We start from the raw sequence: 72089 nt of genomic DNA on the forward strand, positions 1-72089 counted from the left end.
GAAAAACAAATAATAAGGGACTTAACTGTTTATATTCCTGCTTGGAAAGATGATACTGATAACTCAAATGAACTTTCTCATTTATTAGAACAGTTAGAAGGAGCAAATATAGACAAGGTACAGGTGAAAATTTAATATGAAGGGATAATATATTAAAGAGATAGAGTTAAGGAGTAAAAGAGGAATGTACCAGGAGAAAGGGGGAAGTAGAATGGGTTAAGATTTTTCATATAAAAAAGGTAAAAGGTTTTGCTGTAGAGTAGAAGAGGGGGTCGTTTAAGAGGAGTGAGTGAGCCTTACTCATCGAAATAGGCTCAAAGAGGAACAGCAAAACTCAACTGGTTATAGAAAACTATCTATATAAAGAAATGGAGGCGGGGTTGTTTAAGGAAGGTGATAGAAGGGAGGAAAGATTGCGGAAGGGGATAGTCAAATGCAAAACACTATTGAGGAGAGCCAGTGTGAAGATAGAGGAAGAATAGAATCAATGGGGTGGAGGGAATAAGATGAAGAGAAACATAATTAGCAATATAACTGGAAAAAATGGAAATAAGCTTCTCTGATAAAAATTTCATTTCTCAAACATAGGGAATCAAATTTATAAATAAATAAGAGCTATTTCCCAATTGATAATCAAAATATATTAAGTTTTCAGTTGAGATTATCAATAGTATCTATGGCCCTATTTTTTAAAAAATATCCTAATTCACCATTGATTAGAGAAACGCAAATTAGAATAATTCTGAGGTACTACCTTATACCTATTGAATTGGCTAATAGGACAGAAAGAGAAAAAGACAAATGTTGGAGAGGATGTAGGGAAAATGAGGCATTAATGCACTGTTGGAGGAGTTGTAAAATGATTCAACAATTCTGTAGATCAATTTGGAAGTCTGTCCAAAGGATTATAAAACCATGCCTACCCTTTGACTTCTCAATGCCACTACCAGGTCTACATTCCAGAAGAGATGAAAAACAGGGAGGAAAATGACCCATGTGTATAAAGATATTTATAGCAAGTATTTTCTAATAGCAGCTCCTTTTCTAGAGGTTGAGGAGATCCCATCTAGCTGGAGAATGGCTAAACAAATTGTGGTATGTGATTATGATGGAATGCTCTTCTGTTAAAAGAGATGGTGAATGGGATGCTCTCAGTAAAACCTGGATAGACTTACAAGAGCAGATGCAATGTGAAATATGCTATATACAAAAAGTAACAGCAGACGTGTAGTTTGATGATCTGTGAATGACTCACTTTTTCTCAGCAATGCTGTGACCCAAGACAATTGTGAAGAACTTATGTTAAAGAATACTATGGATCCCCAAAGACAGAGCTAATGGGATCTGAATACAGATTGAAGCATACTTTTTAAATTTATTTTTCTTGAGGTTTCTTTTTTTTGGGGGGGGCTATGTTTATTTTCACAACAGCTTAACTATAATTGTAATGTTTCACATGACTACACATTTTTAACCTATAAAAAATAACTTGTTTTTCTCAATGAGAAGTGGGGTAGAAAGAAAGGAGAGAATTTGGGACTCAAAGTTTTAAAAAATGAATGTTAAATTTTAACTTTTTTACATGTAAATGGGGAAAAAGAAAAGAAAAGAAAAAAGGAAGAAAGATTTTGGAGACTGATGGAAGAAAAAATATGCATGTGGATTCTTTCCTGGAAACAAAGGGCATTTCACCTTATAAGGGTGAACTTCCTCTTCTGCAGCATAACTAGTTCTCTCCTCCTACTCTTGCCACTAACCCCATTCTCATGTATAATTAATCTCCTTCTCTCTAGCCTCTCCTATAGTAGAAAGAGCCATAATTTCAGATTAGGAGGTCTGGGTACTAGTTGTGACTCTGCCACTAGCTTTCTGCCTTATCTTTGGTCCATGTTTTCTCCTCTCTATACCTCAAATATAGTATGAGATCATAAAATAATCACAGACCTTGGTATCAAACCTGAATCTCATCTAGAGAGCTCATCTCTCATCTAGAATTAACTATTTCATCCAAGGAAGTCACATCAACTCTCTGTTCTGCTTCCTCAACTAGAAAATGGAGAGGTTAATATTCACGCTTCCTTCATAAGCTGTTATAAGGAAATGCTACTTATGAATCTTAAAGTAATTTAGAAATATGAGCTGTTATAATTCTGCTTACCTGTTAAGCAGCTTATAATGATTAATAACATTTTAAATAAGATTCTTTTGAATGGCTGATTGATTGATAGATTTATTGGGAAAGACATCATGTATTAAAGTCTCTCAGTAGACCTGGGCTCATTCATCAAATATAAATGTTAGAGATTATGTGGACTAACATCCCACACCAAAACCACCATTTTACATACAAATAAAATGAAGAGATTAACACTGTCCAAAGTCATACACTTAATATGTAATAGAACCAGTAAAAATGAAGTCTTCTCTATCCATCATCTCTTTCCACTACAGTGAAATTTAACCCAGATTCTAGCACTCATTTTGGATGGGGATCTTTTGAATATGGTTGAATGCATGCTATGTCGAGGACATTGCACATGTTGAATTCAATTATCATAGTACCCATGTGGAACATGCCAAGGACCTGCTACTAGAATAAAATATTTTGTATTCATTTCCCATAAGGATGGGAGCAGCCTCTTTTCATTGGTTGAACTATCTGCATCTTTAAAACTTCCATATTGGAAAGTCTGTCTCTCTCTTTCTCTATACCTCTCTGTCTGTGTGTATGTCTGTCTCTCTGTCTTTCTGTCTTAGTCTGTCTCTCTCTCTCTCTCTCTCTCTCTCTCTCTCTCTCTCTCTCTCTCCTGTCTGTCTCTGTCACTGTCTCTGTCTTTCTTTCTGTTTCTCTCTGCCTATCTCTTTCTCCCCATCTCGCCCTTTCTCTATCACTGCCTGTCTCTGCTTCTCTGTCTATTTTCTATCTTTTTTTTCAATTCTAGGTGCAAGCTTGAGCCAATGGCTGACCCTAGATACCTCCAGTCTCCTTTAAGAGTAGCAGAGAGGGTGGAGCCAAGATGGCGACATGAAGGGATCGAGTCTTAGGAGCTCTCTGATAAAAACTCATAAACTAAGGACTCTAATTAAACTTTCGAGAAACAGAACCCACAAAGGGACCCAGTGAGGCAGTTCTCCTACTCAAGGTAACCTGGAAAAGAGCAGAAAGGCTCTGCTCCCCAGGGTCGGAGGGGCGGCATGCCAGAGGGGTGGCCCGCCAGAGCCAAAGAACTTCAGCCTCCCAGAGGCAGCCCCAGGGCACTGGGAGCTGCTGCTCAGAGCAGTGGGGGAGTCTCCTGAGCTGCACCCCTGGGAGCACCGGCACAAAGTGGGGGAACAGCGGGGGACCTCTGCCAGAGCAAGCACGTGGAGCCCAGCCCTCAGGGCACACAGCTAGCAGCTTGGTCTTTCTGCAGCCCAGAGCCAGAAAACAGAAGCAGGCGGAGCCCGCAAGCATGAGCCCCCAGGGCATGAACCCATTGAGCTGAGGGAGGGGAGTGAAGAGAGAGAGACTGCTGAGCTCTGTCCTCTGCCCCTGGAACAGGACTCTGGGGCTCTGACCACATTCAGATCCTGATCCCAGTCTAGGCCCCCCAATAGAACAACAGGGCCCCCCCACCTCGGCCCCATGGCAGAGGGGGGCGCTTATGTTCATTCACAGACCAGGAGGGAGGACAGAACCTCACACACTGAGACCCTTGTGGGAGTGTCCCAAAAGCTCAGGAAGCACCCCAAAAAACAGGCTTAGGCTGGGAAAATGAACAAGCAAAGAAACAAGAGGAAGACCATTGAGAAATATTTTGCAAATGAGCCCAAGAAGGATCAAAATACTCAGTCTGAAGATGAGGAAGCACAAGCTCCTGTATCTAAAGACTCCAAGAAAAAACAGAAATTGGGCTCAGGCTATGATAGAGCTCAAAAAAGACTTTGAAAATCAAATGAGGGAGTTGGAAGAAAAACTGGGAAAAGAAAGGAGAGAGATGCAGGAAAAACATGAAAATGAAGTCAGCAGCTTAGTCAAGGAAATCCAAAAAAATGCTGAAGAAAATAGCATGCTAAAAAACAGCTTAGGTCAAATGGATAAAACAGTTCAAAAAGTTATTGAAGAGAAGAATGCTTTAAAAAGCAAAATTGGCCAGATGGAAAAAGAGATAAAAAACTCTCTGAGGAGAACAAATCCTTCAGACAAAGAATAGAATTCAGGGAGATTGATGAATTTACCAGAAATCAGGAATCAATACCTCAAAACCAAAAAAATGAAAAATTAGAAGAAAATGTGAAATATCTCATTGAAAAAACAACTGATATGGAAAACAGACTTAGGAAAGATAATTTGAAAATTATTGGAATACCTGAAAGTCATGATCAGGAAAAGAGCCTTGACATCATTTTCAAAGAATTACTACAGGAAAATTGCCCTGATATTCTAGAGGCAGAGGGCAAGACAGAAATGGAGAGAATCCACCTATCCCCCCGAGAAAGAGATCCCAAAAAACCAACCCCCAGGAATGTTATAGCCAAGTACCAGAACTCCCAAGTCAAAGAGAAAATATTACAAGCAGCCAGAAGGACACAGTTCAAATATCATGGAGCTGCGGTCAGGATCACACAGGACTTAGTAGCAACTACATTGGAAGCTCGTAGGGCTTGGAATACAATATACCGGAAGGCAAAAGAGCTTAGAATGCAGCCAAGAATGAAGTACCCAGCAAGGCTGAATGTCCTCTTCCAGGGAAAAAGATGGACTTTCAATGAACCAGGGAAATTTCAAAGGTTCCTTTTGGAATGGCCAGAGCTGAACAGAAGGTTTGATCTTCAGATACAGGACTCAGGTGAAGCATGGAGATTGGAGGGGAGGGAGGAAATGTGAGGGACTTAATGAGGATGAACTGCATGTATAGAAAAATGATACTGATAATATTCATATGAACCATCTCAGTTAATAAAGCAGGTAGAGGGAGCTTTTATAGTTGAAGCACAGGAGAAAGCTGAATTCGAAGATAAAATATGGTGTAAAAATGGAGTCAATAGGAAAAAAAGGAAATGGAATGGGAGAAAGAAAAAGGAGAGGGGGAATAGTCCAAGATATTTCACATAATAAGATTTTTTTTTATTACAATGAGCTATTGCAATGATATGGAAGGGGGGAGGCAAGGGGGAATGAGGGAACCTTTGCTCTCATCAGAAATGGCTAGGAGAGGAAACAGCAATATATACTCAATGGGGTATAGACAACTGGAGTAAGAAGGAGGGGGGAGCAGGGGGAAGGGGTGGGGATGTGAATAAAGGAGGAGAGGATGGACCATGGGGGGACAGTGGTCAGATATAACACATTTTCTTTTTTACTTCTTGCAAGGGGCTGGGATTGGATGGCCTGCCCAGGAACATAGGGCCAGGTGGATGCTGGGCCTAAGGGGTGGTATGGGGGCTCAGGGCTTCTTGGCCTTGGCAGGGATCTGTCTGCTGTGCCACTCAGCGATCCTACAGCAGAGTCAGAGTGAAAGGAGAGAGAAAATATAGTACATGGTAGTGGAGAAATAAGAAAGGAGGGAGTTGTGATCAGCAATGGCAATGTTGGAAAAATATGGAAGTAACTTTTGTGATGGACTTATCATAAAGAATGTGATCCACTCACGACAGAGTTGATGGTGTTGGAACAAATACTGAAGCACATTTTTTGTTATTATTATTTGGGGGAGGGTACAGGGCAAGTGGGGCTGGGTGGCCTGCCTGGAGTCACATAGCAGGGTGATCTTTGGGTGTCTGGGGCTGGATTCGGACCCAGGTGCTCCTGGCTCAAGAGCCAATGCTCTGTCTGCCACCCAGCCACCCCTACTATTATTACTATTTTATTTTATTTTGGGTCTTTTTTTTTCTTCTTTTTGGTTTTTGCAGGGCAGTGGGGATCGGGTGGCTTGCATGTCACATGGCTGGGTGATTGTTGGGTTTACGAGGCTGGATATGGACTCGGGTGCTCGTGGCTCCAGGGCTGGTGCTTCGTCCATTGCACCACCTGGCCATACCTACAATTATTACTATTATTTTTTTATTTTAATTTTTTTCTCTCCCCTTTACTTTTTCACCCAAGCAAGTCTATCTATATTCATGGGGGAAGGGGTATTTTGTTTACTTGTAAACAAGTATATTTTATTAATGTAAAAAAAACATTTGTACAAAATGAAAATAAAAAATAAATTTTAAAAAAAAGGAGCAGAGGACTTCCAGCCAAGATGGTGGAGAGAAGACAGGCACAGTTCTAAAGTCTCCTGATCTTCATTCATAAATAATATGAAACAAACCTCTTAATAGAAATCTAATTGACAAAACACAGAAAGAAAAGAGGAGAAGAACATCTATCTCAGGATCTGTCTTCTGAGATTGTGGGTGAATCCGGGAACAGAGGGTGGACTCTGCCAAAAGCACAGGATCTGTGAGAGCTTGGGAGCCTGGATTAGCCCTGGATTAGCCTGATTAGTAGCAGGGCTAGAGCCTGGGGGCCTAAGGGCCTGAGAACCAGACTGGCTTAATCAGCAGTGCAGCTAAAGCTTGATCAACCGTGGGGGCTTGGGTTAACTAGGGATATAGGCATTGGTGGTGGTGCTGACTATCTGGAACTTGCCAGCAGGGCTGGAGGGAGAGTTTCGGTTCGACAGAGCTGTAAACATCGATCCCTGTGCTCCTCTGTTCAGGAGGATCTCAGAGTCCATACCTTCATTTGAGCTGAAGCCTCTTCCCAAAACAAACACAATTACAGACTACTTCTGCCCCAGAGGCAGGTGTGTGAGCAGCAGAACCACCTCAGCTGTCAGTATGGAGAATGATCACCTCACCCCAGGACATAGCCCACCACTGATCAAAGACAAAAGTATTCAAAAGCTTCAACCATTCCCTCCAGGCCCAATGAGAGAGCCTCAATCAAGGTCACAGAGAAAACAACCAGCACCACCTACTGGCCAGTTGTAGATATTACACTCAGTGAGTAAAGCCTCTAGGGACCCCAACACCAAACCTCTGTGAACCAGTCCCTCCCCAACACAAGGTCTTAGTAAAATGAAGAAAAGCCAGAAGAAAGGAGGGTCCATAGAAAAATTCCTAGAAGGAAAAGACCCTAACTCAGAGAGACCTAGAATCTCTGAGGAGAATATGATCTAGCCTCCAGCACAGAAAGACTTCCTTGAAGAAATCAGGAAGGAGTTTAAAAATCAACTGGAAAATTTGGGAGAGACAATTAATACCTTGCAACAAGAAAACAAATCATTGGAAAATACAATTGGACAAATGCAAAAAGAAAATAATTCTCTCAAAACCTCAATTGGTCATATTTCAAAAATAGAACTGACCAATTGGAAAAGGAGTTGCAAAGCGTAAATGAAGAAAATTCTTCTCTAAAAAAAAAAACGGAGTCTGTGGAAACTAATGACTTCATGACATAGCAAGAGTCTGTTAAACAAAACCAAAAAAAATAGAAAAAAATGTAAAATACCTCATCAGTAAAACCACTGAGCTCGAGAACAGATCAAGAAGGGACAACCTGAGAATTATAGGTCTTCCTGAAAACAATGAAGAGAAAAAAAAAGGCTGGACTTAATATTACAGGATTTAGTAATAGAAAATTGCCCTGATATCATGGAACCAGAGGGCAAAATGATTATTGAAAGAATACATCGATCCCCTTCAGAAAGAGATCCTAAAATGAAAACATCAAGAAATGTTGTGGCCAAATTCCAGAACTATCAGATAAAAGCAAAAATCCTACAAGCAGACAGAAAGAAACAATTTAAATACCAAGGAGCCACAGTAAGGATTACACAGGACCTGGCTGCATCAACATTAAGAGATCAAAGGGCCTGGAACAAGATATTCCAAAGAGCAAGGGAGCTTAGAATGCAGCCAAGAATTCATTATCTGGCTAAGCTGAGTCTTCTCTTTCAGAGGAAAAGAGGAACGTTTAATGAAATGGAAGAATTCCAAAAATTCCTGATGAAAATACCAGAGCTAAATAGAAAATCTGGACACCATATAGAAGGTTCAAGAGACACATGAAAAGGTTAAAAAAAAGGGGGGGGGGGTAAAGAAAAAAACAACTGCTATCTAATAAGATGAAACTGGCTATATCCCAGAATGGGAAAAAGATTCTAATAATGCTTCAGAATTGTAACTCTAACAGAGAGAATATACCTAGCCAGAAGTGATGGATACTCATGACTTTATCCATGAGACTGCTATCCAATGGGATGAAACTATATAACCCTATTTGGGAGAAAGACTCTAATAACTCTCAAGAACTGTAACTGTATTAGAGAGAATATACTTAAGCAGAAGTGATGAATACTCAGGATTTTCTATAACGCAGATAAAATGATTTAAAAACACTCCCTCCTTAAAAGGGGGGGGGGACCAGAAGGAAACAGGAGGATGGAAGGGATTGAATGGGGTAAATCTCATTACATTAACAGGTACAAAAGACCTATTGTAATAGAGGGGAGGAAGGGAGGAGATGAGAAATACTTGAATATTCCTCTCATCAGACTTGGCTTAAAGTTAACTTACACACATACTCAGTTAACTTAAAAAACATCTTACCTTTCAAAAGGGGAAAAGGAGGAGGGGTGAAACAGAGACAGGGAGGGGGAGAAAAAGGAGAACTAACAGAAGGAAGGGAAGGAAAAAGGGGGAAAGGGAAAGGGGAAAGAAAGGGGAAGGCTGAATATAGGAGGGCAAACACACTGAAGGTGGCAAAATTCAACAACAAAATACTGGGAAATACAAATAAAGGGAAAAATACAGAGAGAAGACAGCATGGAGGGCAATAAAGAGTTAGTAATTATAACTTTGAATGTGAATGGAATGAACTCTCCCTTAAAACGTAAGCAAATAGCAGACTGGATTAAAAAACAGAATCCTACAATATGCTGCTTAAAAGAAACTTATTTGAAGCCGAGAGATACATAGAGAGTAAAGGTAAAAGGCTGGAGCAAAATATATTCTGTTGAAGTGAAAAAAGCAGGGGTAGCAATCCTTATCTCAGACAAAGCAGCTGCAAAAAGTGTTTATAAGAGATAAGGAAGGAAACTATATCCTCCTAAAAGGTACCATAGACAATAAAGTGATTTCAACACTGAACATGTATGCACCCAGTGGAATAGCATACAAATTCTTAGAGGAGAAGTTGAAAGAACTATAGAAAGACATAGACAGAAAAACTCTACTAGTGGGAGACCTCAACCTCTCACTCTCAGATTTAGATGAATTAAATCATATAATAAACAAGAAGTTAAGGAGATAAAGAGAAAAGCTAGATATGATAGACTTATGAAGGAAATTGAAGGGGATAAAAAGGAATATACCTTTTTTTCTGAGGTACATGGCACTTACACAAAAATTTACCATGTACTAGGGCATTAAAACCTAATAATCAATTGCAAAAAGGCAGAAATAGTAAATTCAATTAGATCATAATGCAATAAAAATCATATGCAATACTGGGTCAGGGAGACAGAGAACTAAAACTAATTGGAAACTGAATAACCTCATTTTAAAGAATGAGTGGATCAAACAACAAATTATAGGAAGAATGAATTATTTTATCTTAGATAATGACAATAATGAAGCAACATACCAAAACCTATAGAATTCACTCAAAGCGGCTCTCAGAGGATATATATCTTTTAATGCTTACATAAATAAATTAGAGAAAGAGGAAATCAATGAACTAAACATGCAACTAAAAAAATTAGAGAAAGAACAAATCAAAAATCCCAGCACCCAAATTCTTAGAGGAGAAGTTAAAAGAACTATAGGAAGACATAGACATAGACATAGACATAGACAGCAAAACTCTACTAGACCTCAACCTCCCACTCTCAGATCTAGATAAATTGAATCATAAAATAAACAAGAAAGAAGTTAAGGAGGTAAATAGTTAGAAAAATTAGATATGGTAGACTTATGGAGGAAACTGAATGGGGATAGAAAGGAATATACTTTTTTCTCTGCAGTACATGGAATTTATACAAAAACTGACCATATACTAGGACATAAAAACCTAATGATCAACTTCAGAAAGGCAGAAATAGTGAATACATCTTTCTCAGATCACAATGCCATAAAAGTCACATGCAATACTGGGCCAAGGAGATATAGACCCAGAGCAAATTGGAAACTGAATAACCTCATTTTAAAAAATGAGTGGGCCAAAAAACAAATTATAGAAAGAATTAACCATTTTATCCTAGATAATGATAATGATGAAACAACATACCAAAACCTATGGGATTCATTCAAAGCGACTCTCAGGGGATATATTATAGCTCTAAATGCTTATATGAATAAATTGGAGAAAGAGGAAATCAATGAACTAAACATGTAACTAAAAAAAATTAGAGAAAGAACAAATCAAAAATCCCCAAATACCAAATTAGAAATTTTAAAAATTAAAGGAGAAATTAATAAAATCGAAATCAAAAAAAACTATTGAATTAATAAATAAAACTAAAAGTAGGTATTATGAAAAAAACCAATAAAATTGATAAACCTCTGGTCAATTTGATTTAAAAAAAGAAGAAAAACAAATTGCTAGTATTATAAATGAAAAAGGTGAACTCACCACCAATGAGGAGGAAATTAAATAATTTGAAATTATTTTGCCCAACTCTATGCCAATAAATTTGATAATCTAAGTGAAATGGATGAATATTTACAAAAATATAAGTTGCCCAGGTTAATTGAAGAAGAGATTAAATACCTAAACAACCCTATCTCAGAAAAAGAAATTAAACAAGCCATTATTGAACTCCCTAAAAAAAAAATCTCCAGGGCCTGATGGATTCACAAGTGAATTCTACCAAACATTTAAGGAGCACAATTGGTTTCAATCCTATATAAACTCTTTGGAAAAATAGGGAAAGATGGAACTCTGCCTAACTCTTTCTATGTAACCAATATGGTGCTGTTACCTAAACCAGGAAGAGTTAAAATAGAGAAAGAAAATTATAGACCTATTTCCCTGATGAATATAGATGCAAAAATCCTAAATAAAATCTTAGCAAAATGGTTACAACAAGTTATCACTAGGATAATGCATTATGACCAAGTAGGATTTATTCCAGGAATGCAGGGTTGGTTCAATATTAGGAAAACTGTTAGTATACTCAATTATATCAACAAAAAAACCTATCAGAAATCATATGATCATATCAATAGATGCTGAAAAAGCTTTTGACAAAATACAGCATCCATTCCTATTAAAAAACACTAGAGGGTGTAGGAATAAATGGACTGTTCCTTAAAATAATTAGCAGTATCTATCTGAAACCATCAACAAGCATTATATTCAATGGGGAGAGGCTAGAGGCATTCCCAATAAGATCAGGGGTTAAACACGGGTGCCCATTATCACCACTACTATTCAATATTGTATTAGAAATGTTAGCATCAGCAATTAGGGAAGAAAAAGAAATTGAAGGAATTAGAATTGGGAAGGAAGAGACAAAACTCTCACTCTTTGCAGATGACATGATGGTCTACCTAGAGAATCCCAAGAAATCATCTAAAAAACTACTGGAAACAATTAGCAATTTTAGCAAAGTTGCAGGTTATAAAACAAACCCCCATACATCCTCAACTTTTCTATATATGTCTAGCAAGAAACAGCAGGAAGAGCTAGAAAGAAAAATCCCATTCAAAGTAACCTCAGACAGTGTAAAATATTTGGGAGTCTGTTTGCCAAGACAGACTCAGAATCTTTTTGAAAACAATTACAAAACACTTCTCACACAAATTAAATCAGATTTAAATAACTGGGCAAATATCAACTGCTCATGGATAGGGAGAGTTAATATAATAAAAATGACAATTCTACCAAAACTAAACTATCTGTTTAGTGCCCTACCAATCAAAATTCCAAAAATTACTTTAATGAGTTAGAAAAAACTGTAAGTAAATCCATATGGAGAAATAAAAAGTCAAGAATTGCCAGGAGCTTAATGAAAAAAATGCAAATGAAGGTGGCTTAGCACTACCCGATCTAAAATTATATTATAAAGCATCAGTCATCAAAACTGTTTGGTATTGGCTAAGAAATAGTGGTGGACCAGTGGAATAGACTAGGTGTAAAAGCAGGAGAGGAGTATAGTAATCTGCTGTTTGATAAACCTAAAGAGTCTGGCCACTGGGATAAAAACTCCCTCTTTGATAAAAACTGCTGGGATAATTGGAAGTTAGTATGGAAGAAACTTAGATTAGACCAACACCACAAACCCTTTACCAAGATAAGATCCAAATAGTTACAGGACATAGATATAAAAAACAATACTATAAGCAAATTAGAAGATCAAGGACTAGTCTACCTGTCAGATCTATGGAAAGGGGAACAGTTTATGACTAAGGAAGAGTTGGAGAACATCACTAAAAACCAATTAGATGATTTCGACTACATTAAAAAGCTTTTGCACAGATAAAACCAATGTAATCAAGATCAAAAGTAGTAAATTGGGAAACAATCTTTACAATTAATGATTCTGACAAAGGACTCATTTCTAAAATATACAGAGAACTGAGTCATATTTTTAAAACAAAAAGCCATTCCCCAATTGACAAATGGTCAAAGGATATGCAAAGGCAATTTACAGATGAGATCAAAGCAATCCATAGCCATATGAAAAAATGCTCTAAATCATTATTAGAGAAATGCAAATTAAAGCTTCTCTGAGATACCACCTCACACCTCTCAGATTGGCCAGTATGACCAGGAAGGATAATGATCATGGTTGGAAGGGATGTGGGAAATCTGGGACACTATTACACTGTTGGTGGAGCTGTGAACTCATCCAACCCTTCTAGAGAGCTATTTGGAACTATGCCCAAAGGGCAACAAAAATGTGCATACCCTTTGACCCAGCAATACCACTACTGGGTCTATACCCTGTAGAGATGAGGAAAAAGGGTAAAAACATAACTTGTACAAAAATATTTATAGCAGCCCTGTTTGTGGTGGCAAAGAATTGGAAATCCAGTAAATGTCCTTCAATTGGGGAATGGCTTAGCAAACTGTGGTATATGTATGTCATGGAACACTATTGTTCTATTAGAAACCAGGAGGGATGGGATTTCAGGGAAGCCTGGAGGGATTTGCATGAACTGATGCTGAGTGAGATGAGCAGAACCAGAAAAACACTGTACACCCTAACAGCAACATGGGAGTGATGTTCTACCTTGAAGGACTTGCTCATTCCATCAGTGCAACAATTGGGAACAATTTTGGGCTGTCTGCAAAGGAGAGTACCATCTGTATCCAGATAAGGAGCTGTGGAGTTTGAACAAAGTACAAGGACTATTCCCTTTAATTTGGGGAAAAAAAAACAGATATCTTATTGTCTGATCTGGTTACCTCTGAGAATTCTGTTCTCTTTAAGGATATGATTTCTCTCTCATCACACCCAATTTGGATCAAGGTACAACATGTAAACAAAGTAAAGACTGAGGGAGTGCTATCTGTGGGGTAGGGGTGGGGGGAGGGAAGCAAGATTGGGAGAAAATTGTAAAACTCAAATAATATCTTTAATAAAAAAAACAACAACAACAAAAATGGGACCATTCCCAGCTTTGGCTAATCTAATTAAAGCTTTCATCCCCACCCAAACCTGAGTAGAGCACAATGGGTTTCCCCACCTTAAATTCCTTGTAAGATTGGATGGAGTCTAAAATTAGAGTTACTTCAATCTCCTTACTAGTAAAAACTGAACTTTGAAATGAGAACTAGAGAAAAAGGGGGATTTCTGGATCTCACCAAATCACTGGTTATTAGTATTGGTTATTAGTATTCATTTCTCTCAGGCACCTCATATCCTTAACACTTTTGGAGAATCTTACATCCTTTTAAGGATACACAGGATTCTAACTCCAAAAGCTGCCTTAAAGATCATTTAGTCAAGTCCCCTCATTTTAGAAGTAGGGAACTGGCTCACTTGGATTTGCCCAAGATCAAGAAGCTGTTTGAGTAACAGGACCAGGCTTCCAACTGAGGTCTTCCAAGTCTTTCCATTAGACTTGCCTCATAAGCCAAAATAAATGAACTTATACTTGAATGTTGATTCACCAAATTAAAACATACACTTAATTGTATCCCAGAGAACAGTGAACTTCCTTAAAAGGAACAAATTTGACCATCTAGTCCCTCTTTTTATAGATTAGGAAACTAAAGTTCAAAGATGGGCTTTGAGCTTTGGTAACCCTGGTATATATAGCTTTCTCTTTTGTAGCCTGGCTTTCTCTGAATCCTTCCTTGTAAAAAACGCACCAATCTTATATTTGTGTGACTGTTAGAATATGGTAGTTTTTCCAAATAGTGAGGACAGTCAGATCCCTGCCCATACATCTGTCCCAATTATTGGGGACACTTTTATTAGTGAAAATAAAGTTCAAGTCAAAGTTAAGAATATAAAATTAATGCAGTCTATGACCACAAGAACATGCAAATGAGGTCAAATGTGAGGTATAGCAGTAGAATCTCACATTTCAGTCCATTCAGGGCAATGGCAACAAATGGTACAAGTTCAAAAAATGTGTGAGAACTGTTATTATTAATTAAAAGTTATAAGATATCCAAAATAGAAATAAGAAACTATCATTTGAAGTTTACAATTTAACAATAAATTTATAAAATTTATTGCCTGACAATATCCTGAATATTTAATATTATCTGGTATAGTTATGGGGCAGGAATGAGGGACCTGGAGTCAGGAAAAACTGTTTAAGATCCAGAAACTTACTGCTGTATGACCCTAGATAAGTCACTTAACTGTTTTCCTCAGTTTCACCATCTGTAATGACCCAAAGAAATAAAAATCCAACTACACCAGTATCCTTGTCAAGAGAACCCCAAATGGGGTCATGAAAATTAGACACATCTGAACCAACTACAATGTAATTATAATCATTTGAATTTTTTATTTTTAGGTTTTTTCCAGGCAATGGGGTTAAGTGGCTTGCCCAAGGCCACACAGCTAGGTAATTATTAAGTGTCTGAGGTCAGATTTGAACTCAGGTACTCCTAACTCCAGGGCCGGTGGTCTATTCACTGTACCACCTAGCAGCCCCATCACTTGAAATTTTCAATAAATGCCTCTAATATTTTATATTCTCTACTAATTAAAGGGGACTTAGGTGGCCCTTCACAACAGATATTTTATTGATTTCAATTAAAAAATCTCCTATATTGGGATTCCCAAGTATTGATGTTAGTGGAGAAAGACCACTGTTCGCTTTATACAGCTTTAGCTGCAATGCTTGAAATCTAATAAATTAAAATAGCTTAGAAGTCAACATGCAAAATTGCCCAAGAACTAAATGCTTTTTAAGAAGTAAAAATAAACTTTTCCAAAAACTCTTCAAAAAGGATTGTTTGCATCATATTAGGTTGCTGTCAGAATTTGCTAAGCTCTGGCCAATCTACAACTACTGAAAAAATGGAACTACTGATTGGAAAAACATATGCAAAGTATGCAAACTCCAATTGAACAGTGTACTGTGTAAACAAAATTTTTTTGTACAACAACCAAGAAACAAAAATCTTTCTGGTTTGCTCTGCAAGTGGATGCAGAAATATAAAAAGTGCTCATTTGATTATAGATACTGAAAATGTTAGGGAAGATTTTAATCCTTTCCAAGTCAATTTCTAATGTCACACCAAAAGAAATTTTCACTATACATGTTTTTTTTTGGGGGGGGAGGGTTGGCTTTTTTTCCCCCAAGGCAATAGGGTTAAGTGACTAACCCAAGGTCACATGGCTAAATAATCATCAAGTATCTGAGACTGGATTTGAACACAGGTCCTCCTGACTCCAGGGCCAGTGCTCTATCCATTGTGCCACCTTGCTGTCCTCATGCTTTATTTCAATGAAAATTTTGTAATGTGTGTGAATTCAGACTCTATATTATGCAACCCAGGTCAGTATATTGAGGGTCTATGAGTACTATTCTTAAAATATGGCTTGTCATTGGCCTCACTGAGCCCACAGTTCCATAAGAGAATATCTAAAAAAGGCTAAGTAGTTAGGGTAACCTAAGGGATGTACCCCTCATTACCAGTTTCTCATCTGTAAAATCAAGATCACACTCATACCTCATCAAAATGCTACCTACATCATATATCTGAAACATCCCACATATATTTGAAAGTGTGTTGGTGGCTGAAAGAAAGGAATTTACATCTGTATTGTTTACTTTTTTTAAAAAATTTCATCATTTTAATGTGAAAACGGAAGCCAGGAGAAGTGATGTGATTGAACTCTTTGATCCCAATCCAGGGCTCTCTCCATCACACCACACAGCTTCTTCACTGTATCAGTTATCTTTCTCAAAGTCTCTGAGGTACATTGTAAAAGTACAAGATATGGAGAGGGAAGAGGTAGGGGAAAGAAGTCCCCTCTGCAACTGATCACACTATTTGTTTCACAATCATACCAAGAAATATGAGTAGAGATAGCATTTCAACTTGGCAATTCATATATATATATATATATATCCTATTATAGCAAAACAAGCTGCCTATCTCACAGCAGAGTTCTTCAAAGAATAAACTGGAAAAAACTGACATATTTTTAGTACTTTAGATAAAAATTTATGTTCTAACAATTTTCTACTGAGATCTGCAAGTTTAGGGGAGCAAGCTGCTCAAATTCATACTTTGATCCATCCTGATGATACCTGTTTAAAAGTTAAAGCTAAATTTACAAATACTTGTATGTTTCTCAATTAACTACAAACATCAAGTTTAGAGATCTATTGCATTAAAACGGGAAACTGAAATAAGAAAATTTTTTATTTCAGCTTCCTTTTCATGTTCCCATCTCAAACAGCAACAATCCCTCAAGAGAAACACTAAACTCTCCTTTGCCAATTTTTTAAATGACAGCTTAATGTTGAGATAACATGATGAGAGTTCAATTGGCTAGGGTTGCTAGCTGCTATTTAATATCAATGCCCTCTTATTAATTCAAGTTTTATACAAGAAGACATTGGAGAAAAATGAGTTTATTTGGGGTTATTATATTTTAATTATGAGCATAATTTAAATGTGGAATAAATCTGTAGATCCACTGAAATTAGTCTGATGCATTAAACTAGGACTCCCAAGAGATTCTAGGTTTGACTGTCTTTAATAAATCATGACTTAAGACAAATAATTGACCCTTTTTTGCCTATTTCAAAACTTCCTTTTGCAATAGACTGATGACTTCCAAAAAACCTTTTTAGCTCTCACAGTTTTTGTTCTATCATTTTAAAGAAATTATTTTCTGCCAAAAAAGACGAGACATCTAATAAATTACATATGCAACCAAAATGTAAATATTTTTGAGGTTTTGGTTCCATATGAAAAGATTTCATTAAAAAATTATAGAAAGTTCATTGATGAAAATATTTCAAATTTCCATTTAACTATATAAACAATTAGCTTAGCAAGCAAGCTTTAAAAATTTTTGCACTAAAGATATACACATGGTCTTTAATGGACATGGTATCAGTTATTTTCAAATGATCACACCACATTTTCAAGTAAGCCAGTTGTTTATTCTTGTTGTTAATGTTTTACATTGAATGTTCCAGGAAATATGTTCAGAGTTACACATACATGAAGGAACAAGTAAGAGGCTCAAATAAACAGGAAGCATGATCCTCAATTTCATCTATTTCTTCCACTCTTTCCTGTCATAGTCCCACTTGGCAGAGAATCCCTGGATGGGACTAACCTTCATGTCCAGCATTTTCTGGGTCTGCATGGCCACCCACTCTTCAGAAAAGGTATGAGGGACAGGACCATAAACTGTAAATAGAAACAAGAGTTTGAAAAAGAATGTTTACAGAATGAATTTAAATTACTATTCCCACAGGGCAATATACAATCAATCCTCAGAGAATCCTAGCAGAGATAAATAGATTGGATTTATTTTTACTTTTAATTTTCATTTCCATAAAAATTTAGCAATGAGACAGAGCAGGAGAGTTGATCTCTCCTGAAGTTGAAGGGAGTGATATCATAATGTAGCTGAAAAGTAAATGACATTTAACTACTAGGAATTGTACCAGACTCATAACCAACTTAAGGTCAACAATGAAACCGCAAAGTTAGCATCCAGCCCACTCTGCATATGCCAAAGAGAAATGTTTGTTCTTCATTCTTGAAGAGGACCACAATATCAGGGAGATGATGCCATAACAAACACATGAATTGGATTTGAGTGAGGGGAGCTGGGTTAAGTTACCAGCCTCACTTTCTTCTCTGGAGTCATCTGGCCAGATATGAAACAGAACAACTGGAGGTGACCCTGGATGTGAGGCAATCAGGGTTAAGTGACTTGCATAGATCACAAAGCTAGTAAGAGTCTGAGGTTGAATGGGAACTCTTGTCTTCTTGTCTACAAGGTCAGTGCTTTCTCCACTGTCCCCTCTTTGTCAGGAGAGTTCCAGTATAGTCCAAAAAGATGCTCACACTATTTAGGGAACACTATATTGAACTGGACAGTGAGAATTTATATAATTCTTTTTGCAAATACTTATGGTACTACCTAGAATGTAGGAGTATTTCTCCTATCCTGGATAAAGGATCATTTACAACCTCAGATTCCCTATAAACAAAGCAACTTCTTAAGAAGCAGCAGCAACACTGCTTAATAGAAAAAATAGTGAATTTGAATTAGGAAAGCAAAATTCAAGGCCCAACTCTGCCATTTAACTTAAAATAATAGTTTTCCTCCTCCATACAATGAGAACTATACCTAGTCTATCTACCATTTAAGGTTCAAAGGAAAAATGTAAAAAAGTATATGCAAGAGCTTCATAAAATTCCTAAGTGCCTTATACATTTAAGTTGTATTCCCGAAAGATGCATTGGTTAACTAAGGTTTTCACACAGTTAGGCATTAGTTTCCATCTCTGCAAGTGCCCCAGAACATTGTCATCAAATTCAAGGGGGAATTCACCTAGCCACAAATTGACTTAGAAAGCCACAAATTAACATTATAGATGTCATACTGTAAATTTATTTTTTAAAAACATTTCCCAATTACATTTTTAGGCAGTTAAGTGTGAACTCTGCTCTAAATCAACAATGTCCAGAACAGACTTTCTCATTTCCTTACCATAGTGCTTCTCCCAGATGATAATCAAGCCACTAAAGCCAATGAAGAACAGTGCAGCCCCCAAAATCGTTTTCCATTCATTTGTGGGTTTATTCATTTTAGCGAATGTCTCATTGAATTTAATATGATACACTGAAAAGAGAAAAAAATATTTTGTTGTTCTACTTTTTTTTAAATAGACTCTAGGACTCTACTAAAATAATTGCATTTATCTTTAAATTATAGAACTAGGCCCAGAAAAGAAAACAGGCTGAGTTACATTTTGGTAATAGTGAAACACATCCAAGTCCTCAAGCTGTACTCTGGCACCAAAACTCATCTTTTTAATACTGAAATCCTTCAGGTCCTGCTTGACATCTGTATATCTTGAATGCCACAACTGTTAACAAATCACAACTGCTCATAAAGTCGACAAGCTTCAGATTTTTTCCCCAATGTGCTTATTTATTCTCAATTTCCTCTCCTGTGAACAGCAAGGTCAGAGTCAAAATACGCAGCCTTGGCAGCTGAATCCCTGGAACCAGAAAGGCTCAGGGCTGGAGGACATACCGCACTCTTCTAAACACAAGACATACATGAAAACCTGTGTTTGAATTCCAGCTCCAATATTTATCTGTTTTGTGACCTAAGGCTCAGATTCTTCAATTAGCAAATGGTTATATTATTTCTATAATTGATCTCACAAGATTTTTGATGCTAGCACCCTGTCTATACTAAAGCAACATCAAAGAGAAGTTAATTTTCTACCAAGTCCAACTTCAATACCTGTTTCTGACAGAAAACTGAGTCAGATTTCAAAAGTCATGACAACAGAATATAAACTGAATATAGCTCATATCAAACTGAGGATTAGTGCAGTTTAACTTAGGAAAGGCTCATCACCTGACTGCCCAAAGTAAAATTTTCAGCATCAGGAACTCAAAAAGATCTTCTGTCAAGTCTTATCAAACTTGCAGTTAGAGATAAAATGATTTGTACTTCCTTAAAACACTTAATAGCTCTGAAAAATTATGGAGGGAGCTTTAATTGAGCTAATCCATCCAGGCTGCAAGGCTTTAAGAACTTGTAAAGCTTTTAATCACCCCAACTATTTCTCCCTCATCCATTTATAATCAACCTTCAATTATCCATAAAGAGAAGATTACTTGGAAAAATAGGTGAAGACGGAACTCTGCCTAACTCTTTCTATGACACCAATATGGTGCTGAGTCCTAAACCAGGAAGAGTTAAAACAGACAAAGAAAATTACAGACCTATCTCCCTGATGAATATAGATGCTAAAATCTTAAATGAAATCTTAGCAAAACGATTACAACAAGTTATCACTAGGATAATATATTATGATCAAGTAGGATTTATCCCAGGAATGCAGGGTTGGTTCAGTATTAGGAAAACTGTTAATACAATTATATCAATAACAAACCTATCAGAAATCATATGACTGTATCAATAGATGCTGAAAAAGCTTTTGACAAAATACAACACCCATTCCTACTAAAAACACTAGAGAGTGTAGGAATAAATGGATTGTTCCTTAGAATAATAAGTACCATCTATCTGAAACCATCAACAAGTATCATATGCAATGGGGGGAGGCTAGAGGCATTCTCAATAAGATCAGGGGTTAAACAAGGGTGCTCATTATTACCACTACCATTCGATATTGTATTAGAAATGTTACCTTCATCAATAAGAAAGAGAAATTAAAGGAATTAGAATAGGGAAGGAAGAGACAAAACTCTCACTCTTTGCAGATGACATGAACTGGTATACCTAGAGAATCCCAAAAAGTCACCTAACTACTTGAAATAATTAGCAACTTTAACACTTCTCACACAAATAAAATCAGATTTAAATAACTGTGCAAATATCAACTACTCATGGATAGGCCAAGCTTATATAATAAAAATGACAATTCTACCAAAATTAAACTACTTATTTAGTGCCCTATCAATCAAAATCCCCAAAAATTACTTTAATGAGTTAGAAAAAATTGTAAGTAAATTCATATGGAAAAGTAAAAAGTCGAGAATTTCCAGGAATTTAATGGAAAAAGTGCAAAAAAAAAAGGTGTCTTAGTCTTATTACAAAGCATCAGGCAACAAAACTGTCTGGTATTGGCTAAGAAATAGAGTGGTGGATCAGTGGAATAAACTAGGTGCAAGAGCAGGAAATGATTCTGCTGTTTGATAAACCCAAAGAGTCCAGCATCTGGGATAAAAACTCTGTCTTCGATAAAAACTGTTGGGAAAATTTAAAGTTAGTGTACAGAAACTTGGATTGGATCAGCACCTCACACCCTGTACCAAGATAAGATCAAAATGGATACAAGATTTAGACATAAAAAAACAACTAGTACTTCTGACAAAGGGCTCATTTCTAAAATATACAGATAACTGAGTCAAATTTTAAAAAAACAAGCCAACTGACAAATGGTCAAAGGATAGGCAAAGGCAATTTTGAGGTGAGGAGATCGAAGTGATCCATAGTCATATGGAAAAATTGCTTTAAATATTATTACTTATTAGAGAAATGCAAGTACCACACTTCTCAGACTGGCCATTATGACCAGAAAGGACAATGATCAATGTTGGAAGGGCTGTGGGAAATCTGAGACACTAATGCATTGTTGGTGGAGCAGTGAACTCATCCAACCTTTCTGGAGAGCAATTTGAAATTATGCCCAAAGGGCAACAAAAATGTGCAGACCCTTTGATCCAGAAATACTACTACTGGGTCCATACCCTGAAGAGATCATGAAAAAGGCTAAAAACATTACTTGTACAAAAATATTCATAGCAGCCCTGTTTGTGGTGGCAAAGAATTGCAAATTGAGTGAATGTCCATCAATTGGGGAATGGCTTAATAAACTGTGGTATATGTATGTGATGGAATACTATTGTTCCATTAGAAACCAGGAGGGATGGGAATTCAGGGAAGCTGGAAGGATTTGCATGAACTAATGCTGAGCGAGATGAGCAGAACCAGAAGAAAAATGTACACCCTAACAGCAACGTGATGATCAACTTTAATTGATTTGCTCATTCCATCAGTGCAGTAATCAGGCACAATTTTGGGATATCTGCAATGGAGAATACCATCTGTATCCAGAGAAAGAATTGTGGAGTTTGAACAAAAACCAAAGACTACTATGCTGTGTGACCTTTAATTAAAAAAAACCATTATCTTATTATGTAATTTTGTTATCTCTTATACTTGTTTTTTCCTCAAGGATATGATTTCTCTCTCATCCCATTCAACTTAGATCAATCAATGTACACCATAGAAACAATGTAAAGACTAACAGACTGGCTTGGGGGGGGGGGAGCAAGATTGGGGGAAAATTGTAAAATTCAAAAAAAAGAAAAAAGAAAAAAAGAGAAGATTACTGATATGTTCTGGAGGGTTTTAAAATGTACTTCTGCATTACTATTTGAGCTAAGAATTCTCATACTCTGGTTTTCAAAGATACAAAGACTTGATCTAAACCAAGTAGCCTAAACAATGCCCAAATTCCCGAATAGTGGAATAAGGATGGGAATGATGAGAAATTATCAGTATGATTTCCTAGCCTATTATACAGAGCTTCTTTATCAACCTGTTGCCCATCCTACCTTTCCTAGAAAAGATGAAAGTTTTTTTTTAATAAGATCCTTCATAAATAAGGAAGCTCCTTCTATTCTTGTGATGTGCCAGAAATGATGTGATAAGGATTACAAAGCAGTTTAGAGGGAAGGTGTACTTGCAGGAGGGCAAAATAACAGTCAAAAGGAGCTGACCATGGTGCTCAGAGTCCTTCTGAACCAGAAATATAAACCTTCAACCCAGTTTTCCAATGACAATGGGCCCCTTGTTCCTAAAACAAAGCTCTATTGCCAGACCCAAAGGATGCTCTCTGACTCTTCCTGATCCTCAAAGTTGACTTCAGGCTTCCTTCAAGTCCCAGATGAAATTCCTAACATTTCCCCCATCCCTCTGACACTGCTGATGACTATTTGCTCACAGTCTCTCGCATTAGCCTCTGGGCACCCCATGTCTCTTTGTCTTTGTATTCCCAGTGTTTATGTGTCTGGCACACAGGAGATACCAATAAATGATAACTGATTAAATACCCACACTGAATTTTTTCTTCAGAAGACAGATTAGTCCAGGCTTGCTTCTCCTTCTCTTTCAAGGCCTTCTGGGTAGAAGAAAGGTTCCTGACATGAGCCACATCTGGCAGGGGGTAATCACGACGATCCACATAACTGGGAAGACTATAATCTTCAGTCTTCACTACGCCTGCTAATTAGAATAAAGAAAGGAGAAAAGGAAAAAGGAGTACATGAAATCCAACTAGAAAATTCCACACACACATTAGAACAAAACTATACAACAAAGAGGAAAGAAAAAGATATTTCAGTCACTGGAGGATGTTTTCATTCAATCTTTCCCACATCCCTCAGCCATTTTGAAATAATTCTTAATTTAGAAGAGGGTATGTTCAAAAAGTATATTCGCAAGCTGGTTGTTTGAATTCATCATCTATTACCTTCATTCGTTGTTCAGTCTTGACCAACTTTCTGTAAAGACCATTTGGGGTTTTCGTGGCACAGATACTACTCATTTCTCTCTCTAGTTCATGTGACAGATGAGGAACTGGAGGCTAAAGGAGTTAAGTGACTTGCCCAGGGTCAGTCTGGATCTTCCAAACTTCAGTTCTCTATCCTCTGGTCAACTAACTATCTTCCCTATTTCCCACATAAACTAATAGTTGAGTTGGCAGGTTAAGTCATAACAGTTCATCTGATACACAATTAAATTAAATTATAATTCTATGTTCTATAAGCATGAGTTCATTAGGGAGAGGTAATAAAGAATCATAAATTTAGCATCAGTTGTGTGTTCTTTGTTCTGGAAGGGGATAAATGACATCAGAAGGGTGATATCTTGACTTGCAAGGGAATTGGATTTAAGTGAGACAGAGCTATGCAAAGTCATCAATCTCACTCTTGAAGGCCTTGGCCTTTTCAAGCTAAGATGGTTACTAGGTGCAGCAGAGAGAGCACTGGCCTTGGAGTCAGGAGGACTAGAGTTCAAATACAGTTTCTGACACTTGACACTTACTAGCTATGTGACCTTGGGCAAGTCACTTAACCCTGATAGCCCCACATCCAGGGCCATCTCCAGTTTTCCTAATTCATATTCAGTCACTGGACCCAGATGGCTCTGGAGAACAAAGTGAGGCTGATGACTAAGCACAGCATCCACCTCACTCAAAATCCAATTCATGTGTTTGTCACGATATCACTTTCCTGATGGGGGTCTTCTTTGAAAAATGAAGGACAAAAACATTAGTTCTCAGTCTCAGTCACTCTGAGGTCATGCCCATTCAATGATTAAAGTCTTGTGAAGAACTGAGGGAAATAATGGTCCAGAATCAAGCTGGGAGGGGAAGACTGACAGTTTCTGGCCAAAACAGAAAGAATGGCTATTTATACTCACTCAGAGCCCAAAGACCAAGTAAGAGTTGGATTGGGACCTATTATTGGCCAAAGAAGGAGAGTCAGAGTAATTTGGTTTTAAAAAGTAATCAAGTAGCTCCATTTGAATCTCACTGAGCTTTTCAAAGCCTGATATTTTAGAGCTATATTTCAAGAAAGCACAAATGAAAACTATTTGAAAGTTAATAGTCCCACTAAAAAAAAAAAAGATAGGATAAGTTGGGGAGGAAAAAAAAAATCCAGTCCCTTCTATGCAGATATATGTCTAGATAGCACAGGGTAGAGCAGCAACCCTGGAGTCAGGAAGACTTGACTTCAAATCCACCTCAGACACTTTACTAAATGTGTGACCTTGGGCAAGTGACTTAACCAGGGTTGCCTCTCATCTAGGGCCATCTCCAGTTGTCCTGATTCATATCAGGCCATTGGACCCAGGTGGCTCTGGAGGAGAAAGTGAGGCTGATAACTTAGTATGGCACTCCCCTAACTAAATCCAATTCAAGTGCATGTTATAGTCTTCTTTGAAAACAAGAACAAACATCATCATGTATGTATGAAGCATTCCTCTAATCTACCAGTTTAGTAACTTGATCACAAAATAGAGAAAGGCTGGCATGTATTCCAGAAGAGGTCATACTAGCTTCTTCTCTAGGGTTTCCTTCCGTTTACCCTGAATGTATCTTCTATATATTTACCTGCTGTCTTACCCATCTGAATCTAAACTCTTGCCCCACACACTGACAAGCAGTACAAACACTACATTTGGAATCAGAGAACATGGGTTTGAATTATGAGGTTGTTTACTATCTGTGAACTTTGACCAAGGTCTTTGGAAAAAGGAGGTTTTGAATCAAATCAGAAACCCTAAACTACAGTTAAAGGTTCTCAAACAAATTTTCTATCTGTAAAGTTGTCTTGTTTTTAAAAACATTAAAAAAAATTCTTAGCTCAAGGAATGGGCAGAACCCAGGACTAAATGGCTTCCAAGGTCACTTTTCCAGTGTTAAAAATTATTTATTGTAAGTATATTCTATTTCCCTTCATTCACTCTTCAGTACAGCAAAGTCAGTCTCCTTTCTATGGCTCATATATAACAATATATCTATCTCCAGTCATACACCTCCAAAGAACTTGCTCTGTATCTCCAACTTGAAATCCTCTATTCCCTTGTCAGTTCAGCTCGTGTCAGTTTTTGCTTGAATCATTTTTCCCCAATTCCCTCAGTTATCAGTGCAGTCTGTCTTTCCAAATTACTTTGCATTTGTTTTATAACAACTAATAAACGTACTGTAGTCCTCCCCAATAGCAAGCTTTTGGAGAGTAGGTACATTTTAAGTTTTTGTATCCCTCCTACCTGGTACAATCTCAGTAATTCCAAAGAAAGGCTTTTCATGAAGGTCCCTCTAATCTAAAATTCACTGAACCTGAAGAAAGGATAGAGGACAGGGACCAGCGAAAATAAGAGAGTAGATGCCATGATTCTTATTTAGTACCAATTGTTACTTTACAACAGTGCCTTGAAATTTATGCAAATGGTTAAAAGGAAGGAAAATCATACATACCATGTGCCCGAACACATGCAGAGGTGGAAAGAGTTCGCCTGCCAATGAGGCCAAACACCCTGGTAGCCAACATTCTGTTAAAAAAAGAATGCAAATTCCTGTTTCAAATTACATTGAAACATTTGCTTATTAGTAACAATACTCTTCTTCCTCACATATTTATGGGGAGAGATGTTATAATTTCCTTATGCTCACTTTCACCAATAATGCTAGAACAGGTCAGTTAGACAATCTGACTATCAAGACAAAATTTCAAAATGTGAAACAATGTAGTATGACTTACCTGTGGTCAAACTGTGTATCTCGTGTTTTAATTTTTTTTTTTTTTAGTTTTTTCAAGGCAATGGGGTTAAGTGGCTGGCCCAAGGCCACATGGCTAGGTAATTAAGTGTCTGAGGCCGGATTTGAACCCAAGTACTCCTGACTCCAAGGCCAATGCTCTATCTACTGCCCCACCTAGCCGCCCACCTATCTTGTGTTTGAAACAAAGAAATAAGTGTTTTGGGAGATCAGGTCTCTAAGTATAGGCATAAAAATGCTGAAAGAAGTGATAAGAAGGCTAAGGGTAGTCTCTTTTTATTTTTGTTTTGTTTTAGGTTTTTGCAAGGCAAATGGAATCAAGTGGTTTGCCCGAGGCCACACAGCTAGGTAATTATCAAGTGTCTGAGACCAGATCTGAACCCAGGTACTGCTGACTCCAGGGCTGGTGCTCTATCCACTGTGCCACCTAGCTGCTAAGGTAGTCTCACTGTTGATTGAGGAAGTGTCAAAATAAGCTCAAACAATTGAAAAACACTTGGCTGTAAGACGACCCGGGTTACCTTTACTCCTTAATAGCAATTAAAAGTGGGGTTAGATGATTTCTATGGTCCCATACATCGTTTCCAATGATCCATTAACTAAAGCTAGTAAAAAAGTCTAAATTTATAAAATTGAGTCCTAAAAAAAGTCCTTGAATCCATTTTCCCATCTGTAAAATGAGGGTTCCCTTTCTTCAAGCTATAATTGCTGTTGTCCCTAATTAAACAAGGCAAAATTGATTCACTAATTAAAACAAGCTAAAAGTCTAGGTTCATAAAACCGAGTCGTAAAAAAAGCCCTTGCATCCATCTCCAAATCTGTAAGATGAGGGGTTAAATGATTTCTGTGGTCCCCTTTTGTTCGAGCCACCAGGGCTGTCATGGGCACTACGGGGGCGGCTGAGCCGCAGGGGCAGCCCCGGAACCCTGCGGCCGGCCTCTCGGGGCCCCGGCCCGGAGCGGCGCGGCGCCCAAGGTCAGCCCTCGGACAGCCCGGCGGGTCTGGCCCAGCCCTCCGCGGGGCGGCTGTCCCTCCGGGCTCCAGCCCCTGCGGTGGGATGCGCCGGCCGGCCCGAGGCCCCGCGCCCCCACAAGGCCCCCGGGCCTGCCCCCAGCCTCCCCAGGGAGGGACGCGGGGACGGAGGAGGACGGCATCCCAGGCCCAAGGTCACAGCCGCCCCCCGGGCCGGGCCCTCCCCCCCGGGCCGCGTCCGCTAGGCCCGGAGCCCAAGGTCACTCGGGGGACGAGGGCGGCGCCGGGCCCGGGCCCCCGGGGCGGGGAGCGCGCAGGCCGCGCCGCCGCCGCCCGGGGCCTGGTGCCCGCGGGCCGCCCGTGCTCAATGTCACCGCGTCTCGGGGAGGGCCCGGGGCGCCCGCCCTCCCGCCGCCGGCCCGCCGAGGGGGACAGCGCGGCCGCCGCCGCCGCGGGGCCCCGGAGCTCGGCTCGGCGCGGCGCGGGGGAGCCCGCCCGGGCCGCCGCCGCCTCACCTGCCGCCGCCGCCGCCGCTGTCCGCCGCCCTCCACACTGCGGCAGCCGAGACCGGAAGCGGAAGGCCGCGGGCCGCAGGGGCCGCCGGGATCGCGGAGGCCCGACGCGCGGCGGCCCCGCCCCCGCCGCCGCGGGGCCGCTTTACGACGGTGGCCGCTTTGCGGCAGGCCCGGGGAGGCGCCAGGCGGCTGTTGGGCCCCGGCACCGGCGCGCAGGGCCCCGCGCGGCGGCCGCCCCGGCAGGCAGAGCAGGCGGCAGGGCGCCGCGCCGCGGAGGGGCCGGGCCCGGAGGCCTCGCCATGCCCGGCGTCAAGCTGACCACCCAGGCCTACTGCAAGATGGTGCTGCACGGCGCCAAGTACCCGCACTGCGCCGTCAACGGGCTGCTGGTGGCGGAGAGGCAGAAGCCCCGCAAGGAGCAGCCCCCGCACGCCGGCCCGCACCACACGCTCTTCGTGGACTGCATCCCGCTCTTCCACGGCACCCTGGCGCTGGCGCCCATGCTGGAGGTGGCCCTCAGCTTGGTGAGCGCGGCCGGGGGGCGGGCAGAGAGGGCAGAGCGCGGGCCGCCCGCCGCGTGACCTTGAGCCAGGCCCCTCACCCCACCGCCGCCCTTCCAGAACCATGCCCAGCCCGGCCCGGGGCTGCCACCCGCGAGGCCCCGCACCCGGAGCCGAGCCGAGCCGAGCGCGGGCCATGCCCCGGCCATGCCCCGGCTGCCCGCTCCTACACCTTTCGCGTTTATGCGATGCAAACTCCGCTTGTTTTCTCTTTTTTTAGGTTTTTGCAGGGCCCCGGGGTGAAGTGGCTTGCCCGGGGCCACGCGGCGAGGTCATTATCGAGTGCCCGAGGCCGCCGGGGCTCTATCCTCCGCGGCCCCCAATACAAACTTTTTCATATTTTCAATAATCTTCATCCCTGAAAAAGTTAGGAAAACCTCCGACATCCCTTCCAGTTGTGACATTCTTTAAAATGAAATAGAGAGGGGGAAGTTGACGCTGTTTAAGAAGTAGAATTTACTATGAACCTGTTACCGGGTGGGAATTACCCGCCCCAGTGGAGTCGCTGCCTTCCCCACAGTGTTATTAAAAACTGGAATTTTTTTCAGGAGTACTAAACATGGTCATGTTTTTAGAAATACATCTTAAAGGTGGCACAATGGATAGAGCACTGACCCCGGAGTCAGGAGGACCTGACTTAATAATGAATAATTTCCTAGCCGCGTGGCCTTGGGCAAGCCACTTCACCCCTCTTGCCTTCCAAAAAACTAAAAACAAAACAAATAAGTCTTATATAGGGAGATTATGGTTTGTACTTTATAATTGAGACCATTCTTTAGTGGATTTGGGGACTTAATAATTTGAAGAGTCCTTCCTGATTTCAAATGGTATAAATGATAATCAATGAAAGCTTTCTTAAAATTATGGTGTAGAAAAGGAACATTGGTTCCATTTCTTTTCATTGGAACAGACTACATTTATTGATTGGAAAATCCTCTATGTATAAGAAGAGTATGGCTTATACTCTATACAAAAATGGTTTATTCCAGCAGTTGGATTATGCTTTAAATATCTAATTGTATTCATAATTATCAACAATTTAAAAGTTAACTTTATTATCAAACCTATCATATTGCCAAGAGCATTATTTTTTAAAGCTCTCCAAAATCCATCATAGATTTTAAGATTGACTATGTAGTCATTAGTGAGGAGTGGTTCTGGTCTGGGCTGGATTTGGAGTCTGACCTGAGGCCAAGCCCTCTTTCCCTTAACCAACTATAAAACATTGTATGAATCACTTTTCCTCACAACCTCAGTTTTGTTTTTTATTAGATTCATTCTATCCTGTATTGGTTGAAAAGGGGCCCTTCCAGGCTCTTAAGTCTGTGAGAATTTTCATTTTTGCAGTATTTAGGAAAAAGTCAGGATACAAATAAACTAAAAAGTAATTTTTGAGAAGCATTTAGGTATAGTGTATGGAGCCTTGACCTACAAGGCAGAAAGATCTGTTTACTTGCATCATTGTGTATATAATGTTACCAAAGGAATACATGGTAACAAATAACAAAAATTCTTGAGTTGCTGAAACTTTATTTAATGATAACAATGGAAACTTCTCACAAGTTCCCTCCCTTTTTTGCTTATGCCCCTCTAAAGAAAATGAATGTATTTTTCAGTGACCCCGTGATGTATCATATCAGTAGAATCTTAAGCAACTTTTTAATTCTAGTAAAGAAAAGTTTCAGGACTAAGAACAAACAGGTCTGATTTAAGGTGACTTTTTATCAACTGCTAAAGTTAAGCAAGGACATCATTGCTTTTCTTTTTGAGTGTGTTCCCTGGTGGTAAAGAATTACTAATTCTTGAGAACTGGGAATCCAGGATTTCTGAGTATGATCTTGGGTAGTCTGCAGTAATGGATAAATCACTGGTCCTAGAATTAGAAAGACCTGGATTGCAATCCCACCTTTACAAACTCTGGAACCCTGGTCAAGTCACTTGGGTCCCCAGTTTTCTACATTGTAAAATGAGAGACTGGACTAGGTGAGCTCTAAGGTCCCTTCCAGCTCTGGGTCTGTGTTCCTCCTGACCTAGGAACCCAAAAAACAAATAATAAAATGAGAATAAATCCTACTTATAAAATACATTTTATTCACATCTTAAATAAGTTGCTGAAGTAAAGAGATAGTACTTTTTTTAGTTGTTCTCAATACTATATTGAAGAAAGTAAAATCAATTTGTCAATAAAATAGTAGCTGACATTTCGGTGTCATTCTTTAAGGTTTGCAAAACGCTATACATAGAGAGAAAATGAGAAAGAGAGATAGAGAGAAAGTAATCTGTGAAATAAGTATTCTAGGTATGGTTATCTTGTTTTCCAGGTGATCTTTGATCACCAGCTTGTACATTTATGAAATAGGATTCAAATTTAGAATTTTCTGACTCCCAAGATCTTCATTCTAGTCATTCATTATGTCTCTTTGGACATTTATCAATGTCCAAAGCAAGGTGTATGAGATTTTTTATTTCCTGGAATGATTTTTCCTGTAGTTTATCATCTGCTCTCCATTTAGCTACAATAGCACTAACCAGGCTACATATATATAGATATAGATATATAGATATAGATAGATATAGATATGCTATGGAAGTTGTATAGGCAATTTCACACACAAACTGTTTCTACTATGTATGTGGGTGTTCCCACTTTATTTAGTGTTTAAGTTCAGAATAAAAATAGCTTTTTTAAGTAAAGTACTTTACTAAGAAGGAAATGTGTATTTTGAATTTTAGCTTAAATGCTGAAATTTTAACTTGAAGATATTGAAAAACAAACCAAAACCCTGGTAGTTTATTATTGTGCCACAATTTAGCTTTAAAGTATAATGTAATAGTGGAAGATATAATTTTAATAAAATATCTAAATCCATGTTAACCTCTACAAATGAAGGATTATTCTCTTGGCTTTCTTCTATTTATAGAGTTTAATATTGTAATTATTTTACTAAATGGAAGAGATTGATTTAATATTTAGCTAACCAAAGGTCATTATTTAAGACTTATTTTTATAAAGTATTTCATCATTATATTTTTCTAATGCCTTACATTTTATGTTTTTTACTTTTCAAAGTGCTTTCACATCTGTGATCTCTGTGAGTTAGTGGAGCAGGTATTATACTTCAGTAACAGAAACCCATGTAGTATTTGCAGGCTTCTGGATGTTGCAGTATGTAGAGCACTGACTCCAAAGTTAGGAGAATCTGAGTTCAAATCCAGCCTCAGACACTAGCTGTGTGATCATGGGCAAGTCACTTAATCCTGACTGCCTTGCATTCAGGGCCACCTTCAGTCTTCTGATCCATAGCTGGCCACTGGACCCAGATGACTCTGGAAGAGAAAGTGAGGCTGGTGACTTTGCAGAGCCCCCCTCACTCAAATCCAATTCACAAGCTGGTCATGGCATCACCCTCTGATGTAGCAAAGACAAACATCATAATCATTATTTGCAGGCAGATTTTCTAAGTATGCAAACCACTAAATCTGTCTGCTTCCACGATTATAATTTGTTCAGATGCTTCTTGGCCTGATTTCAGGGTAGCTCTTAACCTTCTTTATACTCTGCTCCCTAATTTGACCCCTTGCTCATCTCTCACCCTCTCTGCCCCTTGTCTTAGCTTCTTTGCTCCTTTTCTGACCTCCATTCACCTCCAATAGGCTCTGCCTTGAATCCAGCATTTCCTATCCTCTTTCCTTTTCTCCATTTCATTAACTTCAGTAGCCATTTACCACTGCCTGTGGCACCTGAGACAAGCCATTTACTTAGCTTGTCTGGACTTCATTTTATTCTTCTGTAGATGGAGGAAGTTGGACTAGATAGTTCCACTTCCAAAATCTATGACCTTGAGCCTATATGTCAAATCAGACATTATAGTATAAATAAGATGCTATCAAAAAGTAAATATCATAAGTTTCATTGACTGTAAGGGAGGTAATAGGGTACTGGTTTCTTAATTGTATACAGAAAGGCAATTTGAGAAAAACCAGAATTTTAGAAGGCACCTTCTTACGGTCTTATGAAATGAATCTAAACTTTTTCACAACTTCCTGTTTGCTTTTTGACCTCTTATGAGTGGCATAGCACCAATGCTTCTCCCCTCCCCCTGCCATTTAGCAATAATGTTCAGCAGTTTTACAAAACCGTGCCAGAAGTTCACTCTATCAGTTGCCCAAGGTCAGCTCCAAGCAGCTCTGCCTCCTCTCTTTAACTCAACTTACATTTCTTTCCCTTTTCTTTCTTCAATGTCTATAAAAACTGCTGAAACCCACATTTTAGTCACCTAAGAAGTTGTCTTTCATTTATAACTTGGTTCCTGTGGAACTAACTACCCTTGTAATGTTGTTTCACTTAATGTCCCATTTTCATGGAACAAACAAACAATGTTAGGCAGATTGTGCCTTTATTATCCATGTTCACTGGCTAAGAAGGAGTTAGAGCATAGCAACCAGGTAAATAATATGGCTCACTCCCCTTGGGTCGCTGCCTTGAGAGAGTGAACACCGAGCGATGCACAACTTCTCTGTCCTTTGGCCCTGTAAAATGTAACTGTTGGCCTTACTCTCAAGGGAGTAGAAGAGCGACTCTAGCTATGCTACCACCACTCCTCATTCCCTTGACACCCACTGGGACTTTTCAGAATTATGCAATTATTCCTGCCTACTGAAATGTGCACATCTTGTGTATACTAGATTTTATTCTTGGTCCCCACTTATCCTGTCTACTTACTATTCCTATCCAAAATGCAAGTACCCTTACCTTCTTCAAAACTGACTTCTCCAAAAAGTTTTTTCCAGAGTAATTCCAAGCCTACCTTCCATTACCATCCCCCCCCATACTTTCCCCTAGCTAACAATCTAAAGGGCTTGTTAATTATAAACATATTTATGCTGTTGTGCATTTATATAGTCAATTGATTATTCTTATGTGTGTAAATCACAACAAATTTTTATATTAGTATGGGATTTTCCCCACCCAAGCATACTTTTTGACTGTCCTTCCCCACAATCAACTGCCATGATTTTAGCAAATACAAACTAATTTTGATCAAATCCCTACGTAACTAAAGGATTTCCAAGCAGTAGTTCATGAGCAACAGTAGATAGAGTAAAATTTTCTCATAGAATCTAATGGAACTTTTAGAGTTTGTGTGGTAAAATTTGAACTTAAGCAAAGTTCTTGGTGCCTTATGGTGAGTTTATCACAGGTACCTTTTACAAAGAAGTGTCTTTAAGAACTGTTTCTTTGCCCTGATATATGGACTGTATTCGTGGTTTTTATTGTGTAAGATTATTTTTGTTGTGACTTCCTATTAACAAATTCAACAAATACTTTGTTGAATACATGGCCATGTAATAGACTCTTCATAAGTTACATGTGGTAAGCTAAACTTCAAGCATCAGAGCTTCTTCTACACCTTAATAAGATGGTTTTATGAGAATAGCTATGAAAGGGGGGAAAATGTATTACCCTATGACCAGTCTAATGAACCTTGAGACCACCCTAAGCTGGTTCTTTGGAGTCAGACAATGTTTTTTGTGCCTAGGCCTATAGTCATATCCTTTCCAACTTGATAGGACTTCTCAGGATTTACACTCTGCTGTTGTAGTTGTTGTCCCACTTTCATGCTATCAGGAAGATCAGAGTAGGACTGTGACTGGTAAGGCATTTAGGGGAAAAATAATATGAAATGTTTGTCAGCTGATCAATCAAAAAAATTTATTAAGTGCCAGATACCAGGTTAAGTTCTAAAAATACAAAAGCAAAAAAGAGTCTCTGCCCTTAAGGGGCATACATTTGAATGAGAAAGGCAATTGTGTGTGTGTGTGTGTGTGTTTATCAAGCAGTCAACAAATATTTATTATTCTCCTGCTAAGAACCAGTCATTTGGGATACAAGTACAGAGAATGAAGCAATTCCTGCATAAATTGAGCTTATGTTCTAAAGGAAGACCCAGAAAGTTCACATAAAAATTTATACAACCAAAAAGGAGCTTCTGTCAAGCTTTAAAAAGTACAGCATGAATATAAATGCAGGTAGTAAATACACATAATACAAAGTAGTTAAATAACAAGGATTTGGGAAGGAAGGATGATGATTATCTTACTTAAAACTGAAGAAAGAAATATGTCATTCCAGATCTCTAAAGATAAATCAGGAAGACTATGGGAAGTAAAATAAAGTATAAAATTATCTTTGTATAGTAACTTTTCGCTATTCAAAGTTTTGATTCTAGAATCTCAAAAATTAAGAAGAAAACTGCTAATATAAGAGAGATGGGGAACTTTTTTATGTGATACCAAAAAAAAATATCCTTTAGTTTTATATTAGTAGAATTGTAGCCAAAATTCCCATTATATTTAATGGAATGAACATGAGAAATAAGAAAGATTCACCAAATCCCCCTTATATTCAGTTCAACAACTGTGTCACCAACTATGTGAAATATTTGATATTTGGCAATATGGTATTAAATTTGGTAATATGGTAATAAATATGGTAATAAAAACAAAAATCAAATGCCTTTGCCATCTTTTTCTTTTTAATCCTTAAAACTTAAATTCAGCTAGAGTGGTCCAATACGTACACAGATAAGTAAATCCATGGTAGGGTATGTAGAGAGCATTACCAACTGGGGGAAGAGAAAGAATTCACAGAGTAAATGATCCCTGAGCCGAGCCTTTAAAGAAAATAAAAGTTCTGGGAAGTGGTTTCAAGGAAAGGTACTTTTTGAGCATGGGAGACAGAATGTAGAGGTGCACGGAAGAAGAATTTGAAATGTTGACTTGTGGGACCAGCTCTTGGCAGTTTGACTGGAGCTTAGAGGTTACTGAAGGATCTAAGCAAAAGAGAATGCTTTCAGATCAGTGGTAGGAGCTTAGTGTTTGTCTCTCTTTTAGCATGGTTCTTGGTTCATATGAGGACTTTTTAAAGTCTTGTTGGTGAAGTGGATGGAGATGGACAAGGAGAGATTTGAAAGCAAGGAAGTTCAGTAAGGAAAAAGATGGCAAAGGGGTTGGGGAGGGAAAAGAAGGAGGGAGAGAATGTGGAGTTTCAAATGTTAAATTTTTAATTGTTAAATGTTAAATTTTTTTAATGTAATTGGGAAATATTTAATGAAATAAATTAAAATATATTAGAAAAATATTTTAAATAACAATTTTTTTTAAAAAAGGCAATAAATTGATTCACAAATTTGGAGCTAACAGGGATTTTAGTTCCACTCCCACTTTACAGATGAGATCTATACAGGTTAAGAGAATTTTGTATGGTCACTTAAAGAGTTACTGAACTTGGAGTTGACTCTAAATGATCAATTCTAATTCTGATTGAAGCTTTAAAGATAAAATAGAAAGAGATATTATATTATAGTGAGTAATAATAAACTTATATCCACTGAGAGGAACCAAAAATAGTAAAACAGAACAAAACCACCTGAACATGCAGTTCCTAGAACTTTGTTCCTTTTTCTTTTTTTTTCCCCCTAGGATCTTGCCTTGTCCATATCTTCTCAAAGTACAGACCCATGATAGGACCTATAAGTCAGATACCCAAGGACCATCCTGCAAAATTCGAAGATCCTCTTTACAAATATAATCAAGTGATGTTTTGTATATAATTTTTATTTATTTATTGGAGAGCGTAGCAACTAATGAAACCACCTTTTAAAGTATGGAGGGGTTCTGATCTTTATTGGAAAAAGTAGATAATAAAGACCCATGAAAAATCATTGAAATCAAAGATCTTTTAAGATGAGAAATTTTTTTATGGAGATCATTGGACAAAGAAATGACAAGTAACTTTTAAAAAGAGCATTGGAGCTACAATTTTCTTTTTTTCTTTTTTTTCTTTTTTTTTAGGCTTTTTCAAGGTAAATGGGGTTAAGTGGCTTGCTCAAGGCCACACAGCTGGGTAATTATTAAGTGTCTGAGTCCGGATTTGAACCCAGGTACTCCTGACTCCAGGGCCTGTGCTCGATCCACTGTGCCACCTAGCTGCCCCAGAGCTACAATTTTCTGACAATATGGGCTACCCCCAAAGCAATTTATAACCACTCTGAATATTATTAAAATTTGATAGATGCTGGAATAGTCTTCAAGAAGCCAGTTGCCACAAAAAAGATATTGAAGTAGAATTTAGTGAAGTAATTTTAGGAAAAGTCCAAATAAATTAATAGTTAATACAAATTCATCTAAACTTACTAAGATGAAAAATATTATGAGTATTAAGGAAAACTGTGGTCATTGTGTCCTTAAATCCTGATACCAAGAAGAATAAACATAGTCCTAATCCAATATGGTTACTCTTATACCCATGAGACTGTGTAGTTTTAATTTCATTCCTTAGGTGAAGTAGTTAGCTTTGTTCTGGGGTCTCAAATTAATCCTATATTGTTACATGCACTTAGTCATAAAGGGAACAATGATGAGAGATGTATGCAAAGTCATTTACATTCGTTCAACTCAAAAGCTGTTTTGGGAAGGATCTCTTCATATATGAATAATAACATTATTAACAAAGTCCTGAATTGAATGCTATCAAACCTGAAAGTGAGGAATGAGAAAAAACTCCAGAGTTTAACTGTAGCTGAGTTTCTTAAAGGATTTTCCAATCAAACAGCAATACTTCCCTCTCCATTTCACCATTCTACTTAAACCCTTCTGGAGGTGATTATAATGAGGGAACCCAAGCCAAAATTCAGAAAATGGAAGGAAGAGGAGAGGAAAGGTGACCACTACAGCACAGTAGATATAGCATCGGCCCTAGAGTCAGGAGGACCTGAGTTCAAATGTGACCTCATTGCTTAATACTTACTTAGCTGTGTGACCATGGGGAGATCTCTTAACTCCACTACCTTGTAAAAAGCAAAAATAGATAGATAGATAGATAGATAGATAGATAGATAGATAGATAGATAGATAGATAGATAGATGATTCACTACAGCATATTAATTTGATGACCACTATGAAATATGTTGTAATGAAATTAAGCCAATCAAAAAATAAATATTTTGGTGAAGGAAAATAATTATGTATTACATTACAATTCCAAATATAAACTAATTTCTTTATCATAGATTTACTATTCCTTTCTGTTAGAGCAGACAAAAAAGGATTGACTTTATAAGTCTTATTCCGAACTCTACCACATTCCTAAATGTCCTCTTCTTGAGAATTAGGACTTTATCTCTTATTTCCCTTCCAACTCCCCATATTTGTATTCACCAATGTTCAATAAATTTTGATATGAAACCTAATGCTGGGAGAGGTTGTAAACCATTCTGTTCTCTAGCCCTCCATCTTCTGGTTATTTCAGGAGGTCCTCTGCTAGAGAAGGGACACAATACTGTCATATTCCACACTTGGCCACCCGTGGTGGACCATATCTAATTCCACATTTATTTACCTCTGGTGAACAGAACAAGATTTAAGCCAAGACTGGGAAGAGAAGGTATAGTCAAAGATTATTTATGATTTTGATGTGTGTTCCCAGAAAAAAATCATTAATATTTTCTAATTTTTTTTTTGTTATTGTTGTTCTTTCAGATTGATTCTTGGTGCAAAGATAATAGCTATGTGATTGCTGGTTATTATCAAGCCAATGAACGTGTAAAGGATGCCAGGTATGTCCATGCAAAAACACTGTTACCCACTTTGTAATCTGCCCACAAAAAAAATCATTAAGCATCATCTCTGGCAGAAGGCCTAGTTCTTGATAAAAGATGTATAATCTGTTTATCAAAGTTGTCTCCTTTAATCCAACCATTTTTCCAAGACCAAAATAATTGAATTCTCAGTTATTCACATTAATGTTGGTCACATGGTTAATTCAAAAAGAAATTCTAAAAGTAATTTATATTTGACTTTGCAATCCATATTTTTTTGTTGAATTTTAACATGAGCATGTTTCACGATTGGGAAATTCACTTCAATAAAAATACTAACACAAATACTCCCTGAAAGAGTAGGAAGTCTCTCCTGCTTCACTTCTTCTCTATTCCCTATTCTAAACTAGGTATGTCTTAGGTTTGAACCCTGTTGAAAATTTGTGGATTTTTTTTTTCCTTGCTGCTTTCTTTAGAAGGACATCTCCTAGATGCTTGTTGTGAAAGGCAGAGTCAAGAACTTTAACTAATATCATTGCTGATGACGTTTGAATATCTGATAATATGAATAGAGTTATCTCTTAGGCAATCAGATTGAGTAGAACTAACTTTATTCTAAATTAATGTGTTTAATTCACATTTCCCTGGGAAGATAAGAAGAAATGGCATACTATGGTTTCAAAGGTCTGGAATTGAAAAACTCTAACAAGTAGTCAAGATGGACTTATTACTTCATTAAATAGGTTTTTTTGCATTTCTAAATCCCACCAATAGTTTTTCATTTATAAAAACCAAATGATGGGATGGAAAAGCACTTAAAAATTTATATATTTTTATTCTAAATGGTTACCCAGAAATATGCAATTTAAGGAGGCAAAATAATGCAAGAAATTATATTTAAAATATTTTCTCCTATTAAAAAGTGTTTACTATTGACCACCCCAATCACTTAAAAACTGTTACTCCTTTGTTTCCATGGAGACCATATCTGGGCTGTTAGTTGATTTCTGTTACTGTTCTTTTACAGATTCCTTAAATAGTTATTCTTTCTCATTCTAGTTTAAAATCTTTTCCCTGCTTTTTTCTCTCTCAAGCTTTATTCCCACCTATAATTCATCCCATTCACTTTTAAACAATTAAAAGTACAAACAAAAGTACAAACAAAAAATAAAAAGTACAATTAATACTATTCCTTTCTAATAGTAGCTAGTATTTATACGGTGCTTTGAGGTTTACAAAGCATTTTACAGATATTAACTCATTTTATTCTCTCTAGCAGCAGGTAGGTGTTGTTATTCCATTTTATAGATAAGGAAACTAAGTTAGATAGATATTAAGTAACTGACCCAACTCACTCAGCTCTTGAGTATCTCAGGCTGAATTTGAAATCAGGTCTTCTTTAATTGGAGGTAGCTAGTTGCCTCAGTGGAAAGAGCATTGGACTTGGAGTTAGGAAAGAACTAAGTTCAAATCACAAACAATATCCTTTTCAGGAAAACTCCTTGGAAAGTGTTGGTGTTTCTGGTCCATGAGGTCACAAACTGACAGTTATGCCATGAGGCATAACTGAACAACAGCAACAATTTTCTGAATTTAGGTCTAGAACTCTATCCACTCCCCCAAGATACTGCTTTGATGACTTTAAAATATACATGTCAAATATGATCTCTGACCTCCTTCCTAGATTCCTGGGTCCATTTTTCCAGGAGTGCACTAAATATATAAAGTACTTGGTAGATGTTTGTTGAATGAATGAGATTACAATATTATTATCACCCTTGGGATATCTCAGCAACATCTAAAATCAGACATGAAAATGTCATTCATTATCTCTTCACACACACACACACACACACACACACACACGCACACACACGCACACGCACACACACATCCATTTTTTAAAGTTCCTCTCACACTTCTGTAGCTCAAATTCCCTTAGCCTTAAAAATTTGGAATTGTTTGAGATGGCCATCTATCTACCTGTTTTGTTTCTCCAGTCCTGCTGGCTCTACCTCAGCAGTCTCTCTCAAATTCAACTATTCATTTCCATTTCCATGTATGTAATCAACATTGAGACTTAAATTTCCATTTCCAAAAAGTGTCAGAAGGTGAATACAATTTGACCCAGGTAAAAAATATTTTTCTCTTTTTTTTTTTATTGCCATATGTCCCTTCTTAATAATCATAACACATTCTAACTCTAGAAATAATTTGTTTTTCTTCCACAGTCCAAACCAGGTTGCTGAGAAGGTAGCTTCTAGAATTGCAGAGGGCTTCAATGACACTGCACTTATCATGGTATAACACATTTTATTGCCTTTTTTCCCACCAAACTTATGGGACTTACATCAAGTGTTGCCTTTGGCTAGATAGCACAAGACCCCATTTCTTTCTACTGAAGTTAATTTGAATCCCCCAGATTCTTTGACTGTATCTCCCACCACAATTTTATTGTATTATGAAGAGAAATGTAATATTTGTAAATCTAGACAGACAAATCTTTCAAATGAAAACAGTTATGTTATGTTGTCCAGTAGAGATGAGAGAAAGAGTGACTTAGGAAAACTTGAGGTGTAGTGAGACTTCAAGAGTCTTGGTCTACAATTGAGATTCCAAAGGAGAATTGTTGTGTTAATTTGACAGTGATAGAAGTCCTCATGTGAAAAAACCTCCTCTCTTATGTAAATGTATTCCACATAATATACTGTCTCTCTTGGTAAGAATTACCTTGTCTGACCATAAATCAGAGACTCAGTCTCAGCACCTTTTGGGGGGGGATCTTTTTACCTTCAGACCTTGTTTATACTACTGCCATTAGAATTAGTAAGCAGTGTCAGAAATCTCATTGAAAGGTGACATCTGCTTTCTAGAATTACAGTTTGTTTTGAGTATATGTTCACACTAGTATGTTTTTTCTTGTGCCTTAGGTAGACAACACGAAGTTTACAATGGAGTGCATAGAACCCACTATTCATGTGTATGAGCATCATGAAAACAAATGGCGGTGCAGAGATCCACACTAGTGAGTTCTTCGTGTTACCTTATTAGGGAATTATTTTTAGACTGTTCACTATGATTTGGGATGTTTTCCACTCTGCCCAAATAAAGTTCAAGGTATCATAATTCCCAGAACAAGAAAAAAATGTCTTTAACTAAGAGCATAACTCTATTGGAATGTTTCATTTAATATACTCTTCTACTCCCTCCTACTCCCCAAAAAAACCAAACACACACCACCACCCCCAAAAAAGTGGAAATCCCATTATGACACTGACACTGTCTAGCTCCATGATTTGATCAGTCACATCATGTTTTGGATCATCCTAATCTGCAGAATGCTGATAATCCTTGTACTACCTGCCTCTGAGAATGGATTACTAAAAAGCACTTTGTAAATCTGAAAACATTATATGAAATGTGATTGATGTGTCTTCTATACTCCCACACCCCCAAACTTACCCCAAAGATCCTTTCCAAACTATGTCATCCTATTTTCATTTATAAAATCTTCTAATATTAATGGCACAAAATAGTGTTTATATTTTTAAACTTCTTATTTCAACACTTCTGATTGATCTATTTTGTTTACTACCATCAATTGGGTTTTTTCCATCTCATATTTTGTTGAGCAGTTTCTTTTTCAGTGATGATCTAAATCAGATGTATCAAACATGTAACCCAGAACACTCCCAAGTGCAGCCCAAATCAGATTAATGTGTAACTAAATAAAATATAGTAAAACACAGGTAATTTTAATATGTGCTTTTCTAAGCCACTTTGCACCCTCAGGGATGCCACTATATCATTTAATGGCCCCTGCTTCTATTAGACTTTAATACTGCCATTCTCAAAGCAACATTTTCAGGTTCTAACTTAAAATTTGTTAGTTCATTCTTCAAATCCTACATGTAGTATCTCCGGTCCCTATTTTTTATAATAAGCTTTTCTAAGCAAGAATTTAACTTTCTGCCACCCTGTTACTATAAAAACATCTTCACATTTGTGCATTTGATATTTAGGTTCTTTATATCAATCATTGCCCTCCACTTTTTGCATCATTTTGCTTATAGCTATTTTTCTCTATCCCTCCTAATTGAAAGAGGCAATGAAATTTCATTTTGAAAAGACTTTTAATTTCAAATTGTTTGACCTTGTAGTGATTATTGTGAAGACTGGCCGGAAGCCCAGAGGATCTCGGCATCTCTCTTGGACAGCAGGTCCTATGAAACCCTTGTGGATTTTGATAACCATCTGGACGACATCCGAAATGATTGGACAAATCCAGAGATCAATAAAGCCGTTCTACATCTATGTTAGGGAGGGATTCCACTGACTGATTAATGGGCATTTCCACTACACTGAAGACGAAAAAAGAAATATTTTTAATTGTAAATAGAATAATATCTCATACCTTGTGTGGAAAGGCGCAACGGTTTTAAGAAATGGCATGGGGCTCAAAAGAGGCAATTTATCTAAGTGGTCATCTTTTTAAAACAAAGATCTCTGGAGGAGATACAAACTGTCAAATCTAGCTGTCCCTGTGGATTCTCTCCCAGTTGTATGTTGCTCTAACCTTCAAAATCAAAGCTATTTCTGCTTGTCCAAGAATGTTCCTATTAAACGATTTTAACTAACCTTTTATAATCTTGAGAGAATACTTTTTAAAAATTATAAACTATCTTTCCGAAAACAACACATCTTATCCTTTATTGAGGTGTTTTATTTCTGAGTCCATGCTATAAATACAGACTTAGGACCAGGTCTGAAAATCTACAAAGAATACCTTACTACCAAACCAACTACCCCAGACAACAACTTGGGCAAGTAGGGCATCTCTATGAGAGCAGCTGAGTCTCATTGGGATTATAAGACTCTACTACTTAAAGCAATATTGTACTCAGAAAAACCACAGTGGTCATAAACCTACTGTTGTCTAAACAACATTTATAGTTAGGGGCAAAAACATGAGCTGTGTCATAAGAGCTTGACTTAGAGCACACACAGCATCATAGTATCAATCAACCGGAAAGCTCTAAAAACCAGAAATGGAGGGAGGAGAAATTAGATTGTGCTAGGATTCGATGCAGTCGCTGCTTTTTGGAAAACACATCATTCCTAGTTCTTGACTCACTTGCATGATCATCCAAATAATTCTAAAAGATATCTTCAAAATAATTGCCATTGCTTTTGTATTTAGAGCAAAAACTTCAATTCATAAAGCTGAACAGGAGAATGAATGTATCTTTTTTTATTGGTACCTTTGGTGGTTTCTAACAAAATCTTACAAAAGGGATGGGAAACTTTATAGCACCGTGGCATTTATTTGTTGTTCCTTTTTCTATTAATTATTTTGTACAGTGTTCAGTGTACTGTACCTTTCCTACTGTCTGTCTCTTTCCTCTTTTGACAATGAGAAAACTTGTAACAATTGACTGAACCTAATGATCTTGAAAAGGGTTCACTTTAATAGCATTCAGTGTTTTACTCTAAACAGTAAAAATCATTTCTTTGGACCATCATATTCAGGAAGGATTCATTAGTCCATGATTTCATGGGATTATAGATTTAGATCTGGAGAGAACCTTAGGAATCCATTAGTCCAAACGTTCATTTTTGAAAATAAGGAAACAGATCTAGGAATGTTACTTGCCAAAGGTCACATGAGGAGCAAGTGGCAAACCCAGCTACTTGGAGCCCAAATCCATTGTTTTTTTTTTTTTTTTTTTTCCAAACACCAAACTTTTGCAGATGTTATCTCCCTCCCCCTTTCTTTTTCCTAGCTTCCATCTCAACCTTTTCATTCCACAAATACCTTTCTATACTGTGCATTGTGGTTACAAAGCCCTCTACATGTATTATCTTCTTTGAGACTCACAACCACCTGTGAGGTCAGCTGAGCAATTAGCATGATCCTCAATTTGTAAATGAAGAAACAGGCTCTCTCAGAGGTTGAGTGATTCTTTTACTCATGCTCACACAGCTATTAAATGTAGCAATGTTGGGACTCAAACCTGATCTCTTGACTTCTTGTCCAGTGTTCTTTCCATTACACCATGCTACCTCTCTAAAGTTCATGAAATAGGCATATTTCATGTGGGGGAACAAATATAAAATTTTTGGACACTAATAAAGGGAAGTTATATCAGTGAACTTAATCTTTGTACTCCCTTGCACTCGAATGCCAAGAATACCACAAGTGGGATATATTAGATAAATCTGTTCCTAGTGGAACTGTTTGTTTCAAAAAGGGAAAAAATAACCATGTAAAACTTTGGGATTTTTTAGGGGATTAGAAGAGCAGTGTGTGCTACAGGTCAAGGCTAAAATCAATTGGTAGACCTGTTTTGACTTTTTATTTTTGCATAAGACTTGTTTTGAAGGCTAATCACATGAAAATTAATATGATAGTTTTTTCATCTTTTTTTCTTAAGGGTCCATATGTTAAAAGGTAAATAGGCAATTTCTTTTAAAAGATTACATACAAAAAGAAGCAAAGCCAATAAAGATTTTACTTTGATGTTTATGATTTCCTCTACAAAGTCAAAAAAAGTACCCTATAGAGTTGGAATGTTTACCACTTCTACTCCTGAATGGTATAGGAAAAAGAAATACAACTTTCTTGGAACATGAAAAATTACCTTGTAGCAGTTATTTCTACAAGGTAATGTCACCCTAGGGGTTCAATTGAAGAGCAGTTTAGCACATTAAAGATGTAGAGATGATCCTGGAAGGGAAGGATGGCAGTAAATGAGATCAGTGAAAGAGCTTCAGGTTGGGACTTCACTAACTTTGTGATCCAGGACAAGACTTGCAATATCCTATCCTCAGCTTTGCATAGCTTTCAAATGGTAATGATTGGACTGGATGCCATGAGGTCTCTTCCATTTCTACCACCCTTCCAACCCAGATCCTGTAATTTTCCTGACAAATAAGATTAGTTCTGTTCAGAATTAGAGCTCTGCCCATCCACAGTTGGGAAATTTGGTTTTATTCTCTGTAAAATTATTTCAACTATTTTGTTTTCATTCTTTTAAGGCTGCCTTAGCTATTTCCTTTTGAATCATTAACTTTGATTTGACTTATAGCTTACTTTTCAAGTAGATTAATTGTATTGTGAAAAACTCCAAATGAAATTTCTAAATTTACTACTTAGACTTTTTTGCTTTGTTCTTTAAAAAGCAACTTAATTTGCTTTTGAAAATATCTCTCTTATTTATTCCTGAAGTCATAATCTCCTATGGCATCAGAACTGTTGTTATGGTGGCTTTTTGTGACATGGGATAAAGAAAATAAATGGCAAAAATTACATGGATCCATGGGTGAATAAACAGATCCTCAGATGTTATTTGTAATGATAGGAAAAAAAGTTAACTTTAAACCTAGATTTCCAGTTTACTGATTGGCATTTCTTGAAGCTATCAGATCTCACTCCCATTTAATCTCTGCAAAACATTTCCGTAAAAACAACTGGCAGAAAATGCTGCGTTATGTTACTCTTGCCAAATTGTGTGTGTGTGTGTGTGTGTGTGTGTGTGTGTACACCTGTATACGTGTGAGCACATATGCATATTGTGATTTGTTACCTTAACCTAACCTCATTTCCGTACCCTTTCAGAAGCCAAAGGATGCCTTTTTTAATCCTCAAGATTTTGACTTGTTCCTCCTTCAAACTTTTATTACTTTGAAAATATGTGAAAAGTAAACAAACATTATTTCTTCAAAAGACAGGTTGATGTGTGAAACTATGGTAAAGAATACTCCTGGAGGGGTCAGTTTTATCTTGCACACAGTGAAATCCTGCTCCAGGTAATATAGACCTACCGGTGAAATGAAATGTAGAACTCCAAAGTCACATGGCCACATGCTTTTTGTTGGTATTCAGCACTGTCGTTAGCTACATTCCTTCAGAAGTAAAAGGGACCTGTTTTAAGCTGAGCCATGGACAATCATTGGGAAATTCTTGCACTGCTCTGCAAAAAACCTTGGGCTTGGACTTTTGTTAACATCTTGTAATCAAAAATGTGCTCCTCTGTACAGTAAAGTGTACCATGATTGAACAATATGAAGCCGTGTAATAATAAATAACTTTGTTCCCTTGATGAATCTGAATGGAATTACATTTTTAAAGCATTAACTCTATGGAGGTGTGGGGCGGGGGACACCCAGATGTAATACCCAGTCTAAAGAATCTTATAATCAACTTGGGGTGTTAGTGAGTGAAACTGGATTTAAAATCAAAGGACCTGGGTTCAGCTCCACTCTAGTTCCTTGAGCAGCTCACTTCCCTTTTCTGTGCCTCATTTGGACCTTTTCGCCTCCAAGGCTTAGATCTATCTACAAGATTCTAAATCTGTGATTTTTATCACTGAGCTATGGAAACCATGGGTTCTTGGGCTGGCCTTAAAAGATAGCTGGAGAGCGGTAAAGGGAACTGGATGCAAGAACATGGGGGCAAGAGTAAGCACTATATGTATTAAATCAAGAGAGTTGGTATAGAGTAACAGAAGAAAAGCTTGCAGGGATTATTTGGGTCCTGATTTGCCCTTGCTTTGGTTTCATTTACCTTTCCCACTTGCCACTCTGGTCTCCCCTGCCTTTGCTGACTAACCTGACCACCTTCACCTTTGTAGGAATTGTTACCAACTGGTTACCATTGGCTCTGTCAACTGAATGGTTAGGGTAGGGTGAAGTCCATAACAGCAGCTTTCATTTATATAGGATGTGAGGATCAAATGAGATAATGTAGAGTACTTAGTTCAATGTTCAGGCCTTATATAAATACTGACATATAGAGCAACACTCATTTTACAGATGAGTAAACCGGCCCTGTGGGAGGAAGGAAGTGATTTGCCCAGGGTGACAATCCAAAAACCAAGAGAGACTAGGGATCAGATAGAGATCCCTTCTCAATTCAGGCTGTCCTGAACTGAACACTGCAATTTGGACTGAGTCACAGACATTTTGACCTCTGAATTTAAAATGGAGATTAAAAATCATGGATAAGGTAGGGAAAAAACTTATTCAAGGACATTTTCTTTTTTTTTTACTTTTTATTTTTTATTAGAGATATTATTTGAATTTTACAATTTTCCCCCAATCTTGCTTCCCTCCCCCCACCCCCACCCCACAGATAGCACTCTGTCAGTATTTTGTTTCCATGTTGTACCTTGATCCAAATTGGGTGTGATGAGAGAGAAATCATATCCTTAAAGAGAACAGAATTCTCAGGGGTAACAAGATCAGACAATAAGATATCTGGGTTTTTCTTTTCCAAATTAAAGGGAATAGTCCTTGTACTTTGTTCAAACTCCACAGCTCCTTATCTGGATACAGATGGTGCTCTCCTTTGCAGACAGCCCAAAATTGTTCCCAATTGTTGCACTGATGGGATGAGCAAGTCCTTCAAGGTTGAACATCACTCCCATGTTGCTGTTATGGTGTACAGTGTTTTTCTGGTTCTGCTCATCTCACTCAGCATCAGTTCATGTAAATCCCTCCAGGTTTCCCTGAAATCCCATCCCTCCTTGTTCCTAATAGAACAATAGTGTTTCATGACATACATATACCACAGTTTGCTAAGCCATTCCCCAATTGAAGGACATTTACTGGATTTCCAATTCTTTGCCACCACAAACAGGACTGCTATAAATATTTTTGTACAAGTAATGTTTTTACCCTTTTTCCTCATCTCTTCAGGGTATAGACCCAATGGTGGTATTGCTGGGTCAAAGGGTATGCACATTTTTGTTGCCCTTTGGGCATAGTTCCAAATAGCTCTCCAGAAGGGTTGGATGAGTTCACAGCTCTACCAACAGTATAATAGTGTCCCAGATTTCCCACATCCCTTCCAACAATGATCATTATCCTTCCTGGTCATACTGGCCAATCTTGAGAGGTGTGAGGTGGTACCTCCAAGAAGCTTTAATTTGCATTTCTCTAATAATTAATGATTTAAAGCATTTTTTCATATGGCTATGGATTGCTTTGATCTCCTCATCTGTAAATTGCCTTTGCATATCCTTTGACCATTTGTCAATTGGGGAATGGCTTTTTGTTTTAAAAATATGACTCAGTTCTCTGTATATTTTAGAAATGAGTCCTTTGTCAGAATCATTAATTGTAAAGATTGTTTCCCAATTTACTACTTTTCTTTTGATCTTGATTACATTGGTTTTATCTATGCAAAAGCTTTTTAATTTAATGTAATCGAAATCATCTAATTGGTTTTTGGTGATGTTCTCCAACTCTTCCTTAGTCATAAACTGCTCCCCTTTCCATAGATCTGACAGGTAGACTAGTCTCAAGGACATTTTCAATGTTGTTTTGTTGTTTAGTCATTTGAATCGTTTCCTCATTGGAGTTTTCTTGGCAAAGATACTGGAATGGTTTGCCATTTTCTCTCAAGCTCATTTAGCAGATGAGGAAACTAAGGCAAACAGGGTGAAGTGACTTATCCAGGGTCAGACAGCTAGGAAGTGTCTAAGGCCAGATTTGAACTAAGGAAGATGTCCAGGCTTTATCCACTGTACTGCCTAGCTGCCCCATATTTTATAAATATATGACTAAATAAGGAAACTAGTCAGAATGTAAGCCCAAGACTGAAGTCACAGGGGTGGCTAGGTGGCGCAGTGGATAGAGGACTGGCCCTGGAGTCAGATGGACCCGAGTTCAAATCCAACCTCAGACACTTAATAATTGCCTAGCTGTGTGACCTTGTGTGACGCTTAACCCCACTGCCTTAAATAAAAAATTCGGTCAGAATTCATGAATCTACTTCTAAGACTTACCATTTACTTTGTGACTTTATCAGTCAATAGACCTTTATTAAACACTTAACCTGGGCCAGGGCCAAGCTACCATCCTTGAGCTAAAGGGGCTCACATTCTTAGAGTGAGGTAACTGTTCACACAAGATATGCAGATGAAGGTAATCTTTGAGCGAAGGGGTTCTAGGGAAGAAGTAAGGATTCTAAGCATGGGAGAACCAAGAAAAAGGCAAAGACCCTTGAGTTGTCATATGTTGGAAGAACAGTGAGGAGACTAGTTAGGGTCACTGCATTATAGAGGGCTTGGAGAAGAGCAAAGTGTAAAAAATGTAAAGATCGAAAGGGGTGGGCTCAAAGACTTTGAGTGACAGGATTTTATTATATTTGATCAGGATTTTATTATATTTGGTCCTCTAGGTAATAAGGTGCCAAAGATTAATGAATTGAGAGGTGGTAGGATGGTCAGACCTACATTTTTGACAACTAAGTAGATGATAAACTGGAGTAGGGAGAGACTTGAGACATGAACCAGCTGACTATTGTAATAGTCCAGGTATGAAGTGAAGAGGGCCAGCACTGGGGTGATGGCTGTGTGAGAGGACAGATGGAGACCAGAAAAATTATTGGTGTTTTGACCCTAAATAAAGAATAAAATTATACATGTTAACCTCCAGAGTTTGCCCTAATAAGAAACAGATAGTATTAGAACTTGTGTTAGTCCCCAGAGTTTGATCTTAAGGAAGAACAATTGAAATTTGATTACTGTTCTTGTTTAATAGTTCTCAATTCTGCAGCCCAAAATGCATGTGCATGGTGGGGGGGGGGGCTAATTTGGGGCTGGACACCCAAAGTGAGATCATAGGACACAGGAAAGGGGCATAGGAAAGATTCTAGATGAAAATGCAGGAATAAAGGTGTGGGCAATATGGTAAAGAAGGAAGATAGAGATATTTGCCTTGACAAGAACGGCCACCTGTTCATGTGAGACAGGGGTGAAGGAGGATGTCTATGGGAGATAAAGGACCTCTCTGCAAATGGCCTCATTTGTTTTTCTGAGTATGAGGCAAAGTCCTTAACCCTCTTTTTGCCTCAGTTTTGTTTTGTTTTGTTTTCATTAAAATGAGAAGTAGGAGAAAGGGAAGAAAAATCAAGTAAGCACCTACTATGTGCCTTGCCCTCTCTGTTAAGTGCCTTACAAATACTATTTCAATAATACCTGAGATAAATGTAGCCAATCCAGTGGAGGATTTCTATTTTCAAATTCTATTTTTCAATAATTCTTTATTTGGTCTTCTATAGCAGATTCAAAAATAAATCAAATAAGTTCCTACCTCCTTGAGTCTTCCAATCCAATTGATAATAGCTTCAGTAGCAATAGCATGTGTTTACACTGCCCTATCAAGTTTACCAAGCTTATTTGTTCACAGACCTATGTGGTAGACAGTGAGCAATTAGTCCCCTTTTGCCACTGAGGTAAACTGACAGAAGTTAAGTTTTCCCAGGGAAAATGTAATAAGTGAATGTCAAAGCCAGGATTCACGCTCAAAACTTCTAGCTCTAAAACTGGTACTCTTTCCAGTAAACCCCTTTACCTCTCTCACAGTGACTGAAAATTTACAGAAGATTGATTTATTAAAGACCAGACCTCTCTATCATAGTGATTTTTCCCATACCTGATCCAAGCTACCAATCCAAAAACCAAGAGAATTGAATATCAGAGATCCCTGATCAATTCAAGCCATATCCTGGACTTCACAAGCTGGGTGATTTTGGTCAGATCATATGGTTTTTCTACCTTTCTGTTCCTTTGACTAAAATGGAGATGAAAGTGTTGACTCAATTTAGGAATATGGTGGAGAAGGAAACAGTCTACATTTTCAAGTATAAGCTGTTTAATAATGTAAAATCCCCAGGTGGTGAGGCAATAGTCCAAGAAGCTACCTAATTGAATAGGAGTAGTTCTTGCCAAGTACAATGTTTACCAAGGGCAACAAGGGGGATTTCAGTCAGGCATACCCCTTCCCACAAGTTGAGAGGCCCATTTCAAGTGCTTGACTGTTTTACTGCAAACCTCTTCATTTGTTTGTGTTGTCTTCTCCATCAGACTGTAAGCTCCTTGAAGTCAGGGACTATCTTTTACCCTTTTTTTTAATCCCCAGCTGTAGTCCCGTTTTATAGTCAAAGACCCAAAGAGAAGAAAGACCAAATGATCTGACCAAAATCAGTTTCTAAGCACCAGGATATTTCTTGAATTAATCTAGAACCTCTACCAGTCTCTCTTGGTTTTTGAACTGGAAACTTAAATTAGTAAGTCACTAGGTTAGAGAAGTCTGGTCTGATTGACCTGCTAAGCATACATCGTATTATAATAAGTAATCCACTACACACACATAACACATACACACACACACAACCCCTACAAAAATATTAAACAGAACTTGACTCAGCTATCCTACCTAGTCTGGAACTAATCTAGTCAAATGATTCAAGAGTATTTGAAATGACCAGAGTGGCTGTTAGTAACCATTAGCAAGTTCCTAGAGAAAAAGAGTTGTCTCAGTTACTCAGTAAATAAAAGTGTAATGTTGATTTAATCACAATGACAAATAGAATTATGAGATGATAGACTTAGTCTTCACAAGAACCCTAGAGGCAATTGAGTCGTTAACCCCCTCAGTTTATAGATGAAAATACACATTAAAGTCATGTTAGAGCTGGAAGGAGCATTAAAACATAGAATCTCAAAGAAAAGACATTAGAAGATTAAATATTAGTGAAAATGTTTTTCATTACTTCACATGTATAATGAATATCATACTGTTCACTTTCTTAATGAGTTGGGGAGAATCTAGAGGGAGAAAGAGAATTTGGAACTCACAATTTTTTAAATGAACAATAAAAATAATAAAAAGGAAGGAAAAAAATATACATTAGAACTGAAACAGACCTACCTCCGAAAACAGAATCATGGGATCTCAGAATTGAAAGGAATCTTAGAATTCATATTCAACACATATTTTAATAGGAAACCCCTATATGACAGCTCCAGCTTTTCTTTGAAGTTATTTAGTGATAAGGAGCTCATCCCAACTGGATTTTTTAGATTACCTTCCATTTTTTGGACAGTTCTAATTGTTAGAAAGTTTTTCCATATTTTCGTTCCACTGTTCCTGGTTTAAGCCTCTTGGATCCAAATAAAAAAGCCATAATCTCTCTTTTTTATGATAGCCTTTCAAGGCTTAAAACCACTATCATTGGGGCCGCTAGGTGGTACAGTGGATAGAGCACCAGCCCTGGAGTCAGGAGGACCTGAGTTCAAATGTGGCCTCAGACACTCAATAATTACCTAGCTGTGTGGCCTTGGGCAACCCCGTTGCCTTGCAAAAATAAAAAATAAAACCATTATCATATCTTCCCTTCTACAAATTGAAATTCCCTAGTCCCTTCAATTGATCTCCCATAGCATGACTTCAAGTCCCTTCACCAACTTGCCCTTGAAGCCACTAGGTGGCGCCATAGTGCAAAGAGCACCAGACCTGAAGTTAGAGAGTCTTCCCAAGTTCAAATCTGACCGCAGGTAAAGCTAACTCTGTGACCCTGGGCAAGTCATTTTATCCTGCTTGCCTCAGTTTCCTTATCTGCCAAATGAGCTAAAGAAGAAACTCTCCAGTACCTCCCAAAATATACCAAAATGGGGTCATGATGAACTAATGAACAACAATAGCAACAACTTGCTCATCCTTCCTTTATATGCAACTTAACCTGGTCGATGTTCTTAAAATTTAACAGTACTCCAATGTGCTCTCATTAGAGGGGAGCAGCAGGACAGCATCTCCCTTATTAACTATTATTTGTGGAGTTTTAATGGTTGTTTTATAAGGTAACTATTACAATTATGTTTCGGATAATACAGTTGAAGATTGTTTTCTCCAAAGACAGTAATCACGAGCTCAGAAAAAAGGAAACTGCAAAAATAGACTTTAAAACTGGAACAATGCATTTGCTGAAACAATGAATTAAGGTCAAAACTAAATGTATAGGGGCTGCTAGGTGGTGCAAGTGGATAAAGCACCCGCCCTGGAGTCAGGAATACCTGGGTTCAAATCTGGCCTCAGACACTTAATAATTACCTAGCTGTGTGGACTTGGGCAAACCACTTAACCCCACTTGCCTTGCAAAAACCTAAAAAAAAAATAAATGTATATGCACAGAAAGAAGTCAATGCATTAGATATGGAACTTTAAAAAATAGAAAATCAGCAAATTTTTTAAAATTATTATTAAAATAGTAATTCTGAGAAATAAAAAATATTATCAAAATTTAAAGCAAAAAATGAATTAGAAAAATAAAACCAGGAATTATATTTTACAAATCATTAACTGATTTGATTTTTTAAAAAAGGAGTGGAAGGGGCGGCTAGGTGGCGTAGTGGATAAAGCACTGGCCCTGGAGTCAGGAGTACCTGGGTTCAAATCGGGTCTCAAACACTTAATAATTAATTACCTAGCCGTGTGGCCTTGGGCAAAACACTTAACCCCATTTGCTTTGCAAAAAAAACCCTAAAAAACAACAACAAAAAAAAAACCCAAAACAAAACAAAAAGGAGTGGAAAACCCCCATAATCAGATTAAAAGGACAAATTCGCAGAAATTATTAGAAATTATTTTACACAATTATTTGATGAACATGGATGAATATTTAACTATAAAATGGCTAACAGGTAAATGGCAAATTAATATGTGCCAGATGCTGTGTACTTTACAATGATTATCTCGTTTAAATCTCACAGAAGCCCTGGGAAGTAGCCACTATAATTATTTCCATTTTACAATGAGGAAACTGAGGCAAATAGAAATTAAGTGGCTTATATAAAATGTCCAGGTTCCCTAATTTCATAAAAAAAGAAATTTCACAAGCCATAAACAAGCTCCCAAAGAAAAACCTATGAAACAAATTAGATTTAAAGGGTTTAAAGAACAAGTAATTCTTCTATTATATAAAGGTTGTTGTTATTTTTTAAAGAAAGATCCAACTAATTTCCTTCTATGATAAAATATGGTCTTGTTACGTAAACCAGGGAGAATCAAAACAAATAAAACTGTCAGTCAAAAATCTTTAATGAATATTGATTCAGAATGTTTTGAATAAATAATAATTGAATAAAAAATAAAGGGCAAGGTGACTACAATATAGCATCACAAAGATTATTCACAATACCAAGTTTGATTTATAACAGATATATAGGGTTAGTAGAATATTAAGAAATCTCTAAAGTAATAGTTAGCTATATATTAAAGAAAAAAATTACACTATTAAATCAACAGATGCAGAAAAAGTTTTTGAGAAGATAAAGGACCTATCTCTTCTTTAACAAAAGAACATTAGAAATTTTAGAAATAGGGGCAGTTAGGTGGCACAGTAGATAGAGTACCAGGCCTGGAATCAGGAGGACCTGAGTTCAAACCCAGCCTCAGACACTTAATAATTATCTAGCTGTGTGATCTTGGGTAAATCCTTAACCCCATTGCCTTGCAAAAAACTAAAAAAAAAAAAAGACATTTTAAAAATAGATTCTTTGTTAATATAATTAGTATTAATCTTTTTTTTTTAGGTTTTTTTGCAAGGCAGATGGGGTTAAGTGGCTTGCCCAAGACCACACAGCTAGGTAATTATTAAGTGTTTGAGACCCGATTTGAACCCAGGTACTCCTGACTCCAGGGCCAGTGTTTTATCCACTGTGCCACCTAGCTGCCCCAATTAGTATCAATCTTAAGTCAAGAGGTAGGGCAAAACAAGGATGTCCTTTTTCATTATCACTCTTTGATATCTTGTTGTTCATTTGTTTCAGATCCCTTTGGGGTTTTCTTGGCAAAGATACTGGCATGATTTGCCATTTGCTTCTCCAGATCATTTTAACAGATGAGGAAACTGAGGCAAAAAGAATGACGTGATTTGCCCAGGAGTTCTACTATTAGGAAATGTCTGAGGTCAGGCATTCTATCCACTGAGCCACCAGCTATTTGATAAAAATGTTTAATATTCTGGCTTTAGCAATAAGTCAAGTGAAAAAAAAATGAGGTAGTAACACAAACAAGAAGAAAACAAAATTATCACTTTAATACAGGTGAGATGGTTTACTTAGAAAACCCTTGAGAGGCAACTAAAAAATTAGTTGAAACAATAACTTCATTGAAGTTGCAAAATATAAAATAGTCCCACACAAATTTTCAGTATTTCTGTGTACTGACAAAACTCAGCAAGGAGAAATGAAAAGAGAAATTCATTTAAAATAACTATAGAAAATATAAGATACATCAGATCTATCTACCATGACCTACACAGAACTATCTAAATACAAAGCACTCCTTTGACAAATAAAGACATCTAAGTAAGAACTATTACTTGCTCATGAGTTCTCCAAGCCTAAGATAGGATTGTATTAGCTCTTTAAGCTGTCACAGCATGCCACTTATTCTCATAATAAATAATAATATAATACAGTAAACATTTATTAAGCATCTAGTATGGGCAGACTAAATGTCTCTTGACTCATATGGGGCTTGAAGTGAAATCCCAAGGTAGTTTACACACCAGCTGTCATCCATTATGTATTTCTCATTGATCAATCAGCAAGTATTTACAAAATCCTTCCTGGGTGCTAGACTAGTGTTAAATATATAGGATACAATGTCAAAGGCACAATGGGCCATCCCTTCCTCAAGGAGCTTATATTCTCATGGGAAAGATATATACATACACATATATTCACATATATATATATGTAAAAGTAAATGCACACAGTAGAATACATATAAAGGCATGTCCAAGACATGTACAAAGCCAACACAAATTAGATGGAAAGTCACTTTCCCCAGCCTATATTTATTTTTAACCCTAAAATAAGATTTTTTTTGCATGCATCTCTCTTATCTTATTAAATATTTTGTCCAAGGTTATTTTAAGATTTCCTCTTATTAGAGTCAGCTATCACCACGGCATGCTGAAGACTGGACTTCACTTCAAGCCCAATATGAGTCAGTGGATTCTTCCTCTCTCATCTCCTTCATGTCCTCTTCAAATTTAATGAACTAGACATCCACACTTCTATCCAAATTAATGATAAAATCATTGACTTTCTTCCAGGTTTTTATAAAGTCATTAATCTTTGGATTCAATCACTACCCCGATGAAGTAACATGGCTGAGGGGAAAGCAGGAGACCCCATGTTGAAACAGCACCCCCATCATCACCTTAACCACTGTCTCCCCTCAGACCCTGCTGGAGACAGCCCAGGACCCTGAACCTGAGACCCTTGGGACTAGTATTGCCCTTCAAATGATTAGACCTGCTTCTAGCTCAGTCCCCACAGGCATCAATGAAGGTAGAAATTATTGTACAGAAAGGGCCAACCTTCCTCATCACCACCCTTAGCAAATGCATACAAAGTGCTCCCACAGGAAGATAAAGACAAAATTTGCCTTTGGAGTGGCAGACCCCGCACCCACCCCAGCCACCAGTTCTGCTTATAACACAGTTCCTTAGAGTTATCATCCATAGAGATGAGTCCTGTGGAGAAGGGGCCAGCCATTCCCCTCTACTGCCACCCCCCAGGACAGGCAAGCCAACCTAACTGAAGGATGATACCCTGAGGGAGAGGCAGGAGACAACTTGTGCAAAGTACAACCTTAACTGAGTCTCTGATGGAGGCAGTGCAGGACCTAAACCCCAGGGCCTTAGGAGTAGCAGAGCTTCCAGCCCCTGCCCTCAGTCACCCTCCAGGGCAGTCAGCTTTGGAGAGACAGAGCTGGCCAGCTACTTCTGTTATTTATTTATTTATTTTTAATTTTACAATTTTCCCCTCTAATCTTGCTTCCCTCCCCCCCACCCCCAACAGAAGGCAGTCTGTTAGTCTTTATGTTGTTTCCATGGTGTATATTGGGCAGCTACTTCTGCAAGAGCCACAGCCCCTGAAGACCCAGAAAGGGTGGGTCTTGCCATGAAGTCTTTGGCAAATGGTTCAAAATCAAAAACTGAGAAGCTTTTATTAGTGGAAATCACATGAAAAGAGAGGGATTAACATCTGCCTTGCAACTACCCTCCAAGGATCTGGGGGCTTTCCATCTGGCCTGCAGCTGAAACTTTCCATGTGTGTGTTCTCTTCCCCTTCGGAATGTGAGCTCCTGGAGAGTAGAGCATATCTTACTTTCTCTGAATCTTCAGCACATAACACAGGACTTTGTACATAATAAGTATTTAATAAATTCATTCATTCATTCATTCACTCCTCACCTACCATCTACCATATAATTTTCCATCCTTTGGACTAGACCTTATCAAATCTCTTTCTTTCTGTTGCACAAGAATACTTTCCATGGTACTCCCCTGATTTATAATAACTATTGAAAAGACAAATTAGGTAAATCAGGCATAACCAAAACTGACTCTTAGTGACGTCAGCTTCCTTGTCTGACACTTCCCTTTTTGGCACTTTCAAATACCAAAGACTTTTCATGGAACCCACTCATGCTTATATGTCCTCAGAAGAGTGGATGTTCTTGAGGATGGCAGTCAACTCTGAATGGTCAACAATTTAATGAGGAGAATTGATATTTCATATATATATATATAGTGAATATTTTATATATTTATGTATATATTTATATATATATTTGAGAGGTGGGCTTATTCTTATGAGGGAGTGGAAGATACAACTCTGATCACTTAGTTTTATTTTTATTTATTCTACCATTTTTTAAAAACCAGGACAATTAGGGGCGGCTAGGTGGCGTAGTGGATAAAGCACCAGCCTTGGAGTCAGGAGTACCTGGGTTCAAATCCAGTCTCAGACATTTAATAATTACCTAGCTGTGTGGCCTTGGGCAAGCCACTTAACCCTGTTTGCCTTGCAAAAATCTAAAAAAAAAAAAACCAGGACAATTACCTCTTCTACTCGTGTAGTTTCTTTTCTTTTTTTTTTTTTTTTTTTGAGGTCATTTTGGTTTAAGTGACTTGCCAAAAGTCACACAACTATTAAGTATCTATATCCAGATTTGAACTCAGGGCCTGATTTAAAGGCCAGTGTTCTATCCACTATGCCACTTAGCTGCCCACGTCCCCTATAGTTTCCTTTACAATTTCTTGAAATAGAGCTCTCAAAAGCCAGGCTTTTGTAAAACCCAATGGGACTCAAATGGAGCTACTTGACTATGCCTCGAAATCCAAATCACTCCTGCTCTCTCCTGCCCAAACCTCTCTTTTGGTTTTGAGGGCTTTGAGTGAATGTAAATAGCAATTGTTTCTGTTCTGGCCAGAAATCTAAGGTGGTTTCCTTCCCAGATTGATTTTTTTTTTTTGAATAGACAAAGCAGGCCATTTTTTTGCCTCATTTCTTACCTAGCCTTAAATCTCTAAGTGAATGTTGCCTCAGACAAACTACTTTAACTTAAAAAGTCCAAGGTCTTCCATGGCATCCAGATCCATCTCCAGGTGTCCTGATCTATGTCTTACCCCTGGACTCTGGTGCACAATGCTGCCTCAATTAAATCCAATTCACTTACAAGTCAAGACATCACTCTCCTGATGTCACCAGACTGAATGACAAATAAAATTGCCTTTCTGAGTGTTCACAATTTTTCTTTTAATAAAAAATTCTAATTTTTTTCTAGGAATTAAATTAAAACTGATCAGTCCAAAAATTGAAGACCCTGATTAACAACAATTTCTTTTTAAACATGACCTTTACCTGTCTACAGTCCTATAAGCCCTATTACATTAAGGAACCATATAAACTGGTTCAGGTTTCACACATGCAAATTATTTTTATACATTGGGATGTTATTTGTCAACTAGCAACTTGAATAAATCTCCTAAATTATCTTTGATCAATTATTTATCAATTCTCTGTCATTTTTTAAATATATTTTTCAGTCTGAAATTATTTTCCTTTGTAGAGGAAAGAAGTATATTCTGCCTTCCCTCTGTGTTTCTTTATCATCATCTCATTCATCCTGAATATAGTAGTTCTACTTAGGGGCAACTGGGTGGTAGAGTGGATAGAACACCAGCCCTGGAGTCAGGATGACTTGAGTTCAAATCCAGTCTTGGACACTTGAACTAACTAGCACAACATCCCTTCACTCATATCCAAATCACTTGCTTGCTGTGGTATCACCTTCCTGATGTCATAGTCTTCTTGAAGAATGAAGGGCAAACATCCCTTCTTTGATCCTCCTCTGGTCCCCAAAATAGCTTTAAAAATCTTCCACTGGGAATAGCAATGCCCTTGGAAATTTTTTCCCCAAACTTTGGGTTTGTTTTTTTGTCCTTCACATTTTTCACCAGTCTCATCTTTTTCTGAGGTTTAGCAATGCCCACACTATTCTTATGAGACTGTGGCACTCTTTGGTCTTTCTCCTCAATTGATTTTGGTTGTTTGCATTTTTCTATACTTAACTTTTTAAAATACACATACAGAGATTTTTTTCCCTGCTAGATCACTATACTAGGAATATATTTGAGAAAAAAGATAAGCAAGACTATAATGAGATCCACAAGCTTTCTCTGGGCCTTCCGCTACTAACAGTCATTATTTACGGTAAAGGTGTCTGTATTTGTGGTTTTTTCTATTTTAATAAAGGACTAATTACACATTTTTCAAAGTCCATTCAAATGGCAGCTTCTCCATGAAGTCTTTCCCCAATCTCCCACATCAGTAGCAACACCCTTTCTCCAATCTCAAAAAGCACTATATTTAGCATAAAAAGCATATTATTCTTACAGATAGTTTTTGTCCAACTAGTCCAAACATCTTTTGAGTGCTTACTCAGGTCAGAACCCTGGGGTAGGCAACACAAAAGATACGGAAGATAGGTATGGGTCAGGTCTTGACCTCAAGGGAACTTGCAATTGATTTGGGTGATAAAACAATAACACAGATAACTTTGCTACACAGCATTACAAAATAAATATATTAGGACAGTGAAGGACATAGTAAGATGGCAGAGAAAATTTATTTATGACATGGAGAAGAGAGATATCAGGAAGTGCTTCCTGGAGGAGTGGCATTTGCTCTGGGGTCTGTTGGACCTTGATTCTGTCCTGCCATGGGAAAGGCCATGTCAGGTACGTGGAAATAAGTGTATTCATCAAAGAAAACAAAGGAATGAGATAGGATGAGAGACTGAATTATATAAGCTAGTTTGTTGTATTTATAAATAAAGTTGCAACTTCCTTTCTTTCCAGCTAAGATCATAAATGATGTGTCTTGGAGTAGAGAACCTGGGTCGTACACAATCAAATTCATACATCTTGACCCCAGAGGGACAGCTTATAGATCTAGAACTTTTGAGCCTTAGAACTTATAGATTTAAACCAACACTCTGGTTTTATAAAGGAGGAAACTGAGCTCCAATAAGAAGTGGGTTCCCCAAGGTCACCATGGCAAATAGCACAATAGGGAGCTGAGCCAGTAGCTCTAGGTCTTCTATTTTTTCTACCTCAAATAATCTGCCCTTGCTCATTTTACCAATAGGAATACTACAGATTCCCAGGGGGAGTGGAGGTTTTGTTTTCATTTTAATTGCAACAGGCCACAGAGTTAAATTGCAGGCTGAGAACCATACTTAAATCAATGAAGGCAATGAATTTGGCTTGCCCTCTATTTGTGAACGCCCTCTTCTAAAGGGTGTTCTTACACTCGCTCCTAAAGATGGGACTAATATACTAAAGGAGTATACTGTGGTCCAGTCAAGTCAAATCAACAAGCATTTATTCAGCAGATACTTTGAGGCAGGCACCGTGCCAAGCTTCTGGGATACAAAGAAAGACAAAAAATAGTCCCCAAGAGGGAAATGGGGAGGGAAGGAGAGATAGAATTTGAACCTCAAAACGTTTTTTAAAAAATTTAAAATTGCTTTTTGCACATAAAATAATTTTTTAAAGGTTCCTTGACTCAAGAACTCACTGTCTAATAAGAAATATAATATGCAAGCAATGTACAAACAAGATATATACAGAATAAATTGAGAGTAATCTCAGAGGAGCTGCACTAACATTAAGGAAGATCAGGAAAGTCTTCTGGGAGGCAAAGGTGGGAGAGATAGTATTCCAAGCTTGTGAAAATGTCTGAAGTCAGGAGTTGGAGGTTTTGTTGGAAGAATGGCAAAGAGACAGTGTCTCCAGATCAAAGAGTACACAGAAAGGAGTAAGGTGTAAGAAAACTGGAAAGGTAAGAAGGGTCAAGTGTAAAGGGCTTTAAAAAGCCAAATTACATTTAATATTTGATCCTGGAAATAATAGGGAGTTGGGGAATACGAAAATAGATAAACCATCTACTGGGGATAATGTGCAAATTGTAAAAGGGATGGACAAAGAAATGGTCATGGAATTCCTTCCAGTCCTGGAACCATCTTGCACCAGTTCATAAGAGCATTTACACCTCAGAAATTGGCAAAAACTGATGGATAAAAGTGATGGATAAAATTATGTAGATTAAACTTTAAAGTTTGTCATTAATTCATTTTTTTTCAGTATGCCAAGTACTAATCATTTACTACCACTACCCTGTGTAGCTAGGAAGTAAAGTAGATAGAGCACTGGTCTTGGAGTAAGGAGGATGGGAGTTCTAATCCAGCCTCAAACACTTGACACTTTCTAGCTGTGTGACCCTGGGAAAATCACTTAATGATTGTCTCACATCCAGAACCATTCCCAGGTGTCCTGATTCATATTTTATCACTGGATTCAGTTGTCTCTGAAAGAGAAAGTGAGGTTGGTGACTTAGCACAGCCCTCTCCCACAAATGCAATTCACTTGCTTGTCATGGCATCACCTCTCTGATGTCATGGTCTTCTATGAGAATGAAGGACAAACATCACCACCACCCTGTTCCAGTCTCTGTGTAAGATGAGCTGGACTGGTCCAACTCCTGTTCAAAAATCATTATAGTCCCTTCACTTAGTAGATGATCCTTAAGAGATGTTGTGTCCAAAAGTTTAATCATTCTTTGGCCAACCTGGTGATAAACCTCTCCACTAATGCTACCACTGGAGCTTTTCTAGATGCCTTGGACCTGCCAGCCTTGTGCTCTGCTACTAGAGATGTTCTAAAACAACTTAAGGTCACCTCTGTGCCTTAGTGAGATATTGCAGGAGGACTTTAGTGGAAGAAGAAAATTACTTGGAAATACTTATGGGAAGATACTAACATTTATAGAGAGACAAATGCTATTGCCAGAGCGCAAGAGATCCATAAGATGAGGAAAGCTAAAAATGAGAAGCTGCCAAAGATAAAAGTCAGCAAAATTATAAGAACACAAGAAATATTCAGCAAAGTGAGAGGACACTTACATAAACACCTTGCTGAAGGAAAACAAGAAAGGGAAATCTATGAGCAGTCTGCATTAGAGCAAAGAATCATCAAAGAGAAAGTAACTATCTCAAAGATGTTTTTATTGGCAAAAATAGAAATGGGAAGCACTTAAAGGAAAGAACTCCAATAAAATTTAAGAGAAAAGAGATGGGAGAAATTCCCAAAATCCAGAAAAGGACATTGATGAGAATAAGAAAAGTCCAAGAAGAGATAGGAAACTTGGACATGAAAGAGAGAGAAACTGGTGACTCCAAAGATACCCTGAAAAAGAAGCATGACAAGGAAAACTACCATAGGAAAGAGCCAAAGGAATCCAGGAAAAGGCAAAATGCAGCTAGAAAGGGACATGATGGTCTTAACAAAGTGGAAATGAGAAAGGACTGGGAAGATCAGAGAAAATGAATAAGCCCATCATTAATTGCTTACTGAATTTAATGCAGTGTAACTTTCTTATCGTATCTTCACCTTATACTTATGCCACACATCTTAACTCCTCAACTGGAAGCTTCTTGAGAAGAGAATGTGGATGATATTGATTTTTCTACTGCATTGGTAGCTCCTCAACAGAATGATGTGTTCTGTTGTTTCTACCTATCCCTCCCTGTCTCTACCTGTCATTGGTCTCATGATAAACCGGCTCTCTCCCAGAATAACAGGCATGACATAGCATTGGATTTTCTTGAAAAATGATATAACTCACTGCAAAGGGGAGAATTCCATTACATCACATCCTTTTAACAACTGGAAAGGAACTTGAGAACTGATCACCCACAATGCTCTTGTTTTACAGAAGAGGACCCTGGAGCCCAGAAACTTGAAGAAACTTGATCATGGCTATACATTAAGTTAGTGGAAGAGCCATGAAAAAAGCTCTATCTTTTGACTCTCAGACTTACACAAAAAGAATTACTTTCTTGATGTTGTATTTTTTCTAATTCCACTGCTCAGACTCTCTTCAGGTTCTCCTCAAAACTTCTATCATATGCCTTTCTCTCACCAACATATCCTCATCTCCCCCTCCCTTTCTTTTCAGCTTCTTTTAATGTATAGTCCTCTCCCACTAAAATGTAAGCATCCTGAGGGCAGGAACTTTCTTTTTCCTAGTGTTATTATTCCCTATGCTTGATACAGTACTTACAGTAAACAGTTAATTTTTACTACTAAGCTAGTTAACTGACTAGCACTGTGCTGTCAGTCTGAAACCTTGAAAGATGGCTCATAATTGGATTCAATTTAGAATGGAATCCAAGCTAAATTAGGCAACAGTTCACAGAAGGAACATTTAATCAAGATCATGACTAGAAGTTTTTGCACCTAACAAAACTCAGGAAAAGTATCTTTAGTTTCTAGATTAAGGAGACAGAGACCTAGGGCATCAGTGTAGGAATGGGGGAAGGGAGGGTTTTATCCCTAAAATCATAACAGGATTACAAGCATAAGTTCCAGATCTGGGGATACAAATCCAAGATGGGAAATAGTTGCTACTCTCTTAAGTTGTTAATATTCAGTTGTTTTCAGACATGTTAGAGTCTTCATGACCCTATTTGAAGTTATCTTGGCGAAGACAGTGGAGTGGTTGACCATTTCCTTCTCCAGCTCATTTTACACATGAGGAAACTGAGACAAATAGGGTGAAGTGACTTGCCCAGGGTCACCTAGCTAGCTGGATTTGAGTCTTCCTGACTCCAGGCCCAGCACTGTCTTCTATTTGTCACTTAGCAGCTTTCTAAAAACTTACATTTTATCAAGAAGGTACAAAACAAAGAAAGAAATCAGTGCAACAATCAGGGACACTTTGGGGGTATTTGCAAAGGAGAATACTATCTGTATCCAGAGAAAGAATTATGGAGTTTGAACAAAGACCAAAGCCTATTACCTTTAATTTTTTCAAAAAAAAACTTATCTTGTTATATAATTTTGCTATCCCTTATACTTTATTTTTTTCCTTAAGGATATGATTTCTCTCTCAACACATTCAATTTGGATCAATGTATAAGCATACTGCCTTCTGTGGGGGGTGGGGGGAGGGAAGCAGGATTAGAGGGGAAAACTGTAAAATTCAAAAATAAATAAATTTTAAAAATTTTAAAAAAACAAAGAAGCATGTCTAGAATGATTTTAAGTGGAAGTAAATATTAATGATGATGGAGAATGAAAAAACTTCTTCCCATGGGAACTGGCACATGAGCTGACCCCTGAAGGCATTTGAGGATCTTGAGAAGAAGTCGGAGAAGGGGATGCATTCCAGGGCTGGGGAATGACTTATTTAACTGAACAGAGGCTGGAGTCAAAATGATGAATTTGACTAAAACAAAGGACTTAAGGTGAAGTTCTGAGAAGGTAAACTGGCACCAGCTTTTCATGAGTATCCAATGTTGGATCTTTCAGCCAATGGGCAATGGGAAGCCATAGTCTTGGGCAAGGATGTCACACAACCTGTCTTGGGCTTGTGGAAGCAGCTGTGGAGGCTTCTCTGGGAGGGAAAGGTGAAAAATCAAGCATCTAGGTTGATGAAGGAAGGTCTTAGCTCTAGGAGTAGAGACAGTGGGAGCAATGAGAGACATGTGGTGGTGGTGGTAGAATTCTCACTTGATGGGGATTGCATATTAGGGGGTGAGGAAGATGGAAGAGGAAAGGACAATAATACTGAATCGTGAAGCTGGGTGATAAGAAGTTTGTTGATACCCTCAAAAGAAATAAAGCATATTGGAGAAGAAAGTTTAGGGCAAAAGGTAATAAACTTTGTTTTGGACGTGTTGAGTTTGAGTTACCTGTAGATAGCCACTTAGAAATGTCCAACAGGCAGTGGGTTCCCCCTTGGCTGGCTGTAGCCTTGCTTCCAATGCTCTCCCTCCTCCACTTCACTTCTTGGAGTATCTTGTTTTCTCCCATCTCAGCCTAAGCACCACTCAGCTTCTAGTGCCTGCCCTTCAAAGGTTACCTTGGGTCTGTTTTGCATGAGCAGATTCTAGGTAAGTGTTTTCTGCTTTCAATGGGATGTAAGCTCCTTGAGGAAAAGGACTGTCATTTGCAATTAGTCAATGCTAATTGGTGACTGGTTAAGTAATTTGCTTAAGATCTCACTGGCACTAGGCCTTGGAAGTGGTACTTGAAGCCAGGCATTCTGACTCCACAGCAAATCCTCTTTCCACTTGTGGAACTCCACATCCTTCTTGGGTTCTCTGCAGTGTTGCACTGTATTGACCAGTTCATCCTCTGAATATTCTCTCCTCCATCAGCTTTCATGACCTAGCTCTGGCCTCTTCCTTTCAACTATCTGACCACTCTTCAACATCCTTAGTGGGGAATCACTAAGCATGTGCCAATCTCTACCTCCAGGGTTTAGTACCAAACCTCTCCATATCTCACCCAGCTGAAAGGCTGAACTTGTATCTTTGGCACTCTTTCTGGGCTGGGCTGTTCTGGTATGAGTGCTGTAGAGAGGTATCATGCTGCACGTCCCAGATCAGTAGCTTGGGTCTTGTTGACCATCTGGAGCTTTTATAGGAGATTCCTTGGGGTGGCTAGGTGGCGCAGTGAATAGAGCACCGACCTTGGAGTCAGGAGTACCTGGGTTCAAATCTGGCCTCAGACACTTAATAATTACCTAGCTGTGTGCCCTTGGGCAAGCCACTTAACCCCATTGCCTTGTAAAAAAAAACTATAGGTGATTCCTCTACTCCTGCTGCTTTCAGATACAGGCTGACAAGCTACATGTGTCCCTGGTCATCTCTGGAAGCCTCAGAAGTCTACCTGTGTTAAAGTCCTCTTTGTCAGCACGTACTCCCTTTTCCTATTGCCTTCAAACTTCTGATGATTTCTTTTGAGTTTTGAAAGTGAAAGGAGTAACTTCTGGTAGTTTCTCATTATATTTCTTGATCATTCTTCAGTCCTATGTGGACCTCAGGATTTTGCTTCCACTTAAAATTATTCTAGACATGCTTCTTTGTTTTTTTTTAAATTTTTTAAATTTATTTATTTTTGAATTTTACAATATTCCCCCTAATCTCGCTTCCCTCTCCCCACCCCCCACAGAAGGCAGTCTGATAGTCTTTACATTGTTTCCATGGTATACATTGATCCAAATTGAATGTGTTGAGAAAGAAATCATATCCTTAAGGAAAAAAATAAAGTATAAGAGATAGCAAAATTATATAACAAGATAACATTTTTTGAAAAAATTAAAGGTAATAGGCTTTAGTCTCCATAATTCTTTCTCTGGATACAGATAGTATCCTCCATTGCAGATACCCCCAAATTGTCCCTGATTATTGCACACTAATTTCTTTCTTTGTTTTGTACCTTCTTGATAAAATGTAAGTTTTTAGAAAACTGCTAAGTGACAAATAGAAGACAGTGCTGGGCCTGGAGTTAGGAAGACTCAAATCCAGCTAGCTGGGTGACCCTGGGCAAGTCACTTCTCCCTATTTGTCTCAGTTTCCTCATGTGCAAAATGAGCTGGAGATGGAAATGGTCAACCACTCCAGTATCTTCGCCAAGATAACTTCAAATAGGGTCATGAAGACTCTAACAGTTTGTGGGAGCAGTTATATTCCCATTGAGGCAGCATCTCAGCCTCCTTGACCGCATTAAGGCACAAACTGGGACACAGTCTAATGATGGAGAGAGTTCCAGATCTAGGTAGATTAGGATGACAATGAGTTAGAAATTTCCATCAAGAGAGTATTGGGAGCAAGAGTTTTCCCACCAGCCCAGTCTAGACCGAGCAGGTTCTAGCGATCTCACCTCTTTTGTAAATGCAATAAATACAGAAAAGCACAACGTAGTTACTGGTCCAGACACACTAGCCTTATCCCTATTTGCCATGCTCAGTATCAGTAGTGACTCCAGAAAGCTCCGTAAAGAGCAGGGCGGGGGGGTGCCAGCATTCTAGCAAAGTGGGAGAAGGGGAAGATGGCCGCTCCCCAAGTCCAAGGTGCCACTGCTTTAAGGGTTTTCCAGTCCTGGCCATCACTTCCTTCAGAATAGCTTTCTGTCACAAAGGAAGTCCCAGAAAGGCCAGGGACAAGCCAAAGGCATGATGAACAGCCAAGACCCCAGTGCGTTCTGCTTAGAGGTAGGGTAGCTCCACTCACCCTCTTCCCAACCTTCGATTCTGTGTCCATCCCAGTTCCTCCACAGAGGTTTACAGATGAGGAATTATTTCCTGTTCCAATCCTCATTCCCCTCTCTTGGTTTCAGCTTATTCTGGGGGTGCCTGAGCCTTGAAATTCATAGGCAGGTATAGTGCCTGTCATTGACTCCTCCCAAATCACATGGAAAAAAATGGTGTTGGCAGAGAAGGATAGTGGTAGAGAAATTTGTAGCTAAAGCTTGGAGTGTGGGGATATATCCTTCCTGGACAAAATATGTAGCTTTTCATCCCTTTGTCTGTAGGATCAATTTAGTATCATCAGATTCTAAGGCTCACAGCCCCACTTCACTCTCTCTAGGTATAGTTTAGCCTTTATTTATAGATATCCTAAGAATCCATTGAATTTCGAATCCCATTGATCTCAGAGATGCAAGAGACTTCAATAGTTAATCCAGCCTAGACTCTTGGCCATCCAGATCATGTGTTATCCTAACATTTTTCAGATGAAAAATGTCCTAGAGTCACAATGCTAGTTAGTAGTAGAGTTGGAGATTATAGCCATGGCATCCTACCCCTTAGTCTATTCTCTTTCCACTTTATTCCATTTCACCCCAGTTGACTAATAGAGCTCTCCCATCTGTTAGAAGGAAACACTCACCGCATTTCAGCTTATTTCTCATTCTCATGAAAGGTGGATTTAACATCAGTGTCCTGGAGGACATAGGGTTATTGAACTGTAGGGTCACAGTCATGGAGTTCTGTTTTCTCTCCCCTTCTGGACACATCACAACACTTCCTCCAGACTTGTTTATGTACTTTAATGAAGTCAACCAATAGAATTCTTTATCTAGGACCCAACCTAGAGTTGAGCACCAATGTCTGCTCACACCGCTAGGCTGGTCCTCATAGTCCAAGTACATGATCCATCATGAAGCCTGCCAATAATCAAGAGTTTTTCAAGCTTCAACTCACTTGGCATTGTCTTAGGAAGCCCAGAATTATCTCCCTGCCAAGTCAATTGTCCTCTCTGAGCTTCAGTTTCTTCAACTGTAAAATGGGAGCAGTACCTCTGTGTCCTACTAAAGTAGGTTGAAGTAAGGTTGTCTGTCTCTCTCTGTCTGTCTCTCTCTGTCTCTCTCTCTGTCTCTCTCTCTCTCACACACACACACACACACACATACACACCCCATAGCTCTCCCAACACACATGCATGTAAGCATATACACTTTCTAAATCCTATGATCCCTTTAGTTCTATGTTTTTATGAATCTCTGGTTTTAGTGCTATGCTTAACACTGGTAAAAAATACTAAAAAAAAAAATACTTTCACAAAGGATAATTCAATTCAGTAAACATTTACTAAGGTATCCAGGCACCATGGGGGTGAATGCACACAGCAATAATAACTATTCCCCAGCAGTAATAATGAAAGCTTGCTGGCACATTCCTCTGAAGAATTTGCATCATGGTCACTGAGAACAGTGGGACGCTTGGCTACCCATTGGTTCATTTAATGATTTCCAGTTATTGGAGATCCTTGAAGCTGGATCACAGATCATATTCTGGTGTATCTCCCTCTGATCTGACTTTCTGCCCTGGAAATAATGATTATAGCCAGATTCTCTGATGCTCTGTAGTTACATAGCACTTTCCAAAAAACATCTCTATGATCCTTGAAGCAGCTCCATGAGATAAGACAAATAAAGATCAGGACCTCTGGGGCCAGTCCTGCCTCTAATACTAACTAGTGATTTGACCTTGGGCAACTCTTTCAACCTTGGTTTTCCCTTGCATTAAACAATGGACTAGAATGTTTCCAAGGGTTCTTCCAATTCAATATCAATGACAATTGTTCAGTCATTTCAAAACCCCACTTGGAGTTTTCTTGGCAAAGATACTGGGCTGACAAATTTATTTTGCAGATGAGGAAACTGAGACAAATGCAGTTAAGTGACTTGGCCAAGGTCACACAGCTAGCAAGTGTCTAAGGTCAGATTTGAGTCTTCGTGACCCCAGACCTGGCACTCCATGTACTATGGCACCACCAAGCTGCCCGATGACAACAACAAGGATAATAATTTGAATAGCACTTTAAGGCTACAAAGAGTTTCACATAGATCATTTCATTTGATTCTCACAACTCTTTGAGGTAGGCACTATTATTTTCCTCATTTTATAGTAGAGGAAACTAGATGAAAGAGATTCAATGATTTCCCAAGGTCACACACCTAATGACTGATGAAGCCAAGATTTGAACCCATGTCTTTCAAGTCAGTACTCAATGGATTGAGCTTCATGTTCCTTTCCTTTTCCTAAGCCACTTAAGGGAAAATTGACCCCCATAATATCCAGGCCAGAATTGTCCAGAAAGGTTAGAGAGGTTGGGGGAGAAAGGCTGGGTGCAGTGATGGGTTTCAATTAAATTAGCAATCAGTTCTCTGCCCTATTGACTGTTTTAAGTATACAAAAAGATATATCATAGGGTCATTGATATTTCATGCATTTAATACTCAAATAAGAACAATAAAAGAGGTACCCAACACTAACTTATACTAGTCACAGTAAGCCAAGGTATCCTTATGTAGTGCAGCCACGGGACCATAGCAGTCACTGTTGGAACATCTGCAGAACCAAAATTCATTCTACCTATTCTAACTCTTTGTTTTTTCCCCCTTCTACTTCTATGGCTTCCAAAATAGGTGATAAGCTGACCCTTGAAATCTATATTTCCATTGGTTCATTGTGTCCCAGATTCCTATTGGTTTCACCATTCAGGGAACACCGGCACACTCATAATACCTCGGCTGGGGGCAGGGGGAGACAATATCACAAAGAAGAAAGAAATCTCAACTTGCTACCCCCTGGTTGTTTGGCACTTTTTCTCTTTACATTATGTTTGTTTACTGAAGCAACAAAAACAAGGGAATTAAAATGTAGTATTTCATCAAAGGTTTGATGAGTTTCAAGAAATGAATAAAGAAGCATTGCAAGCATAGTTCCATTAATTTTTTTACACCTTTGGACAGATTAAACATTACTATGGGCACTTAGAAAATATTGTTGCACAGATGAAAGTAAAAAAGTAAATTTGTGATTGCCACATTGGGTGACTGCCCAGGCGCCCACCTTAGAGAGAACCCTAATTACAAGTGCCATTTTTAACAATCTGTTCTGTTTGCAGAGCGCAATATAAAATTAAATATTGATTCACAGAGACAGTGCGACACAGTTGAATCCACCACTGACTGGGTGTCTCCCTTCTGACTCCTTGTTCATTCAGCATTGCTCACCTACAAATGTTCCCCAAAGTCCAAGAAGAGCTCAGCTCCCCACTGATAAGTTAGTAACCAGGAGGAAGAATGGACTCCCCTGGGGTGAGTCTTTCTAAGTAATCGATTTCGCAGCTTTAATAGTTTAAAGGACTTTAGGGTTCAATTATGGAAAGTCTCTCATTTTAGAGTTGGGGAAATTGAGGCTCAGAAAAAGGAAGTGATTTGCTAAAGAATCACAGGATTATTCATTCATTCAACAACATTTATTGAGCAACCACTGTGTGAAGATTCCTAGACAAGGTGTTAGGGAAGCTACAAAGTTTATAAGACAGGATCTCTTCCATCTGGAAGCTCACAGTCTAGTCCATTCTAGAGAGAAGACACAGAGATAATAACTATAGTACAGAAAATTGACTAATAGATGTATTAAAGAAGTGCAGAGTGCTCCAGCCAAGAAGGCAGTTTCCAACCAGGAGACCAAAAAGCTTCATTAATCATAGCTATTATTTAAAAGGGAAAGGAACTTAAGAGATTATTTACTTCTGTGGTCTCCAGTCTGTGACCAAGGACTAGAGGGAGGGGAAGTATATATTTGCAGGGGATTTCTGAAGTTATATAACCACCAAGCATTGTGATTTTTATCCTTATTTAGCTTCTAAAGCATGGCACAGTAGAGAGAATGCTGAGTTTGGAGTCAGGAAGAACTGAGTTCAAACTTCATACTTGTCACTTACGGTCTTGTGAACTTAGCTACCAAATCATTATTTAAGTTACAGATTCCATCCTGCCACCTCCCAACAAAAGGATCTATGATTAAAATGTGATCAATAAAATATAAACTCATTCAAATTCAAAACTTCTTATTTTTCAATCAACAAATACTAATGTCACAAATGTCACAAAAGGAATCTATTAAATTGTGTGATCTTAAAAAGTATCTTTATACTATTGACTGAGTGTTCCCCTTACTGCCCACCCTATCCTACAGATCAGAGAAAACAGCCCAGGGACTTGTTTTGTACATTTGACAAAGTTCCTAAGTAGCAAAGCCAGTATCCCATTGAATTAGGGATTTTAGTCTGAAAAGTAACTTTGAGAATACCTGGTTGAATCCTTTCATTTTAGATATAGGGAAACTGAAGCTAAATAAATTAATTTTTCAAGGTAAGAACTATTAAGGAACATCCTGAGATTCAAACCCAGGTTTTTAGTCTCCTGTCCCAGAGCACTTTCTGCTATTTTGTTGATTTAACCCAGCCTATGAAATCATTTAATCTGTGCTGCAAAGGCAACTGCAGGCAGGTCTTAAAATTCAATAAATCTAGGAGCTTTTAGCAGTGAATTAATTAAATGTTTGACCAAATAAACAATAGGTTAATTTTTAAGTTTTTAAGTTTTGGCAGAAAAAAGTTTCCCCACCCCTGCTCTAGCCGATAGAATTCATCCAAGCTTCATACCCAG

At 38.2% G+C, this 72089-nt stretch overlaps 2 protein-coding genes across 5 annotated transcripts; one reads left to right on the plus strand and one right to left on the minus strand.

Moving 5' to 3' along the window:
* Positions 1-17543: 17543 nt before the first annotated feature.
* Positions 17544-28065, minus strand: COX4I1 (cytochrome c oxidase subunit 4I1). 4 transcript variants are annotated; one of them, XM_074201818.1, is made up of 5 exons: positions 27971-28065; positions 26179-26254; positions 23250-23414; positions 19134-19265; positions 17544-17818 (listed from the first exon to the last, which is right to left on the minus strand). In XM_074201818.1, exons 2-5 carry the CDS (start codon positions 26249-26251, stop codon positions 17682-17684), a joined length of 507 nt encoding a protein of 168 aa, XP_074057919.1. In that variant the 5' UTR covers positions 26252-26254; positions 27971-28065; the 3' UTR covers positions 17544-17681. The 4 variants fall into 4 exon arrangements, with proteins under 4 accessions (XP_074057919.1, XP_074057909.1, XP_074057916.1 ...); XM_074201808.1 differs by having other exon boundaries at positions 23250-23417; positions 27971-28064; XM_074201815.1 differs by having other exon boundaries at positions 26179-26252; positions 27966-28043.
* Positions 28066-28175: 110 nt separating this feature from the next.
* EMC8 (ER membrane protein complex subunit 8) lies at positions 28176-43836 on the plus strand. Its single transcript, XM_074201800.1, has 5 exons — positions 28176-28489; positions 38067-38143; positions 40357-40426; positions 41056-41150; positions 42286-43836. The coding sequence occupies exons 1-5, from the start codon at positions 28265-28267 to the stop codon at positions 42443-42445; spliced, it is 627 nt and encodes a 208-aa protein (XP_074057901.1). The 5' UTR covers positions 28176-28264; the 3' UTR covers positions 42446-43836.
* The last annotated feature ends 28253 nt before the right edge of the window (positions 43837-72089 follow it).

Source organism: Macrotis lagotis, chromosome 1 (genome assembly GCF_037893015.1).
Source record: "Macrotis lagotis isolate mMagLag1 chromosome 1, bilby.v1.9.chrom.fasta, whole genome shotgun sequence".
NCBI lineage: Eukaryota > Metazoa > Chordata > Mammalia > Peramelemorphia > Peramelidae > Macrotis > Macrotis lagotis.

What these genes read in the sequence shown, in the direction of transcription:
- EMC8 (XM_074201800.1), top strand. Translation starts at nt 28,265, where the DNA reads ATGCCCGGCGTCAAGCTGACCACCCAGGCCTACTGCAAGATGGTGCTG. An exon ending in TGGAGGTGGCCCTCAGCTTG is followed by an intron (nt 28,490 to 38,066) that starts GTGAGCGCGGCC and finishes TTGTTCTTTCAG; the next exon opens with ATTGATTCTTGGTGCAAAGA. An exon ending in CGGTGCAGAGATCCACACTA is followed by an intron (nt 41,151 to 42,285) that starts GTGAGTTCTTCG and finishes TTGACCTTGTAG; the next exon opens with TGATTATTGTGAAGACTGGC.
- COX4I1 (XM_074201808.1), bottom strand. Translation starts at nt 26,251, where the DNA reads ATGTTGGCTACCAGGGTGTTTGGCCTCATTGGCAGGCGAACTCTTTCC. An exon ending in TGCATGTGTTCGGGCACATG is followed by an intron (nt 23,418 to 26,178) that starts GTATGTATGATT and finishes TATTCTAATTAG; the next exon opens with CAGGCGTAGTGAAGACTGAA. An exon ending in TTCTGAAGAAAAAATTCAGT is followed by an intron (nt 19,266 to 23,249) that starts GTGGGTATTTAA and finishes TTCTCTTTTCAG; the next exon opens with TGTATCATATTAAATTCAAT.